Source organism: Leopardus geoffroyi, chromosome C2 (assembly GCF_018350155.1).
Source record: "Leopardus geoffroyi isolate Oge1 chromosome C2, O.geoffroyi_Oge1_pat1.0, whole genome shotgun sequence".
In the NCBI taxonomy this organism is placed as follows: domain Eukaryota; kingdom Metazoa; phylum Chordata; class Mammalia; order Carnivora; family Felidae; genus Leopardus; species Leopardus geoffroyi.
The window spans coordinates 17,485,628-17,557,716 of NC_059333.1; the positions used below are offsets into that span (position 1 = coordinate 17,485,628).

The window sequence follows — 72,089 nt, forward strand, 5'->3', positions numbered from 1 at the left end:
TCCGATGGGTGGTTGATTTTTAGCACCTTGATTTTAGCAAAAAAAAAAAAAATTTGATTTTTCGCATTCTCTCAAGTTTTAGAACAAATCAGGAACTTGGTCTCTCACGGGGGGGGGGGGGGGGGCGGGGAAGAAAAATCAAAGAGAATCAAGACTACAGAAAAGACTAAAAGCTGATGGGGCTCTTCCCCTTTATAGTTTACAAAGTATTTTTACAAGCGGTATCTCCATTTGGGAGTAGGATTAATAATTCATATTGTTTACTAATCCAGATACTAAATAGGATAGTTGTTACATCTCCCAAGGGAGACACTGAGTGTGCTCCCAGATCGTGTTCTTCACCAACATTTGGTGAATTCATCTGTTAGTAATTCCTATGGCAGAATGGAGAAAAGGATCTCCAAATGATACCAGTATTGTGATTTTTGCTATACTGTGCTCCAACTCTGGGAGGAAAGTGGGCTATGAGTTAGGTTCGCCAAGTCTTTATGTCCTAAAGTAAGTTTATGTAGATTCTTTGTCCCCACATGTAGTCAGGAAACAAAGAGGAAGAGGCAGAGAGAGAGGTGGTAATGGCCTTTGACACTGCTTAGCCACTGAAGTCTCTGACATGCAATGACATCACACATATTATGAAGAGTCCTGTGACCCCTCTTAGGACCCCTGCCCAGGGCAGTGGTGAGTTTTAACAGACTCCTAGGGCTTGTGAAAGTTGCTTGTTAATCATTGAAGAATTTTTCAAGTCAGGTGGTAGCTTTACACAGGCCATGGTAGGAGTATTTACACTACAGAAATTGTCAAAGTCTACAAATCAGGGTATTTCCTTTTTCAGAAATCCAGATCCCTTATGGGGTTGGCAGTCACTGGTTAAGAACTCTACATAATCAATCAGCAATTGGTTAAAAGGGACATATTTCATATAGATCACAGAATATTCATTTAAAATCAATTTGTTTCATGAAAATATGTTCAACATCATCATCATCAGGGAAATATAACTCAAAACTGTAATGAAATATCACTTCATACCTGTCGGAGTCGCTAAAACTAACAACTCAAGAAACAACAAATATTGGCGAGGATGTGGAGAAAGGGGAACCTTCTTATGCTGTTGGTGGGAATGCAAATTGGTTCAGGCACTCTAGAAAACAGTATGGAGTTTCCTCAAAAGGTTAAAAATAGAACTACTCCATGATTCAACAGTTGCATCGCTAAGTATTTACAAAAGGATACAAAAATACTGATTCAAAGAGGCACATGCACCCTGATGTTTATAGCAGCATTATCAACAATAGCCAAATTATAGAAAGAGCCCAATTGCCCATCAACTGATGAATGGATAAAGAAGATGTGGGGGCGCTTGGGTGGCTCGGTCAGTTAAGCATCCAACTTTGGCTCAGGTCATGATGTCGTGATTCATGAGTTAGAACTCCGCGTCAGGCTCTGCGCTGACAGCTCAGAGCCTGGAGCCTACTTCAGATTCTGTGTCTCCCTTTCTCTTTCCTGCTCCTGCTCTCCTCTCTCTCAAAGAATAAATAGATATTTTTTTTAAATAAAAAAAAAAGATGTGGTATATATAGGAGCATCTGGGTGACTCAGTCAGTTAAGCATCCGCTCTTGATTTCAGCTCAGATCATGATCTCACAGTTTTCGAGATTGAGCCCCACATTGGGGTCTGCACCTGCTTGGGATTCACACTCTTCCCTTCCTCTGCTCATGCAAGCGTGCTTGCTTTCTTTCTCTCTCTCTCTGTCAAAAATAAATAAATTAAGAAAAAAAGATGCAATAGATAGATAGAAAATATTACTCAGCCATCATAAAGAATGAAATCTTGACATTTGCAATAATGTGGATGGAGATGGAGAATATTATGCTATATGAAACAAGTCAGAGACGAATACCATATGATTTCACTCCTATGTGTTATTTAAGAAACAAAACAGGTGAACACAGGGAAGGGAAAGAAAAGTTAAATAAGAAGAGAGGGGGAGGAGCACCTGGGTGGTTCAGTCAGTTGAGCGTCTGACTCTTGATTTTCACTCAGGTCATGATTCCAGGGTCGTGGGATTGAGTCCCACATCAGGCTCTGCACTGAGTATGGAGTCTGCTTAAGAGTCTCTCTCTCTCTCTCTCTCTCTCTCTCTCTCTCTCTCTCTCTCTCCCCCCCCTCACCCATGTGCATGTTCGCTCTCTCTCTCTCTCTCTCACAAAAGGAAGGAAGGAAAGAAAGAAAGAAAGAAAGAAAGAAAGAAAGAAAGAAAGAAAAAGAAAAAGAAAGAAAGGAAGAAGGAAAGAACACCTAGAGAGGGATGCAAGCCTAAGAGACACTTAACTGTAGAGAACAAACTGGGGGTTGCTGAGGGGGAGGTGGATGGGGGATGGGCTAAATGATGGGCATTAAAGAGGGCACTTGTGATGAGCACTGGATGCTATATGTAAGTGATAAATCACTAAATTATATCCCCAATTTTACACTATATTGGTATAGTGGTATGTTGGTAATATAACCAATATTACACTAGATGTTAACTAACTAGAATTAAAATTTTTTTCAATGTTTATTTTTGAGAGACAGAGAATGAGTGGGGGAGAGGCAGAGAGAGAGGGAGACACAGAATCCGAAGCAGGCTCCAGGCTCTGAGCTGTCAGCACAGAGCCTGACGCGGGGCTCGAACCCCCGAACCGTGAGATCATGACCTGAGCCGAAGTTGGACGCTTAACTGACTGAGCCACCCAGATGCCCCAACTAACTAGAATTTAAATAAAAATCTGAATAAAAACAAAACTTAGCAATTGGATAACAAAAATAAAATTTGTCAAAAGTGGAAGGAAACAAAAATCACAAAGGCATGAGGTATCCAGATAGGTAGTCATCCTACGGATAAAGGATGGTTTGTAAGCCTTTTCTTGGCAAAATTCATTTCCTAGAGCTTTGGTTAGTTGCTGCCCAATTAAAAACTGATCTTGTCAAAATATGCATTTCCTTTAACTCTTGTAATTCCAATGCAAAAAACTCACCCTAAGGAAATGACCAAATCCTTTTACAACAACAAACATGTACAAATAATCATTACAGAGAAAAAGACATAGGAGTGTGGTTAAGCAAATTATGATACTTTAAAATATGGAATATTATACAAACAATGAAATAGTGATATAGATTTTCCATTGACATGGAAATTTGTTCAGAATCTAGTGTTAGATCAATCAAGAAAGTAAAAAAAAAAAAATGTATTTGTAATATGATCCCTTGAAAAATGATTAGGGAAAGTTCTAGGAAAATATACACCAAAATGTTAATAGTGGTTATTTTAGATTGATGGGAATTTGAATAATTTTGTTTGCGTTTATATTTTTCATTTGTTTTCACAACTTTTACTACAGTGAAAAATATATATGTATAATACACTTTTATTACTTATATAGATAGGACAATATTTTGAAAATGTTACAACATCAGACATATACACTGGTCTGAAGTCTAACTAATTCAACCCTATATGAAGTTATCTTTATTTCTGTGCTTATTTTATGATGAGTGTTCTTGGCTTTGTTTCAAATTTATATCATCAAGTTAAAAGCATAATCATTGTAAGGCAAAGACTTCTTTTTCACACAATGTTGAAGCAGAAATAATCATCTAAGTTACATAGCTTGGATTATTTTCTTAATTAAGGAGAAACATCTATGTGTCACTCTAGATACTAATCTTCAAACTTAGAGACAAGTTACTGCCAACAAAAGATAACGTATAAATTTTTGCACACCAAGATAGAGGATGTGACACACTTTAATTAATCAATTCATTAATTATGTGACAGTTTAATATGGAGTTTGGGAGTCTTTATAAAAACAAAATTAACTACTTCTGCCTGACTTTCATCTTTATAGCGTGCAATTGTTTCTACTGGGAATAAAAGCAATATACATCATGCCTTATGCACCTAGTTAGAGCTTCTCAGGGCTGAGAAAAATATGGTTTAGTCATTAAAACAATATACACGAGCAATAGATTTTTCAAATCAATCTGTTTTCCAGAGATTTTAAATTATTTGGTGATTACTATGGAAGACCTATAGAGGAAAATTTCTTTACAAATTAATGTGTCCAGGAAAAGATAGGGAAAAAAAAGGAGAAAAGAAAAGAAAGAACTGTTGTCCATTTTTACCACTGCTGAGTCAGACAAAAAATTGCAATGTTTGGGGACCACAAGTGAAATTATCCCAATTTGAAATAAACTTTTTCCTGTAAGTGTCTATATCATGCTTGATGTATCAATGAGGATGACTCGGGCCCCTTTGTCGTTTAAAATATTGACTTTTGGGGCACATGCGTGGCTCAGTCAGTTAAGCTCCAACTTCAACTCAGGTCATGATCTCATGATTCGTGGGTTCGAGCCCCACATCGGGCTCTGTGCTGACAGCTCAGAGCCTGGAGCCTGATTCAGATTCTGTATCTCCCTCTTTCTCTGCCCCTTCCCTGCTTGCACTGTTTCTCATTCAAAAATAAGCATTAAAAAAAGTTTTAAATATTGAATTTTGATAAATGTCCCCAGTGGACATCAACAGTAATTCAGGTTTATGCTGTCTTTGCTCCCATGCTAACCTGAATGACAGCTATTCAGTTAAATGAGATTGATGCGATAGGAGTAATTTAAAACAAAAGGAACATTTCAAAATTCAACGTGTAAGATATGCTATTGCTAAACTTCACCACTTTACTTTGACCCCCGCATCCTCAACCCAGTGATAGGAATTTACATTGAATTCACTTTCATGAGCTTCAAGTTCAAACTCTAATTTAAAAAGTTACATGGGAAAATAGTTATTGGTGTATGACTCATTTGAGGAGTCTTGGTTTTCTCATTTTAAAAATCTACTGAGGAAAAAAAAATATATTGCCTCCTACAACTTCTGGATGAAGAATGTATTGAGTTTCTCACGCTGCTGAAACTCTCCTGGCATGGCCCGTTTTTTGTTCTCTACGCTATTTGATGGATGGAAACCAGTGCTTAAAGTGAATCTGTTTCTAAGACAAAGCTTGGTGTTTTGTAAAATGGATTGTGAGGTCGTATCTTGCATTGCTATTATAGACTGATCAATTCAGCATTTACCAGAGCTTGATTTTGATATATTCCTCTCTCTTGATACATTTCTTTTCTTGGAGTTATAGTAGTTACAGCTTTAAAGAGGAAAAACAAAAGGGGGGAGGGATGTGGTACTTAAAAAGCATCATTAATGATTTACAAAGGAGGAAGGGATCTTTGAGGCTATCTAGTTTTTAAGTCACATGTGCTAAGGCCCTTACTTGGGTGTAAATTAAACTTGGGTGTAATCTGTTCCCTGGGTTTTTATTTTTATTTATCAATGTTGCAGTCTTTCTTTCAGATTATATCAATTACAAAGGAGATAGGGATCTAGAAATATTTACTGGTATAAATAATTTTGGCTTAATTGTTCTGCTAATATTATAGTAATAGTCTCACTTTGCTTTGGAAATACGGTAGGAACTGTGCATCTCTGTATATATAAATCAAGAAAATGCCAAACCTTGGCCAATAAAACCGCACGTGCCCGAGGTCGCGCGCACACACACACACACACACACACACACACAGGTTGGAAAGTTCCGTGAGTAAAGGACACAGGAGGCAGGGGATACATCAAAGATTACAGGGGAAAAAAATAAGGATCAGAAAGTATATCATGATAAAGACTGCTAAACATCTAGAAATTTGGAAGAGGCTTCTTGTCCATTTCTTAGCTGGGGAATACAAGGAATGGGGTTAATTTAAGCGTCTGATTGCAAACGATACTGGGTGGCTCTTTCCTTTTCTCACTGCCTTTTGCCCTTTTGCTTTTGTTCTGTGTGCAGATGGGAGCCATACGCAAAACCCACCCTTAATGAGCTTAATAGGTAGAAGCTATGGAACTTGGCATTTCTGTTATGGTCATAATTCTAAGTAAATCTTCAGTTTCCAAAAGACTTATAGGTTTGATTTCTCCTTGCAGATACAGCGATGGTTCAAATTAGCATGTTTCAAGCTAATTTACTGGAAAGTTACCGGTAGTCCTTCCAGCCTCGGAGTATACTAGCATATGGAAATACTGTGGGTGGAGTCGGCGATGCCACCCAGGAAAGGAAAACAAACCCAGTGCCAAATTTTGGATAAAGAAATCGAGTGTATAAGTTGCAGAGACACAAGGAAAAAAGAAAAGCAAATGCAGTAGAGAGTGGCCAACACAGAATTCAAACACTGAAAAGTGAAGAAAGGGGGAAATAGGTCAAAGCCACCATTTCCTTCCAAAACTTTTCAAATCCAGAATCCTGCTGAGGGAATCGGCAAAGGGAGATCTCATCTCTTCGCCCCGCCAGTCATAGGGAATTGAACCGGGGATGAACGGACTGTCTAATCTAGAACTAACACACTCTGGGCTGACAAGAATTCTATGTGACAGCTTATTCCAACGAGCTTTTCATTAGCTCAACATGACAACATTGTAACAATTCAGTTTTTCACAAGGATTTTAAATGTCAGACTCTGACATTCCTGGGAGTGTGTGGGAGAAGCTAAACAACAATAGAAAGTAATAGAAATAAGCAGAAACAATAACTAAAAATCGGCAAGTAAATATGGAGAGAGTAGAGTGACAGTCCCATTAGAAATACTGGGACTTATTGCCTTGGGAGGGCACCTGTTGGGATGAGCACTGGGTGTTGTATGGAAACCAATTTGACAATAAATCATATATAAAAACAAATTAAAAAAAGAAATACTGGATTCTATGACTGAAAGGAAATGGGCACCATATTTGGAAAGTGGAGGTTACAGGACTCACTTCTGCTTCGCTGTAGCAAGTCAAGGTCTTATATCAGGTTCTGTGGAAAACAGACTTTTAGATACAGACTTAAGAGCAGTTAGTTTGCTGTGGAGTGCTTTTAGGAACAGCTCCTTTGAAGAGGACACGAGGAAGGACCAAAATTTGATGTACTCAATATTTTCAACAAGATTTCTGGAGCGAGGTGGGGCTTTCAGATTTCTTCCTCCTTGAGGCAAGAGGTCAATTACCTGGTTCCAATCAAGATGGTATAACCCCATGCAGTCAAGGTTCTCCCTGTTAGGGTTTTAAAATCTTGGAAATAACAACCCTAAGAAGGGTCTGAAAGATTCAAGAAGTAGGTGGACTGCCTAGGGACATTGGGACTTGAGGAACCCACAATAATCAGTCCCCTGGGTTGTATTATTACCTCCCATACATCCCAGACAGTGTGCTGCGGGAGTTTCTAACCTGGCATTGCCAGCAGACCGGCTGAAAGCAAACAAAAGCGCTCAAAGAAAAGTCTATTTTCCCCAGCCAAAGGACAAGCGTGGCCTAATGGCAGAAAAACGGTCTAGGTAACTGCTGCCCTCCTCCAGCCAAACACCAACAGAAACACTGCAATCTGCCCTCTTCTTACCCACATTTTCAATGAGCTGAGCTGGAGGCTGACCGGAGTTCCCATTGCGCAGAAGCAAGCAGCAAGACTCGACTTTCCCCACCCAGCGAGGTCAGCAGAGCTCAGAAGACAACTAACTAATTTTCTATTCCCAGCCTTTCAGAAACAGGTGTGGCTTCCCAGCTGGGAGTTGTCAATAAGGCAGAACAGGGAGCTGGTCTCCCAACCCTCTCCTGGTGGAAGCAGGTGGTATCGATCTGACTCATCCCCGGGGGGAGTGTAAGAGGGAGCACCCAAATAGGGTGCTGATCTCAATCCGCTGTTTGCAGAGCAGGCAGTATTGCCCCCACTCTCCCAACAAGGGTGGGTTCCCTGGGGCCAGCAAGGAAACAGCCTCCATTCTCCACTCAGAAGAAAAGTTAACGCCAGAGTTTACCACTGAGTTGTCAGCCCCCTACACGCCCCATCTCTAGCCGCTTCTGCCTTCCCCTCTATCAACAGGCCTGAATCTCCAGCCCCACATGGCAGCAAACGGCCTGAACGAAGCTGTGGGAAACAGCGCTACACACACAGGGTTTTACCCCCCCCCATCTTGTGTCTCTAGGGCCCTGGGGGGAAATGAGCTCCCACCTCTGCCCAGCATCAATGAAACAGAACCAGGTAGGCAGAGATGAAGCTCCTTTCTCCTTCTCCTCCCCCGGTGTGAGTGGGGCTGAGCAGGAAAATGAGCTTACACCCCACCGGTCACCAGCAAGGTGATGTGAGTCCATTTTCTACTTTTGCGTGTGTCGTGCCGATGGGCCAAGCAGGAAACTGACCATAAAAACCCACCTGGCCCCTATACTACACTTTAACAGATCAAGTGGCATCTAAAGTCTCATTATGTAAAATGTTTAGGGTGCAATAGAAAACCCCTCATACCAAAAATGAGGAAAGCCCAACTTGAAGGAGGAAAGTAATATTAAACAGAGGCCAACACGGATGAATCGAATGTTGAGATTATCTGGCATAAGCTTTAACACAGCCATCATGAAAATGCTTCCGCAAGCAATTGCACATTTTATCCAGCGAATGAAAAAATCTCAAGCAAAGAGATGCAAGTTATAAACAGGGACTCAAAGGAAACTGGAACTGCGAAACACAATAATCAGAAAATAAAACCTCACAGAATGGGCTCAATATTAAAGTAGAGACGACAAAGGATGGAATCAGATGACTTGAGAATGTGTCCATAGAATTTCCTTCCATCTGAACAACAGAAAAAAAGGTAACTAACATTTGTATCATCAAAGTTCTAGAAGACGAGAGCGGGACTCAAAAGGTATTCAAATTTTTAAAAAGGCTGGAAACTCCCCCAAGTTTGTGAAAGACAAACTTAAGATTCAACAAACTGAGCAGACCCCCAACAGGGATAAAGCTAAAGAAATCCATGCTGGGGGCGCCTGGGTGGCTCAGTCAGTTAAGCGCCTGACTTTTGCTCATGTCGTGATCTCATGGTTCATGAGTTCAAGCCCCGCATCCGGCTTTGTGCTGATGGCTCAGAGCCTGGAGCCTGCTTCAGATTCTGTCTCCCTCTCTCTCTGCCCCTTCCCCACTTGTGCTCTATCTCTCTCAAAAATAAAGAAAAACATTAGAAAAGATTTAAAAAAATAAATCCATGCCAAGACACCTAAAAGTTAAACTTCTCTAAAGACAAAGAAATAATCTTGAAAGCAGTTTGAGAGAGATGAGAAGGGGAGCACCAATTTGAAGGATAGTGATTTTCTCAAACCATGGAGATCAGAGGGAATGAACACGATTTTTCAAGAAGTGAAAGAAAAGAACTGTCGACCATAAACTCTATATCCAGCAAAATCATCTTTCAGGAGTGAAGGATGAAGGAAAACTAAATACTTTTCTAGTAAACCCGTCACTAAACACTGGCTAAGAGAAATTCTTTAAACAGAGAAGAAATAATAGCAAAAGAAGGCTTAGAAATTGGAGTAAAAAAAGATTTTCTCGCAGGCATTAACATGCAAAGATGGTTTCATGATTCTTCCCCCTCCAGCAGGTTTATTTATAGGACACTCTCTTAAATCTTCTTTTCCCTAACCTTCTAATCTTTCTCTTTCCAGGCTACTGACCAACCGGCCAACTGATTCTCTATTTTTTCTTTCTCCACCTTTATTCGCTCTTGGTAGAGAGAGACAGAGTGTGAAAGGGGGAGGGGCAGAGAGAGAGAGAGAGAGAGAGAGAGCGCGAGGGACAGAATCTGAAGCAGGCTCCAGGCTCTGAGCTTTCAGCACAGAGAGCAGGGTTCCAACCTACAAACCATGAGATCATGACCCGAGCCCAAGTTGGAAGCTTAACCGACCCAACCACCCAGGCGCCCCAACTGATTCTCTGTTTTATAACCTACCCACAAGGCGTCAGGCTTTCACAATTAGTCTTTAACTGGGGGCTAAGCACTCTCAGCTTTCCATGGTTTTCTTCTTCTGCATCCGTTTCCTCCAACAACTCTCAAGTTCTATAGTTCTTATATTTATCATTTTGCCTTCATGTCTCAAAATCTTGGCATGTTACCCATCAGTGCATTCTCTTCCACCAATATCTCATCCCTGCTCATAGTCCTGGTATTTCAACAATCGTACATTACAGCTTGAGGATCTAACCATGTGCTACATACCAGCCTTGATGAGATTTTGCAGAACCAGCTAGCAGGAGAGTGACCCAGCTTTAAAATCCCCTTTGACGAACTTGTTTTTCAAACCGCTCCTGGTACTGTCTTAGATTACAATCGCAGGAAACAGACTCTTAAACAAAGTTCACATGCAGGGATTATACAGGGGATTGGTTTCGGGAACAACACCTGTGGGGTTGGGGGGGGGGGTGGTGGTGAAGGCAATAGGACCCATGGGGCAGAGAGTGAAAGTGAACACTGATGTCTTTGCAATGATCTCCAGAGGGGCTCTGGGGAATGGCTGACCCTTCAGTGTTGTCACTTACTAAGCCAATGGGCCAGGCCCTTATGCACCATTTCAGTGAGTCACTGGGAAAGGTCTGCACCCTGGGAGGAGGTATGAGGTTTTTCTGCTAAGCAGATCCCTTCCCCTGAGCCTAGCTCCCAAGAGCAAATCAGCTTATGGCTATCCGCAGCCAATACTCCCAGTAACTGGGGCAGTGGGAATTCCCATTCCCATCCTGAATGGGAAGTCTGCGAAGTTACCACAGAATCCATGTCAATCCACCTGTGGTTATGAACTATTTTTCTGTTTCCAAACTACATCTCAGCCTCCTAAGTTCATGACTGTGTAGCTATTTTAAAGAGTTGGCTGCATCCGTATTTCTGTGTTATGTGTCCTTGGGATCAATTCCCATAACTCAGCTAAACAAACAAGTGTCTAATAATTATTACCCTCTAGATCTTTTTCATATCACGTAGGTAGTTATATTCTTGTTAACAGATGAGTAAAAATGCAGTAATTATATGTTAGGAGATGATGAGCTATTGAAAAAACGAACAAAAAGCTCTCTGGTATCTGTATAATTCTTGCCAAAAAAAGTGTATGCAAAATTTCCTAAGGAACTGATGTCAGATTATCCTATTTATAATTCATTGACATCAAGGAAGCAAAGAGCCACATTGTTAATAAATGTGTCCTTATAGATATTTGGAAAAGGTGTACAAAATAGAAATGGGGTTAATGGATTCGCTTGCTATGTTATGGAGAAACAGTTCCACCCCTAAATCATCAACAATTGTCAAATGTCAGGCGTGTCCACTGATGATATATTTTTACTTTTGCTTTAAGGACTTAGCAACACCCAAGATTTCAGTGTATTTTGTAACTGTGCAGAAAAGACAGTTTCCTTGTATAAGTTTAATGTAGGTTTCTTCATTGATATTACAGTTATAGAAAATATCGCATCTTCATTGAAATATTTTTCGGCATTTACTAAATTAGGAGGCATACCCACATCGCAACGCTTCAGCTGTTTGAATTTGCACAGACTAAGGAGATCTTGTAATCAGCAGGCAGATCAGCCATCAGAGCATTGCTAGCCCTTCAGAGGCCACCTCCACCTCCTTATTTTTTTTTAATGTTTATTTACTTTTGAGAGAGACAGAGCTTGGGCGGGGGAGGGGAAGAGAGAGAGGGAGACACAGAATCGGAAGCATGCTGACAGCACAGAGCCCGAGGCGGGGCTCGAACCCGCAGACCGTGAGATCATGACCTTAGCCGAAGTCGGATGCCCAACCAACTGAGCCACCCAGGCGCCTCTCACCTCCACCTCCTTCTGATGATCGCCTGCTTCTCTCCAGTAGTTGACTGATGCCCTGAATTCTAACAACATAGATTAGTTTTGCTTGTTTTCGTGATTCATGGAAATCATATAATATCACTGTCCTGTGCCTAACTTCTTTTAACTCAGCATGTTTGTGGGATTCCTCCACATCGTCTGGTGTGTTTCATTCAACACAGTTTAATTGATCACTTACTATGTGCCTAGCACTGCTCTGGATGTTCATTGTTCATCTGTGACCTATATGTCCATTACTAATGGTCTTTATTGAATATTCATAACTCCTACTGAATGAATAATTAAAAACCAGTTCAAAAAGTTGATGAAATCCCTGGAAAGATCCAATTTGGTTAACGGAGTTAACATTTTAGCTGACCAAGTTGACCAGAGCTCATTTTTCACTTGGCTACATTTGAGTTTGCAGTCACCCCACAAAGCGGAGAACAATGTATATAGGGCCTGCCAAGCTGAAAACAGCAGATATATACTTTATTTTTATGGTTAAAAAAATACATATAGTCTTTCCAGAAAACAGCTACTAGCAAGATTTATTGTTAAAGTCAACAGAATTTGGAAACTCATCTGGAAACTCTAACACAATGTCTGCTGAGTCTAGAAAACAGTCCTGAGATTCAACAAAACAGGAGATTGTACTATGGAGCATAGAATCATGTATAAATCCATTCCATGTATCAATAGCCATTTGAAATAAGTAACCAAAGTGCTGTTTATAGACTGGAAATTTTTTCACCAGATAGCATAGCTTATAGTGTTTCTTAAAAACAGAGTGTCAAGTATTTCAGTGCTTTTTAAAGTACTTAACATGCAAGTTATTAAGGAGGGTATATCAACTTAGTGAAAAAGAAAAAAGAAACGAGATCAAATGTTCTTCTACAGAAGCGTTTCACTCTACCCTGCAAAGGGTGCGTGACTGAAGAATCCCCTGTAGCCTGCATTCAACTACATTTCATTAAGACAGAGACTGGTAGGAGGCAGGGGACATTAGAGGGTAGACCCAAACTCAAAGTGAACCAATTTGAATGTGCAATTAGATTATGTCGTTTCAAAATTCACTCTCGAGAAACAATAAGCCTAGCTGCGGTTTACATGGGTGCGGGAGGCCACCTACTCTGTATATGAAGACTCTAGGGATATGAAGGACATTTCGGAGACTCGGGGAAGTGCTATTAACCAGAGAGCTGAAGGAAGTCAGAAAGACAGTATCGGGAATGTGAGAATGGATAGAGATCGCAATGTAGAAAATGGCACCACCATGTTGGAAATCTCTGTGGCCGAAAGTCCAAATTTGGAATAAAAGCCAATGTGACTGAAGTATAGAGGACACCGGGAAAAGTAAAATGAGGTTGGTCTGCTAGGCAAAGGCTGCAATAACCTCATGGACAATGTAAATTACCTTGACCTTGATCTTAAGAGTAATGGGAACCCAAAGGCAGGCTTTAAACAGCACAGTTCCACAATCAGATTTGCATTCATAAAGGGTGAATATAGAGGTTAGCTTGGAGAAACGAAAACACAAGAGAAGACAGAGCAAAGTCCATGTACTTGCTGCACCTCTATGAGGCGGTCACGCTGTGACAGAACACAGAAGAACCTTCTCGGAGAGGAATTGAGAGAAATAGGTTTCAGGCTTTCCTTCTAGTGAATGTTTACGTAACCATGGCAAATTGATTTATCTGAAATTTAGATTCTTCGGGTGTAAAATGAACATTATCCTAATAATAGGTTCATCATGCGATTGTGAAAAGTAAATGGAACAATATAATGAAAACTGAAGAACATGAATCGTTGTTATTTTAGTTAGCTTCTTGTTAGTTTAATTGATTTCTATTCAACTAAGGAATTTAAACAATGAGAATGGGCACCTAGGTGGCTCAGCGGGCTGAGCGTCCAACTTTTGATTTCAGCTCAGGTCGTGGTCTCATGGTAGTGGGATCTAGCCGGAGTCAGGCTCTGAATTGGTCATAGCACCTGCTTGGAGTTCTCTCCTCTCTCTACTCCCTATCCCCACCCCTGCTCATTCTCTCTCTTTCTCTTTCTCTAAAAAATATATAAACTTTAACAGAAAAAGAAAACAAATTTAATCAATGAGTAAAATGGTAAACTTGCCAAGAGTATGCAAATTTATCACGAAGGGCACAGCAATAGGTCAGAAGATGAAAGGATCTCAGTTTTCTAAAGAAATATTTCAGCAACTCACTATCAAAGAAAGTTAGCTTAAAACTAAAAACTTCTATAGCTCACTAATTGGTGATATATGAAAAGAAGTGCACACACACACACACACACACTCACACATACTTTCCAAAGTGATACATTAATTTACGAGGTTCACGAATACTTTACATTTTCCTGGAACACGGCATAGATAATAGATGGCATGCAGTCTGTCACATTGACTGAATTCGTAAAGCCTCATGTCAAAGAAAAAAAATATATATGCAAACTCCATTAAGTTCAAGTGATGCCAGCACCTCATTTTCACTATTTTCTTTGGATACAGAAATCTCTCAAGTTTAAGTGTTGGCATTCTATGGAGTAAAATATGTTATTTGAGCAGGATCTTAAGAAAATGAGTTTCTTTATGTGATGGAATGGTGATTAACCTCGAGAACAGAAGAGAAAGTCAAGATAGAAAAAACTGTTGCTCAACAGTTTTATATAGAATGACTAGGGCATCACTGACCAAGTAGTTTAGTTTAGATCCTTCCATAAAAAGGAATACTTGCCTACTGTTCTTTGGATAAAGATTTTACAACAAGTAAGTATTTCTAGTTGTCAGAGATGTGTATTTGTTCACTTAAAGTGCAAACCAGAAATGGTTGGCTTCTTTCCCCCTCTTGTTTCTTCACATTTTTATTTAAATTCTAGTTAGTTAACATACAGTACAATGTTGGTTTCAGGAGTAGAATTCAGTGGTCCATCACTTACATACAACAGCCCCAAAATGGCTTTCAATTGCAGAGAAAGATATGTTTATTGATAACACATTTTGCTGACATTTGATACTTTAAAATGACTGAATGAAAGAGAGAGGGAGGGGAAGGAGAGGAAGGCGGAGGAAGAAAAGAGAAGGGAGAAAGGAAAGGAGGAAGGAAAGAAAGTAGGAAGGAAGGAAGGCACGAAGGAAGGAAGGAAGGGAAAGTAAAAGAAAAAGTATAAGCAAAGATCATATTTGACAACTTTAGGTTCATAAGTTCAAACAATACCCTGGGTTTTCAGCTTTGATTCAAATTCATAAATGAACAAAAGGGATATAGTTTAAAAAATAATAATTGTCTATAGTATTGCCCACTGCTATTTGGTTACCCTAGAAGTAACTTAAGTAAAATTGGAAAATCTAAATATAGCAGCAAACCTTTTAAAGCAGATCTGCATTTTTTTTTATGTTTGTTTATTTATTTTGAGAGAGAGAGAGAGAGAGAGAGAGAGAGCAAACAGGGGAGGGGCAGAGAAAGAGAGAATCTTAAGCAAGGTCAACACTGTTAGCACAGAGCCCGACTCAGGGCTCAAACACATGAACCGTGAGATCACGACCTGAGCTGAAATCAATGCCCAACCCGCTGAGCCACCCGGGTGCCCTGTTTTTCTTGTTTTGTTGTTGTTGTTGTTGTTGTTATTGTTTTTTTTTAAGGAATATGCAAAGGCTCATTAAATGTTTCAATTTTATTTACAATAGATTTTGTGCAATAGATTCTGTACAATAGATTTTGGAGCTATGCATGTTGATAAAACATTGAAATGCTATATACGTCAGAGGTTACCCACTTCTGAAATCTAGATATTAAAACCAACTCAGCCTCATCCTTTTTTTTTTAATTGAGGTATAATTATATAGCATATTATTTTCAGGTGTACAGCATAATTATTTGATATTTGAATCAAATATATATACGTGTGTATATATATATATACACACGTATATATATTCATATACATATACATATATATATATATATATATACACACGTATATATATATATTACAAAGTGTTGACCACAATAAGTCTAGTTAACATCTGTCTCCACACATAGTTACAATATATTTTTGGCTTCAGTTCTTTATAGATGGCATTAAACTTACAGTTGTCATATGTGGGGGGGGGGGGGAACCTACGCTTTAGACAGGCATATAAGGCAATTTCTCATATAATTAAGGTTTACAATTTAAAATATTTCCTTTTACCATTGTTAGTAGCTATGACAGCAACAGTACATGTTTTTCAATAATGCATTGTAGCACCTTAGCGGCGGACAAGGAAATTCCTACAATAGTTTTTGCCATAGTGCGACTTGAGGTATATTTAACACCTTATATATGAACGGTCTGGGCCCAGGCCAGACAAATAAAATAAGAATAGAAGCACTGGCAGTTTTGTTTCAAACTTGGCTTAACTTGTACTTTTAGGACATTGTAGCAGTTTATGAAGGCTGCTGGATGCACTGTCTTTTACAGAATTCTGCGAGCTTGGTATTATTTCTTCTAAAGATTGATTGCGGAGACCAAGGAGGTGTCAGGATCTGAAATATCCTCCAGAGAGATGTAATTATGTCATGCGATATTACCTTAATTCCAAATAAACGGAAAATAAAGTAAGAAAGAAAACTGAGCCTTTTCCATCACCTTACAAATGTTATGAAATGCAATTATGTTTCCAAAGGTATCAAAGTATGTAAAGTTGAGTTGAGCAATACTATTAAACTGGTAGGAATAAATCTTTTTTATTTTATAGGAGGTAGGAAAAATATAAAACTAAGCATGAGGAACACATATTCGTAGCCAGAAATGGCCCTATAAAGCATATTATGATTAGTTACATCAGCAAGGAAACAGTAAACTGCCATGCATTTCTCTAAAATTATTTGCAGCCTGTTCATTCTGATCTCTTACACAACTGGGCTTTTTCCCCTCTTGAATTATTCACATAATCCCCCTAACTTTCCTGGGTCTGAGAATTACATCATTAGTCAAAATAATTCTAAAACTAAAATGGAACCACAGAATTAAGTTATTGCTATGTTTTAGGTATATTTGACTTTTTATACGTGGTCTGATACTATGGATAATATCCTTCTGAAATAGAGTGAACATTCACCCTACTTTTTATGCGAGTGCCAATGGGGCAATATCACAGCATAAATATGTTTCGGTAAATTTTCATAAAAATTCTACTTCCAATATTACACATATTTTAGGGATAGGCACATTTATGATATGATAACAATTCTAACAAAACTGCTAAAATGTGTTTATAAAACTTGTCGCAGAGTTAAGTCTTGTAGTTCAAGTTGATCTTTCTTCATCACTTAGCTCAATCATTAACAATCTACAAGTTAAATAAATTAAAAGCAAATTATTGCAGACCCTCAATCATAAAACAATCAGTCCGCTCGCCTACAAATCTGTAGGCACATTGGGACGATCGAAGCTAGAAGCTACGTCTTTTTCCTGGATATGGAAAACGCTGCAGCCATCAGTATCGAATAGCCATAAAAATTAGATAGCAAGAAGGTGCAAGAAAAACTTAAAATATAAGATATAAAATAGAACCAAGTGGGAGTCCCTTGGTCTACTTTAAATGGAAAAGAAAGACAGGGAAGGGATCAGAGCTCAGCTAAAAGTTGAAAGAAATGAACACAGTCCATTCACACTCCCCTGAAGACGTCTGTGCACACACTGAGGGGAGAGAAGAGAATAAGGAAGAGAATACACATTTGTGCATGTCTAATGTGCCGATGGGTGTACGTATGCTATCTAATTTATTTTTTCATGAATGTCATAAAATAGGTTCTGACTCCATTTTACAGAGAAGGAAACGAAAATCAAAAAGGATAACTAATTCGTTCAACATCACGTAAGTAGTAAGCAAACTCAGGAATACCTGACTCGAAATGATATGATGTTTCTACCACATGAGCTTCTGATAGAAACACCTCATTTCTTAAAGTCTCTGGACAATCTTTAATTTCACTTACCCTGATAGAGAAGGCGAATGTGCTTAATTTCAGATGCATAATCTTTTACCAGAAAATGGCTATAGTCTTTGACAACTGGCTAAACCATTGTTTCAGGAAGACTCAGAACAATACCGATAATTCTGGGGACCACCTATTTCTTTCTTTCCTTTCTTCCTTTCTCTTTCTTTTTTGTTTTTCTGGATTTTTTTTCCCTTTTTTTCCCCCGACTTTAAAGGAGATAGCCCAACATTGATTTCTGATGGATTTTTATAAAGGAATACTGATTTTCTTTCTCAACTTACAAAAAAAAGTACCCTCTAATTGTGCAGTTATTCCCACTTGATGTGCACATCCGTGAATCCCTGTGAAGCCTGAAACACACTAAAGCAAGCAAGCCGATCTGAGTGCGTCCTCTCTCCAAGCCTGGCGGTCTGGCCTGGGGCAAGAGGGAGGTGTCTTTATTTGGGGGGCTGGGGAGGGAGGACGGATGTGAGAAAGTGGAGTGGAGAGTCTGGTACCATTTTGCTAGCCCTTCGTCCCATCTTCCAGGATACATATTGGAGGACTATGGAAAGAAACTCAGTTCAAATTTTGCTCTGTTTCGCCAAAAGCAACTGCCGGTTGGTACAAACGTAGCCCTGATTCTGGCTTGCTGAAGGGAGACTCCTGGTTGGCTCAACACACGACTATGGTTTGCACCCTGGCCGAGGCTGCGTCCAAGATGGACGTTTTGTCTAGCCTGGCACTTTGATAGAATGTTCCCTCATGGGCACAGCTTTGCTCCACTAGCCACACGTTGGAGGAAAAATACCTTTTCACAGCTAGGACGATCAAAGAACAAGGCAGAAGTGTGCGGGAAAAGAGGATATCACAAGCAAGAGAAACCCAGTGTGAACCCCACCCTCTCAGAGCAAATATGGCCGAGATCAACCTTATTAAAGGAAGACGGGCAGCCGGTGAGAGGGAGGCACAGGCTCCAGCAGTTGTAAACATGTGACTGTGCCAGAAGTGAATTATTAGCTCAGGCTGCAAGAGAAGAGAAGACGCAAACTGAGTGACGGTAGGAACGCAGACGTAGGGATTGTGCCGTGAACTAGAATTGTTCACTTAAAGACACAGTGTGTCGATTTCTCGCTCATTTGTGTATTTGACAGCGCAGGTGCTTAAATGGGAACCTAGTACACGTGCAACTCAGTCTACCTGTCACCGTCTCCCCTTACTTTTTTTTTTTTGTTAGTCCTTACAAGTTGTTCCAGGTAGAATTCATTTCCAGAGCGTCAAGCTTGTTCTTTTTGACTCGCAGACACGTTCGGTTTTGCTTTATTGATCTTTAACGTCTTTATTTAAATTCCAGTAAGTTGACATACAGTGTAATATTAGTTCCAGGCATGCAATCTAGTGATTCAACGCTTCCATGCAATACCCAGTGCTCATCACGAGTGCTCTCCTCAATCCCCATCCCCTACTTCACCCATCCCCCACCCCCACCTCCCCTCTGGTCACCATCAGTTTGTTCTCTGTAGTTAAGAGTTCAGTTTTAAAGAGAAGCGTAGGACTCCTTTAAAAGTGTGCTACACATTCCCTATTATTCATGACTTGGGATATTGGACATTACATTACAATGGACATTAATGATTATTTTTTCCAGGCTGTAATTATGACATCGGCGGCATGGGCTTATTCAGAACATTTGCTCCTTTCCCAAGTAACTATGGTCTACAGAGATTTCTCGACTTTTTAAACCTCATTTTTTTGTTTTCCTTTGTCCCCTCCTTCCTTCTAACTTATATTTTATGTGTTCAATATGCCTACATTTTTTTTTAGTCCTCTTAATATCTGTTTCTTATTATAAGAAATACTATCATCAAGATAGTGAGTAGGAGGAGAGCTGAAAGGCACTGAGTGCTTAGTAGTTCTCAAATAATAACATGGTTTTGATAGTTCAAATTGCTAATTAAAGAAGGCCCTAGATAAGCACAATGTTTAGAAGCATACACTTTGGATTAAGACAGCTCCAAGTTGAAGTCCCCAGCGCTATCATTTCTAGCCATGTGGCTTTAGGCAGGTTATTAAACCTCCTAAGATTTGCCTTACTCGCATATAAAACAGGGATAATAACAGTGTTTAACTCATGGGATCGGTGGGAGGATTAAATAAAATAATGCACAGGGAACCCTGAGCACAATGTCTGCCAGAGTAAGACCTCTAAAATAACTCTAGCCATGGAAATAGTGGTATGCAGTGAGGGCATGTGATTTTTAAAATCTTTTTTAATATGATGTCTGGAGTCTGATTATTTTACTAACCATGAGCATCCATGCTGGGGAAACGGCTTTATGATGATTTTCTTTTTCAGTATTTAAGCAATTACATCCATGACAGAGTTTTCTAACATTGACTTTCAGTATATCTACATGGTTACAAAGTAATCGCTGTCACACTATATTCTGAAATTGTTTTACTTACTGTCTGTAAAGACAAATATCTCTTTACATATTTCAATGTAGCGGATTTATTTATTTTTATTTTTTTAACGTTTTATTTCATCTTTTTAAGAGACAGAGAGGGGCAGAGAACAAGCAGGGAAGGGGCAGAGAGAGAGGGAGACACAGAATCCAAAGAAGGTTTCAGGCTCTGAGCTGTCAGCACAGGGCAGAGAGAGGGAGGGAGAAAATCCCAAGCAGGTGCCATGCCGTCGGTGCAGAGCCTGACGTGGGGCTCGATCCCCCAAACAGTGAGATCATGACCTGAGCTGAAATCAGGAGTTGGACACTTAACTGACTAAGCCACCCAGGCGCCCCTTAAATGTAAACAATTTAAACCAGTGTATCTGTTAACAGTGATGTAACTATGAGAACCTACATACGTTGTATTTGTTTATTCAAATACTGTAGGTAGATTGTGCACCTCTGTTATACCGGGGTCTGGTATTACAAAGGAGAACAAAGTGGTGAATAAAGGACCTTAACGGAGCTTACAGTTTAGTAGAGAAAAAAATGAAAATGAACAGATAATAAATAGCCAAATGTTCGGATTTTGTGAAGAAAGAAGTAAAAGCGAGCGATTAAAAGCGAGCGATTCTTTGGAAGGGCAACCTAATGTAAATAGTGTGGTGAGAGATAACTTTTCAGAAGAGGTAAAATGCAAGCTGGATATATGAAAGAAAGGACGAGCAAAATGAAAGTAAGGAGAGGTGTTTTCCAGGCAGAGGGAACCGTCTGTGCAAAGGCCCTGTGATGAGCAAGAGCTTGGCAAGTGTGTGGAATTAAAAGAAGGATTTCACAAGCAGGCGACAGGATTTGAAAGGAAAGTGACAGAAGTGGGGCACGTGGGTGGCTCAGTTGGCGAAGTCGGACTCTTGATTTTGGCTCAGGTCATGATCTCACTGCTCCGAGTTCAAGCTCCACATCAGGCTCTGTGCTGACAGGACGGAACCTGCTTGGGATTGTCTCTTTCTCGCCCTCTCTCTCTGCCCCTCCCCTGCTTGTGCTCTCTCTCTCAAAATAAATAAATAAATAAACTTAAAAAAGATGTTTTTAAAAAAAAAAAGAAAGGAAGGCAGCGACTCAGTCATATTGGATGACAGAAAGAATGGCCTTAGATTTTAACCCAAGTGCATTGAAAGAGCATGGGAGGATTTTAGGAAGGAAACTGACTTGATTTGATATTCAAATTCTGCTTGATTAGAGTTTCAGATGAATGGACAATTGACCGCACAGGTAGAGTAGAAAATGTTGACACTAGCTGACCATCTGTCCTATTGTCATCCAATTAAGAGATGAGAGTTGCTCGGGTTAGATTTGAAATATATTTTGAAGATAGAATTTAGAAGACATAATCACTGTTAGCCATGAAAAAAAAAAGAGCAATACTGAAATTGACAAGGATGTGGGTTAATGGGAATTCACACACATTGCTGATGAGAATGTAATTTGTCACCCTCACAATGGAAAATAATTTGATATTATCTTACAAAATTGTACAAGTTCATGCTGTTTGATTCAGAAAATTTTTTTCCTTTGTGTTGTGCCCTAAAGAAACTCCTGGAAAGATATATACATTCTCAGCAGTGTTGTTACAATCAAAAAAAAAAAATTAAAAAGAAATTAACATTTCTTCATTTTTATGAGACAGAGCATGAGTGGGTGGGGGAGGTGGGCAGAGAAAGAGGGAGACCCAGAACCTGAAGGAGGCTCCAGGCTCCGAGCTGTCAGCACAGAGCCCGACACGAGGCTCGAACTCACAAACTGTGAGATCATGACCTGAGCCGAAGTTGGATGCTTAACTGACAAGTTAACAGATTTACCTGTATTTAATTTTTCATGTAATTCAGTCCTTTAGAGACTATTGATCAACTTCCTGAGTGTGACTATGGTTCTAAAGATTCTCAGTGATTTATACTGAGACAAATTCAAGCGTGAGATTTGATGAGTCTGTTAGTCCTTTACTTAAAATTGGTGATGTGGGAGATTGTTTGCTCCGAAGAATGGTAGCCCACAAACCACAATTTCCAAGTCTTTTCTGATAGTCAACACCAGTGCTGAGTTTTCTCAGCCTCCAGGATTGAGATCCATTCATTTTTGTGAAAGGGGAGGAAAATACTGCTATGAGAACCGTTACCAAAATAAAACTATATTAGAACTCCCAGATGTTAGCCTGAGGGTTGCTAACACAGTGAGAAGCCCAGCCATACCCCAGGTGTTTATCCAAGGATTCTCTGAGGATGTTGTAAAATGAAACAATTACACAAGTCTTCTTTTGCTGAAATTCTTATAATCTTTAAAAATATATATATACATAAAATAAATTCCTCCACTTTGAAATGCCGCTCTTTACTTTGGAGGATAAATATAGGAGTGCCACATCAAACATATCGGGGCACATTTTACTCATGAAAAATTGCAAAAAGAGGTCAGAAATGCAGGATGTTTTGTGGATTTTGGGGGAGAGGGGAGGGGTCCTGGCTTCAATAATGCCACTCATCACCAAGGTTTCAATGACTCGCCATCACTTCTGAGTAGTAGATGCAAAAACTATCCAATTAATGAAACTAGTAGATGCAAAAACTATCCAATTAATGAAATTTAGAGCATTATATATCAGGGGTGGGAGGTTTGTTCTGAAGAAAGGTGGAACTATGGATCTATTTTAGATTGAGTGAGAAAACATGTTAAAATTAGAGTATTTAGAAACAAGGAAATACATGTTTTGTTTGTAAAACAGAAGGAAAAGAGGAACATTAAAGCAAGTCTAAAGAAAGAAATAGAAATCACAAAATAGGCAGGTAGAAATAGTTATATCATTGATTGCAATAAATTAAGTACAATAAGCTCACCTTGTTGTGATACAACATATCAGTTACATGACGGAGGAAGGCCAGTCAGTGGAAAAGGGTACACTATTCAACCCATGACGCTGGGACACTTACTCATGCAATAAATTAAAGTAGATTCATACGTACAAGATATGCACGAAATTCTCTTTCAAGGCACCATGATAAGAGGGGCACCTGGGTGGCTCAGTCGGTTGAGCCTCCGACTTCAGCTCGGATCATGATCTCACTGCTCATGAGTTCAAGCCCCACGTGGGGCTCTGTGCTGACAGCTCAGAGCCCGGAGCCTGCTTTGGATTCTGCATCTCCCTCTCTCTCTGCCCCTAACCCACTCGCATTCTGTCTCTGTCTCTCTCAAAAATAAATAAACATTTTAAAAAAAACAAAACATAAAAGTATAGGGACAAGAATGCTGTCACAGCATTGCCATAAGACCAAAATCTTCAGTCAAAGATGAATGAATAAATAAATTCTGGAAGAACACGTTGGGTCCATCAATGTTTTGATCATGTCTTCCTTGTTGAGCTGGGTTTTGAACGCATGGGTATTCGTTGTATGTTCTTCATCACTTGGAGAATATTGAAACATTGACAATTATTTAATGAATGAAAATAAAGTGCTAGCATAAGGTAAGAGGAACAGAAGTTTTGCATTTGAATCTTTGTCCCCTAGTTATAATTTATATGAGCTCGAGAAAAATCGCCTAGCTTCTGAGCTCTTGTCTTTTCCCACTGGTACAGTTTTATCATAGTCACATCTGTTCTATCTAGTCACGGAAGCTTGAAGGAGATCAATGAAATAATGCATGTAAAGGGGCTCTGTAGGTTCAAAAATCAGCTACCAGTTTTCTTATAATCGTAGCATTGCTATTATAATTACAGCAAGAATAATTATGATGATAACTTAAGCCAGTAATTTTGACTGAAAATGAGGATGTGAGCCAAATGAGTTTTAGGGAGCCTCCCCATGTAGCATTCTAAAATTGATTTATGACTAGAATTAACTACTGAGAAATAAAAGCATGATGTTTATGGCTTGGGGAATGTGATAATAAGTGATGGTCACAATAGTTAGGGGGTATGATGAAAATTTAAACAAGTAAAAGGAACGCATTTGATACTATGCAGGATTAAAAATATTCATTTCAGGAGCTGTTGTTATGAATTTAAACCACTTCATGCTGTAAACTGAATCAACAAGCTTGGAATAAATTGACCAAAAGCTCCTTAGTGAAAATGAGAGAATATATTTAAGGATAATACTACATAACATATAAGAAGATCAATATTTTTTCTAAATTTTTTAACGTTTATTTATTTTTGAGAGAGAGAGACGGCAAGGTGGTGTGGGGGGTGGGTGCGTAGAGAGAGAGGGAGACACAGAATGAGAAGCAGGCTCCAGGCTCTGAGCTGTCAGCACAGGGCTGGACGCGGGGCTCGAACTCTCAAACCGGGAGATCATGACCTGAGCTGAAGTCAGATGCTGAACCGACTGAGCCACCCAGGCGCCCCCGAAGATCAATACATTTTAAGTGCTCATTTAGTAATGTTAGAATTTCTATAATAGTAAGACATTAGGTGAGACAATCATCTGTATCCAAGTGTTAACGACTGAAAAATCAACTAGATTTTCCATCGCTATCAAAAATAGAAAATATCAGCACAGAGAACAAACCTTTTGACCCACTCACAAAAAAAAAAAAAAAAGTGTTTGTTGCCTTCAGTGGCCTTTGAAGCCTGTATATAAAATCTAATGGAAATGTGATGCCCCTGAGCAGTGTATCAAAGTTCAGCTCTAATAAAGCCCTGCTTTGCTAAATGTGCTCAAAGTTGACCAACTCTGTTTCTCTTCACTAGTATGTGACAGTTGCAAAATACAAACACCACAAGGAGTCGTGGACAAAGTGCTTAAAAGTAAGGGCGCAGGAGTAAGCTTCTCTGGGTTTAAATCCTCTTTCTGCTATTATCTGGTTGTATGATTTCAATTATTCATCTGTAAAATGGCAAAAATAATGGCAAAAATCCTTATATAGATTTTTGCAAAACTGGATAAGTGAAGGCACGTAAGGTGCTTGGCACATTCTTCAACGTCACGTTAATGGTTAGCTGCTATGACCACGTGTTGGTGGAAAAATGTATATATCTGGTCACTTTTCTATTAATAACTCTAAAGTCAAAATTCCCTATTATCTGTTTGCATGTCTTAAATTTACCCTCAGACTCTGAATCACAGAGGTTATCAGTCATAAAACTTGGCAGGTTTATTAGGTATCTGTCTCTGCGTCCCAGAATTATAGTAACTTTGTCTTAGAAGATTTTATTATAATTCATGCGTGATCTGTTATTTCTTTTTACTTTTATGTTCCTATATCCAATATTGTTTTCCAAAATGTTTTCTCCTATCTGCTTTGGATATCTTTAGATTCACAAGATTAAATTTCTCTCTCTTGAATAGCCAACTTTGTTTCTCTTCATTTAAAGTCTTTAGCCAATTTCTCAGTGCTTCTGCCTTTATTTTGAAAGTATCATTTATTAGTCATGTTTATGTTCACAAATAAATGACATCTTCCCTATTAAAGATGTTAATGAAAATAAAACACTCCCTGATGCACTGCAGGGAAATGCCAAATGTAATGTTATCCAACCACACCCAAGCAAATTCCCTGAATTTTTGTTTATCATCCTCATACGATTTCAGAATCCGAGGCTTTAACACTCAGAGGGACCATAGAAATCATCTAATACAACCTCCTCATTTTTTGAATTTTGGACTGGCAAACAGGGAGGCAAGATAAAGCAGCTTTACTTGTTCATTAAACGCAAAGTTGAGAAGTGTTTCGGAGCATGTTTTCTAGAGGAAGAAAATAAGAAGGTAAAAATTCCAAAAGAAAACAATGTTCTGAAATACTAATGACAAAGTATCTGACTCCGGGCATAAATTTTCCTTTAGATGATAAAGGCATCAGTATCAGAATCCAAGATTTTAATCACTCCTTTTCAATGTTAATAATTCACGGAGAAAGCATTTGAAATATCATATGCATTTCTCAGAAAATTCCTCTAATACAGATTGTTTGTAGTCTATGAGTAGTGACAAGTAATATAATAAATGAAAGTTCCCAGCTATGTTTCCTTTCAACACTCTTCATATGCCTCAAATTGCAGATAATTTTATTAAAAACTCCAATATGTCCCTAAGTGTTTCTTTGTTCTATCTCTTCACTAATTTTTCTATGTATTGTATGTATTCTATACTTAATATTTTAAAAACGATACCCGAAAATTTACTTTCAATTAACTTTAGACCAATTCAGACCCAATTCTTTTCATATAGAACCAAACTAAAATTCTGATCTGAAAGCCATATACAATTCATCCATTAAAGTTGATGACACATGAGTAACAGACAAGATCACAGTTGATTATCTCTAATATAAATCTTTCTTATTTGCTCTAAAATAGAAAAAAAAAAAAGTAGCTACTTTGTACATCCGTCCTAGGCACACTGTGGGCAGTCAATTTTCTTTGGTATAGACTAAAGATCATTTTTTCATTAATGTTGTGATTGGTGTTGGTGGTAGTGGTGCATGGTGATGATGTTCGCAATGGTGTGAAAGAGGAAAGAAATTATATATATTTTTTCCACTTACCATTACAAGTGGCAGAAATGTTCTCTTAAAGCTCTGAAAGTTACAATCTGTCACCAACATGTGTGAACAAGGGTTTTATCTTGGTGCTGGCAGGGGGCTCTTCCCTTGTATTGTGATAGGATTTGTCCATCATCATCTTTTAGGTCTTAGGTGAATGGCTTCTTCGGAGAAGATTTCTCTAGGAGAAAACAAGTTAAAATAGCAAATCTCTTCTCCCCACTGACTATCATATCGCTCCTATTTATTTCACGATAGCCCTCTTACCAATCTAAAATCATCGTGTTTACATGATGATATACTCATCCATTGTCAGTTTTATTCTATTAGAAGAAGAAGGCCAGGCACTTTTCTGCCTTATTCACCATTATAGTAAGTCAACTGACTGGTTGTTATGTAGTATTTCATTTACATTTCACCGCAGGAAAAGGAAACTCTGGCCACGGTAATACATTTTGCATATATTACAAATATTCCCGTAAGAATTTGGCATGCTGGTTTGTGTATGTCTAAGTCACTCTGAGTGTAAACAAAGGCCCATGTTTGGGGTCTGTGAAGTTGGAATGTGGTTTCTGTATTTCTATGACCTTTCAGGAATAGGCAGTCCCTATGCCTATTTATTCTCATCTTTGTTCTCACAATGAGACTACTCGTCTCCACAGCAAATGTAGACATCTCCATGGGGACTTTGGCTTTATCTCTGATTCAGGTCCTACTTGTGGACCACTCTGGCTAACTTCATCTATTTCTGCCACGGATTTCTTGGGTTACTATGGGTTTCATAACTGTTACCTCATCTGCTTGGCTTGACTACCTACGTTGTTGAATTTCACTGTGTTCGTTGTTATAATCCTCCGACTTTCCTGGTTGGAATAACTCCAAGGTGACTCCCACTGCACTGTTGTGTGCCTTCCAATAATGAGAACAGCAATCAATTTCTTTTTAGAAAATTTGATCCCTTTTTAATTTTGAGTACAGAGGTCAAAATTTGGCAGGTGTACAACCGAGAAGAACCCTTCACTTAGAAATAAAATCAATGAACTGGACGTATACCCTGTAAACTAATACCAAGAACATCTGCTCAGGTTATTTTAAGTCAGTATTATGGCCATAACATCAGTTCCACCTTCTGTCAGTGGGGATCCAATTACCCAACAGGCAAAAATTAACAAATTTTTTTTTAACGTTTATTTATTTTTGACACAGAGAGAGACAGAGCATGAACGGGGCAGGGTCAGAGAGAGGGAGACACAGAATCTGAAACAGGCTCCAGGCTCTGAGCCATCAGCCCAGAGCCCGACGCGGGGCTCGAACTCACGGACCATGAGATCATGACCTGAGCCGAAGTCGGAAGCTTAACCGACTGAGCCACCCAGGCGCCCCAACAAATTTGTTTTAACTTGTAATAAGGAACATGGCTATCCTGGAACTGAAGAAAAACGAGATCATGCTAGATCCTAGCCACGTCCTGTGTTATAGACCTGTAGGACAGGCTCATAGGAATGCCTTGTTTTCCAGACAAGCCTTCGGAGGAGCTCTTGATTAGGAAAAATAAAATACCATTTAATTTGTTGAGTAAGAAATTCTGGAAAACCTTACCAAAGAAGTATTTTTCAAACCCTTACAAAGCATCCGTTAGTGCCAATCTCACACTATACTTCTAAACTGGACTTAACTTGAGGTTCCAGACACAGAGAAGCGATGCCCCTACGGGGTTAGCTCGTGGGCCTCACGGACATTAAGCCTTATGTTTTCCTATGACAGTCAGTGTTGTGTACAGGGAAGGGCCACGTTTGTGATTGGAATTAGACATTCCAGAGTCCCTAATTCATTTCTGTTACTTTCTAACAATGTAGCCTTGAGCACACTTCGTAACCTTTCTAAGTCTTGACTTTCTTAGCTACAAGAAGGTGACAAGAATGTCTACTTTGCAAAGTAGGTGTGAAACTGAGACAGGAATGATAGGTTGGAGATGCACAGTAGAATTAAATAAATGGTAATATTTTTATGATTATACCCCCCCATAGTTGAAAAACACAAGAGTATTAAAATATGATGGCAGCTTTTGATGAGGTAAAAAGACATTGACAACACAATATGCATTGTAGAGTTTTAACTTCTATTTCAAGGCAATAACTGATAAGGCCTAGCATGCTGGGGGGACATGTCAATATTATACCTTGCTTTTGTCAATTCTGCCACGAACTGAGGCATTCCCATCTATCAATTCTTGGGGGAGGAGAGCCTTGATAAGTATACCAAACAGAAACCTTTTTTTTCCCCACTTTGATCATAGTCACATTCTCATTCTTGGTGTTTCTAGAACTCTGAGGGAATTAGATACAAGTAGACCAGTGCAGATGAAGAATACGCAGCATTTATTTTAGCGTACTTTTCCCATTTTGTATTGTGATGTGGTTTCTGTTCTCTTATTTCCTCCTTTTACAAAGGGAAAGCGCCACTATTAATAACAGAAAAATACTAATAGCCCAGCCGCACATATTTTTTGTTTGCATGACTTCAAACAGTAACATGACCCATCCCATCAGTGGTAGACAAATCCATTTATATGGCATTTGTTTCATCTGCCAGAGCCACTGGGCAGGATTATGCATGTGTCACTACCATAACTTCCATTGCCATTTTTAGAGAAAAAGCCTTTCTTTTCTTCCAGAAAGCGACTTCCACAAACTTCTCACATGTATACAATATATTAATAGATACAGTAATACATACAGAATAAAGCCACGGATTCACGAGGGAATGAACAGATACACAGCCATGGAATGTTGGAGAGAATCATCCAATGCTTCAAGTTTTGAGAGCTTTCTAGGGAAGGAGAGTATCCTAAGCCCTGAGAATGGAGAAACAGAATCCCCAGCTGAAATACCATTGAAATGGTTAAGAAAATAGCATACATTGGACACAGGTCTTCAAAGAGGACTACGCTTTAGGAGAGTGACATTTATGGGAAAGACACCTCACAGAGAAGGATCCTGTCAAGAAGGACATCAAGTTGAAGTAAGCAAGGCAGGAAGAGGGTCAGCAGCCCCCATGAAACTGGAGCTTAAGGATCTGAAGAAAACAGGGAGAGGGATGCCTGGGTGGCTCAGTCGGTTAAGCGCATGACTTTGGCTCAGGTCATGATCTCACAGTTAGCGGGTTTGAGTCCCACGTTGGGCTCTGTGCTGACATCTCAGAGCCTGGAGCCTGCTTTGGATTCTGTATCTCCCCCCTCTCTCTGCCCCTCCCATGCTCGCTGTCTCTCTCTCTCTCTCAAAAATAAAAAGTAAACATTAAAGAAATTAAAAAAAAAAAAAAAAACGGGAGAAAAAGGGGATACATTTGGAAAAGCAGATTAGTGGAAGAAGAGGGTCCTGTTGCAAAGCCTAAGAGTTGCATAAGAAAAGATCGCAAAAAGATGTTTCACTCCAGAGAAAATAGAAGTTATAAACAAATGAGGAAATGGCTTAAATCGTCAAGAGTGCAAAGGAGAGCCAGTTAAAGCAGCAAGTTTTTAAAACTAGTGATTTTTTTTTTCAAAAATTAGGAAGTATTTTTCCATGCTTTTGAGGGATTTATGTTGACATTTGTTCGTGGTTTCACGTAGAGGACTAGACTTATATTAAAAAAGAATAAATATAAATGTAGAGATGTGTCGGTGGGAATAGTAAGAAAAAGATAAACAAGGAAGTGAACAGTAAATAAAAGAAAACAATGAGCAGGGCTCGAGAGTAATAAACACACAAAAGTAAACTGTTTGGCATTGCTATCATATTTGGGCCTCACATATAAAAATATTATTGAAGTACTTGCAAAGCAAGAAGAGACACCAATAATTAAAAAAAAAAAAAAATGTCCATAATGCAATTGACATGAGACAAAAGACGATTGGACATAACAAGGCTTCAGCTAGATTGCCAAACATATTATTTATGACAAACAGCAAATGTTTCCCCAATTTAAAAGGAGGGAGCCTTTACAATAAACTCTGCCATCACTTTTTCCTCTGTAAACACCATGATTTCTCACTTGTTGCCACTTGCTATAAATCGGCTACTTTTCTAAGTAGTGATAAAACTCCCTTCAGAAGGGAGACATTGTAAATTACGCTGTACCATTGCTGACAGTGGAGGTTTCTCGTAAAGTCCTGTTATTGTCCACACACAAAACAATGATCAGGGCATGGGAGAGATTTGTAAGCTCAAAGCCCTATTCATTTTTATGGGAGCTGTGTCATATTTATGTTAATTAAACATTCTTTCTACTCGGAGAGAAAAACTCAAGGAATGTGCTCTCTGGACAAAGAATAAAAATAGCAATGATCACTACCACAGTGTATCGATTTCTTCGCCCTGTTGATACATGATTCACTGTCTGTTACTTCTCCTGCGCATTTAAAAGTGAAACCAGGCTTGAGCTGTCTGAGAAGGAAAATTCCACGACCTTAGTTAGATAAAGCACAGTAATAAACATGAGACACACTGAACTCGTGTCCCCAACGGAGGGACTAAACCAAGAGCACATGCAAGCAAGATGGCAACAGTTCTCCCTCTACATCACTCATTGGCAGCACTATTTCACCAGCAGTTTACGATGAAGCCTTAGTAATGAAGAAATCCACAGGATACCCCTGGACTCGTCACTGAATCATCAGAAAGGAAGCAGAATGCCACAGGGGTGTTCCGATGTTTGTGCCGTTTGCAAAGCATTGTCAAACCATCATTGCAGTTGTAGTGTTCGTGGGGCACCAAGAAGTTTTCTTTTCAAAATGTAGCATTTCAACGCTCTTCCCATGTAAATGAACTTTGGTGCGCTGCCTGATAAAAATAATCTTACAAAATTCAACTCAATAAGAAGAATCAAAGCTCAGGAGGCTTGTTTTGTTTGTTTGTTTGTTTGTTTGGGGCTTGAGATTGTTAAAGATAGAGATAAACCTGAGAGTTTATCTGCATTTCCAACAAGCTCCGGGGCCATATCAGTTAGGCTCTTCTGTGGACCTTGGGATGTATAAGAATCGTCTCGTCTGTTGAGAACACTTTCCATAGCATGGACTCCCAATGTCAAGAAGAAGCAGGGTCTTCTGCTGCTGACTCAGGGTCAGTCATTAACTTAATGAAAGTCATGTTGTCTTTCAATAACTTCCATCCATTTATCCTAGTATCAGCCTCCAGAATCACAATTGCTAAACCTGATTCCACTTATACATAAAAGACTAGGGGCGCCTGGGTGGCTCAGTGGGTTGAGCATCCCGACTTCGGCTCAGGTCATGATGTCGCGGTTTGTGAGTTCGAGCCCCGTGTTGGGCTCTGTGCTGACAGCTCAGGGCCTGGAGCCTGCTTCAGATTCTGTCTGCCCCTCCCCCGCTCATGCTCTGTCTCTCTGTCTCTCAATAATAAATAAACGTTAAAAAAATTAAAAAAACAAAAAGACTAAACTCAAGAAATACGTTCCCCTTGATTCTTTCCTTGAAAATTACATCTCGGATACACAATAACGATTTTGAGCTCTCTCTGCCACCTCGTCTGCCCTATACTGGATTTGTCTGAAGGTACAGCACTCATCTAGGCCCCAAGATAGGCATGCAAGGCTCTAGTTCGGACTGGATTAGCAGTCATTATGCTTCTGTGCATGATTCTGTTTCCATAAAACACATTAAGTATGTCTGAGTTTGTATGAAACCCATGGACTCAGCCCAAAACTGACACAGCACATGGTAAAAAATTCCCCAGAAAACAGCCCCCACCTAAATGGAAATAAATAGCTAACCTGATAATTAAATAGCCAACCTCCTCCGTTTTTTGTCTGGCAGGGTGAGCGCTGATGAAGTTTTTCTCACTGAGGTTTCGTCACCTGGTTCGCAACCCCGTTCCCTCCCTTTGGCTGTCATCACCTACACTGTGGCCTCACACGTCTTAAAACTGTTGAACTCCAGTGACCTCCATCTCCACTCCAGCGCACCCGTTCATTGGCTGGTCCACACCCCAGTTGGGTCCTCCCTGAAATCGCTTCTCTTTGAGTTCTCGGGCTCTGATCAGGGCCGCAACCTGAGGACCACGTGCTGCTGCTCCACGATGCACCCCGGACCCCATTTGTGCCTTTCTTGGGATCCTCACGCCTTTGATGTCTCCACGCTGTGGTGATCTGTCATGCCCATCTGAATCCACTTTTCCTTCAACCCCGTTTGCGATTTCACATTGACACTTCTCAGGAGTTTGAGAAGGTTCTTGCACTGTAGTGCTTGCTACAGGCTCCACACTTACTTCCCCCAATTCTAGCCCTGAGAAATCCTCATTATCTGTTCCCTTCACTCCTGTCTATACGGAGGTGCACGGCTGGGGATGGGGGGAAAGTCTCTCAACTTGCTGATCTCATGAGAAACGCAACTGATTCAAACTTGACTTGCGACTCTATATTATTCACTCACTATAACAACCGATCCAAACCTTCTTCAGCATCTTGAAGTCCCCAGCCCTCCCTGGAACCATAAATTGTAACAGATGAACGATGACCTCATTGACAATTCCCTGAAATGAGCAAGAACACCTGGCACATGGGCTCTCCACTTCCCTGCTCTCCTCCGAGTGTCTTTGTATTTTTTCCACGCCTTTCTTCCTTCGCTCTAACCTCCTCAGAGGAAGACTCGTCCTTTCACAAATGCCAACGTTAGGAGTGTCAGAATATCTCCGTTGGGTACCTTCCTGCCTAGAACAATGTGTTGTTCTATCAGCTATCCATTCTGCTCATGTCCCTACTGGATCGATTTATGCTCTTTCCCTATAAACAGGCTCAGATTTGCATATCCCTCTTCTAACTAGCTTTCTTTTAAGCCTTCTATCTTTTTCACTTCGCCTGCAAACTTAGTAAAATAAAGCCAAACCTTCTGCCTCCACCTGAACTAAAGAGTCTTTGCGAGCGAGCCCCTGTGATTTGATTCTCCCTCCTCACCTACCCCACTGCTGTCTCGCCTGCTGAGACACGTGCCGAAAGTCACAGCTTTCCAGTTATGGAATGACTAACTCAAGGGAATAAAGGCACAGCAGAGGGACTACAGCCCATGGGATTGTGATCGTGCTGCATGGTGACAGACGACAGCTACATTTGTGGTGAGCACAGGATAATATACAGACCGGTTGAATCACGATGCTGTACCCCTGAAACTGATGTCACATTGCGTGTCAACTACACTAAAAAAAAAAAAAAAATTAACGGGTCACTCCCGATCAAACGTAATAGTATTGTCTCAGTTACACTTCTCCTCGTACCCTCCGTAGCGTTTTGTAATACTGGCGCCCTGCTCTTTCTTAAAGCTTTATTTCTTTTTTTCTGAATTCCAGTATGCGCTACTATTCTGGCTCTTTGGCCCCTCTCCTCTTGTGTCTCTAATTAATTTAAAACACTTGTCACACAGCGGAGGATTATTTTCCGTCTCTCCCAATTCTTATTGAAGGCTATATTTTCAGCCATCTCTCTCAGACTGTCTGTTAGCGACTTACTCCCCAGGTGGTCTGTTAGTGACCTAACACCCAGGTGGCAGGGTGGTGACAGCCACATCTGTAGGAGCCCATCCTTCTGCATCCATAATTTCAGAGACATAAGGGAAGCAGTCCACTGCAATAATCCCACATGAAAAGTAGATGGGTACTTCGTTTTTTTTTCCAATAAGTTTTCTCCTTAACTCTCTATGTCCTCCTATATTTTCTGTACTGATTGTGAATATCACCGTCAACCTATCATCCTGAGTCACCCTAGATATGACTTAGATATGACGCTTCATCATTCAGTCAGTCCTGTTTTCCTGTTTCCTCGCCGTCTCTCAGACCCATTATTCTGTTCACACTCCACTTCTCTTTTCAAAGCATTTCATTAGTATTTTTTTAATCAATTCAGGGGAGGTATATCACAAAAGTCTTTTTTAAAGTTGTTTTTTTTTTTTTTTTTGTTTCTTTACTTATTGAGAGAGAGAGAGAGAGAGAGAGAGAGAGAGAGCATGAGCAGGGAAAGGCCAGACAGAAGAAGAGAGAAGATCCCAAGCAGGCTCCATGCTGTCAGTGCAGAGCCTGACGCAGGGCTCGAACTCACGAGCCGTGAGATCATGACCTGAGCTGAAACCAAGAGTCGGACGCTTGACTGACTGAGCCACAGAGGCCTCTTAACAAACTTCTGACTTCCCATCCTTTAATTCATCATTCACGTTGCTACCACTCTTGTCTTCCTGCCATCTGCCTCAGTCCCAGGCACACGCGATCTTCTGTGGCCAGGACCTGCCTTAAAGACTGACACTTCTCTACCACTGACTAACTTTCCAAATACTCTATGCCCTCCACCACACTCCTCTCTGCCTAAAATGTCCCCTCTCTCAGACTTGCTGTAATAGTAAATGCTCTGCATTTCATACCCATCTCACATTGTAGCACATAACAGGTTAATACTTTTCTGGTTTCCACTACTGAGAACAATCACCGCTTTCTGCGAATACTGACAAGTCCTGTTTTGGTGCTCCGTTACAGGGCGTGTTATTGTACATGCTCCTTCCTTAGTCTCCGGTTAGACTTCAGTTCCCCCAGATGGATGGCACATTTTTCCATCTTGAACAATGCCTAACACACGACCTTCTGTGCTTGCTGGGTAAATTAAACTGTACTTTCATGACACCCTATGCCCCGTGTGTAAAAGCCTTCATGCAAAAAATATCCAGAAATGAAAAAGTACCATTGTCACTCTACTAAAAGAAAGACGGAAGGACATTTAAAAAAGGAAGCAAAGTAGGAAGGAAGGTCCAGATTAAGAGTTTTTTGCTTGTGAAATTTTCTTCTTTGAATTATTCATTGACAACCCCCCAATCCAGATGTCGTCCTGATACATTTTACATATCTTGAATTAGGAAGTTGTACATAGAAGGATACAGAATGACTTTAGAGAAGATACAAACAGAGACCAACACTGATTTATTTTGCTTCTCCTACATGGTTTCAGATCAAGCTGCTGTGAATCACAGACGAGCTAAGAGAAGCAGCTCTTTTAAAGTATGATTGCTTTTCTCCAAAAGCAACAATAGGAGAGTTGAGTAAGCTTTCCAGATGCCAGAGGGTGGTAACGCTACTGCTTTCTACTTTTCATTTTGAAACGTAATCCTCTTGTCCTTAAGACCAATTTCCATGCTCGCCCTTCAAGTGCTATTAAAAGAAAAAGAACAGCCATCAGTTGTTATTTTCTCACTTGCATTACTTTCGATTCGTCTTCTCCATTGGGAGCCCCACAAATCTAATGCTGCACGTATAACGGAGATGGTAGTTGTCTGTTTCTACCCACTTCCTCCTAGACTATGTAGTGGTGGGCAGAAGATTGCTTATATGTTCCAAGAAATTTCTTTTTTATCACTGTAAGTAGTGTGTGTGTGTGTGTGTGTGTGTGTGTGTGTTATATGTGTGCGTGAGTGTGCATGTGTACATGGTTGAATGTATGTCAGTAGGGAAGACCATGGATATGGTCCAGCCATCTCTGTGCTCACTGATGCAGAAAAACAAAACTTTCCTGCCCAATAAAGAATGGTTACCCTTCTGCTGAACTTATGTACTCAGATGTGAGCTAGAAAGAAATCTGACAAACTAAGATATGAATGCAAGATTTGCCCTAACTTAACCTCAGAAGTAACATCTCATGGCTCTTGTTATATCCTAGTCATTATAAACAAATCTCTGGGTATAGCTCCCTCTCTACAGACTCCATGGACTCCTTTGCAACTTTCCTTTGTAATCTCACTCTCTTAGAAGCCCACCCAATTCCAAGACAAAGCTCCCCAAAGAGGGGAATAGTACTAACTAAACTGCCAGAGTGAATGCGTCTTGAATCCCTTTCCCGTGGGCCCTTTAAAGCTGTGTGTGTGGACTCTTAAGCATTTATTAAGGGAGATTTGGTGGCAACTTCTCAGCGTGCCCAGAGAGAGGCCCAGGGATGTACACACGTGCATTATCCTGCTCAATATTGCAGTGAGATGCTGTAAATGCTTTAGTAACCTCCTGAATATAATTTTGGTGGTGTCATCAATAACTGATTATTCTAGAGATGTCATGAAATAATTGTTTAAGCCCCAACCTCCTCTCTTAGAATATTATTCTTAAATTTATAGGCTTTTAAGAGAATATCTAGATGGACTGAATGTTTGTGTCCCTCTAAAACTGACATTTGAAACCCTACACGGAAATATGAGAGTATTTGATATAGGTATTTGAGAAGTAGTCTTAGATGCACGTGAAGGTGGGGACCTCATGATGGGATTAGTACTCTTACAAAAGGAGACACTAGAGAGCTTGCGCTCTCTCCTTCTCCCTGCATGCATACAAAGAAGAGGTCATGTGAGCTCAACAGTACATAGCGGCCACCTATAAAACCTGCCTTGATCTTGGATTTTCAGCCCCAGAACTGTCAGAAATAGAATTCTGTTGTTGAAGCTCCCAGTCTGTGGTGTTTTGTTATGGTGGCCCAAGATGACTAATGCATAGTGTATAAATGAAAACAAGACAGGCGCCCCGGTGGCTCAGTTGGTTAAGTATCTGACTTCAGCTCAGGTCATGATCGCTCAGTTCATGGGTTCAAGCCCCGCATCAGGCTCTGTGCTAACAGCTCAGAGCCTGGAGCCTGCTTTGGACTATGTGTCTCCCTCCCTCTCTCTGCCCTTCCCCCGCTCGCACTCTGTCTTTTTCTCTCTCTCTCTCTCAAATAAATAAATAAATAAATAAATAAATAAATAGATGAAAATAAGAAATGCTGGCAGACTTAGCAGTGAGATCCATACCAGACTTATTATCTTGATCCAAACAATTAAGGCAGTTGTCAAAGGATTAATGTTAATTATTTACAGAAATACCACTGTGTACGTATTCGATTTCACTCATTCAACTATCTTCACATGGTCATTGATATTATTAAGTATTTCAAATGTATGCTTTTTTAATTGAAATGGCTTTCGTTAGTTCAAATTATAAGCTATATTGAAAACATTTTTATTGAAGATGTGTTTGATAGCTTTTCTATATATCTTAATGTAATAAATTCCCCAAAATTCAAAGACAGAAACAAAAGAAAATTGATTCAAATGAGTCATTATGAATATTTACATTTTTCTCCTAGGGGCGTGTGTGTGTGTGTGTGTGTGTGTGTGTGCATAATCTTAATTATGAAAGCCTGCGATTTAAAGCTGTGGCAGGTAAATATGACAGTCATTGGTTATTCTACAATATTAGAAGTGTTATTATTCTGCCCACACCAACCTAGCACTCACTGCCCATGCTGCCTTCCTGAATACATGCACAAAGGTAGCTGCACAGAGTGGCTTGAGTTTTAGCAAAATTACCTTAAATTACAGGGCAAAGGATAAAAACAGGAAAAGCCTAATAGCCCAACAGAAGACTTTATTGGGAGGGGGCGGAGAGGAGAAAATGGGTGATGGGCACCGAGGAGGGCACTTGTTCGGATGAGCACTGGGTGTTGTATGTAAACGATGAATCACGGGAATCTATCCCCGAAACCAAGAGCACACTGTATGTTAGCCAATTTGACAATAAATTGCATTTTAAAAATGCAATGGATTTAAGAAATGAAAATTAAAAATCAATATATTTTTTGAACAATTAAAAAATTATGTTAAAATTAAATTAATTAAATTAAATTAAATTAAATTAAATTAAAATACGCTCGAGAGGTCAACAATGTCACTCTGGTTTGTTCACCACTATATGCCCAGTGCCTAGTATAGTGCCTGGTATAAACTTGGTTCATAGTCCCCTGTATGCAATCGTCAGGGTAGGCACCAAATCTGAAAGGGAAGAGTAACAGCAAACTAATATTTAAGTATATAGTTTTTTTTAATTTTTTAAAATTATTTATTTTTGAGACAGAGAGAGGCCGAGCATGAACGGGGGAGGGTTAGAGAAAGAGAGGGAGACACAGAATCCTAAAAAGGCTCCAGGCTCTGAGCTGTCAGCACAGAGCCCGACACGGGGCTCAAACTCATGAACTGCGAGATCATGACCTGAGCCGAAGTTGGATGCTTAACCGACTGAGCCACCCAGGCGCCCCAAGTATATATTATGTGTTAAATACTAATATGCAAAACCAAATTAGTTGGAATTCTAGTCTTAAAAATATGGTTTAATCATGCTACCTCCCAAATATCAGTTTATATTATTATTTGTATTTTAAACACCTCTTGGTGAAACCATTGTTTTTATTGTGCCTCATCCCAGCATTCATATTCCAAAAGTGTCGGGATACTCTTCCAAAAAGGAAGAAGAAAAAAGAAATGTGGATGACTAGACTTCCATGGAAAGTCTTTAAAGACTCTGAGATCTACAGATGGCGCATACATCTAATCTGTTTATGACTTCTATTTACACTTACCTTGATTAAAAATGATGTGTTCTATACCTTCCTCATTCCCCCACACCAGGTTAGTCTCCGCCACTTTTTCCTGGGAACGAAAAATGAAAATAGAAACTGATTTTCTGACAAACTGAGGTGTAGATGCTTTCTAAAATATCATCTCAAATTCTCATGGAAGGAGCCAGAAACATCCTTAACAAACCAAAAAGAGTCAACACACAGCTTCAAAGGGTCCCTTCAGATGGGATTTAGAATTCATTCTCTCCGACTGGCCGGTTGGCAGTTTCTGTAGCGTGTGGCTATTTAACTCCAGAAAGCCAACGACAGGGCTGCGAAAGGAAAAGCTCAGCTTTCACCAAACATAACCGAAAGACGAAATTGACTAATGTTTCCTCTACAGAGACAATAAATGTAGGTTCTTCAACTCTCTCCCTTTTCACGTCTAGCCCCCATTAATTCCTGGAATCAAGATCACGGGTTTTCTGGGCTGCTGACACTAGATGCTATGGGGTGATTTAAGGAAAATAATATTGCAAACCATGGTGGCTTATGTTTAGACTTGGTGGTTTATGTTTAGACTTCAGGACCTTGCCATTGGTTTCTCCATACATTTGCTATAATTCTCAACTTGTTACCCACCCCCGCTCTTGCCCCAGTACTTTCCCCACGCCACCCACTTCTATGCTTCCTTGGCTTTTTGCCATCCAGCCACGCTCGTATCACTTTATCTGTCATTGCCTTCATGATTATTTGCTGATCTCTGCGAGTGTGACCAACACCTGCTGCACTGGGACCTCTCTGACACATGTCATTGGTTTTTGTCACATTCTTCCACTCTAGGACAATGTCTAGTTGTCTAGTATGTGCAAAAGTTCTTACGTGACACATGTCTAAACAAATAAGTTGATTCAGGTATCTGTCAGCTAATTCATGACCAGAAACATCAAATAATCAAAATCATCCTCTGGAAACATGCCGATCATCCATCATTTGCGGAGTCCAAAAACAATTGATGTTGCTTACGTGATGAGCATAGCTATTGGCACATTTTCCTAAGCTAAGTTTGGCGTTCTAAAGGCAGACTTTGAGGACAGGCAGTGTTAAAATTAATTTTATTCTGAAGTATCCAGTATGTTAAATTTTATCTTAGAGGTTTCACATCTTTTCTAGATAGAAACAGAACCTAATGGATGGGACCTACATTCAGAATTCTCTATTCCCCTTTCCATGTGAGTCATTTAAATACCTTTCAACGGCCTTTTGGACCGTTTTCAAAACACAAAAACAGGGGCGCCTGGGTGGCGCAGTCGGTTGAGCGTCCGACTTCAACCAGGTCACGATCTCGTGGTCTGTGAGTTCGAGCCCCGCGTCGGGCTCTGGGCTGATGGCTCAGAGCCTGGAGCCTGTTTCCGATTCTGTGTCTCCCTCTCTCTCTGCACCTCCCCCGTTCATGCTCTGTCTCTCTCTGTCCCAAAAATAAATAAACGTTGAAAAAAAAAAAAACACAAAAACACATTGGCTCAGAATCCAATACCTAAGCTATTGAATTAGTCCTTAATCGCTTACATTTTCAGGACGCTAGAATTTTAACGTGTACTCACAGAGAAAGCAAGTTTTGCTCAATTTGTTTTCATTCAATGTGGAAAAAAAATATTATCCCTAAATATATATGTACCAGTGAGTTTGCATCAATCTTACCTACTTTCAATCAGGCAAAAATGTCTTTAACAACTCCATAAAATGCCACTGATAAATTAGTCCGCTTTCTAAAAACTGTCTAGTTCACAGAAAGACTTATCCCAAAGTGGAAACATGACGTGTGTAATTGTGATACCAAGATATGTAGGAAAGTAGCAACATTCTATTTTAAAGCTTAACATTTATCACTTGAAACAGCCCTCTGAATTTTCTTATTTTCAAACATACACTTTAAATAGAGGGGGTTCTGCCTAGAAAAATAACATACGGCAAAAAAGATTCCTTGAATCTAACCCTGAATTGCTGAGGTAAAATGTAGAAAATGGATTATCTACAGCCTACGGAGCCTTTTTCTCCCCGCTGAAGACTAGCTAACGATCACGAATGGTCTATTTTCTACAAAGGCTCTTTCTTTCCTTGGACACTTACAGCTTCAGTGCCTCGCTCATTTTTAGCCACCCTCTTTAACACCTCAAGTCCCTACCTTCTAAAATGGGTACATTTCCAAAATGCACTGGTAAAAGGTTCACATTTTACTAAGCATCACCCTTGGAAAGGAATTTAAGAGTCATGCATTCCGATTTGTCATTTTATGAGTAAATTAGAAACTTCAATTAAATTAAATCAGTTAAAGAAGTTGAAATTATACCATTTTAAGAGTTTATTAGTTTCACGAGGCTGCAATTGCAAATTACTCCAAAGTAACTGGCTTGAAAATAACAGATATCCATTCTTTCACACTTCTAGAGATGAGAAGTCCCGTCCCAAATCAACCTGTTGACAATGACACCATCCCTCTGGGGGCTCCATTTGGGCAAGCCTGCTTCAGCTCCTGACTGACGACTTCCCCGGACTGGTGGCCACATGGCTCCCTGTCCTCCTCCTGTCTTCACATCATCTCCTCCGTGTGTATGCCTTCTCTAGATGTCTCCTACAAGGACACTTATCACTGGACTTAGGGTCCATCCAGATAATCCAGGATGATCTCTTTATAGCCTCAACCTGATTACATCTGCACAACTCTTTTTCCAAATGAGGTAACATTCACAAGTTGCAGACATTAGGACACGGACATATCTTTTCTCAGGGCCACCATTCAGCACCCCCACAGGTCCAGATGGAAAGTCTGGAATAGTGACAGTCACAATCCCATGCGTGTACCTCCCCATAGCAACTTTATCTCCTCCAGGTGCTTTCACATATATCCTCGTATCCCAAATCTAGCTACCTCATTTTACACGGGCAATGTTACCTGGAAGAATTGCCTCAGGGGGGTCACAAAGCTCACTAACGACACAGCAAGGTGACCACAGTGTCACTTTAAGTTGTGTTTGTTTGTTTGTTTGCTTGCTTAATAAGCAAATACACTTACTGGTGCGATTTTTTTTTTTTTTCCTATATATCTGCAAGTCTATAGTGATCTCTTAGAAGAGTTTTACTTTCACATTTTGGGTAGAGCTGCTGTTTAAAAAAAATGAATGTTGGCTAAAAACAAGAAATTGGGGGCACCTGGATGGCTCAGTCAGTTAATCATCCAACTTTGGCTCAGGTCATGATCTCATGGTTCATGCGTTCAAGCCCCACGTTGGGCTCTGTGTTGACAGCTCAGAGCCTGGAGCCTGCTTTGGATTCTGTGTCTCCCCCTCTCTCTGCCCCTCCCCTGCTCACACTCTGTCTCTCTCTGTCTCAAAAATAAATAAACATTAAAAACAAACAAGCAAAAACACAAGAAATTGGGGCACCTGGCTGGCTTAGTCAGTGGAGCATGCAACTCTTGATCTCGGGGTTGTGGGTTCAAGCCCCACATCAGGTATAGAGATCACTTAAAAAAACAAAATCTTAAAAAATAAAAATAAAAACAAGCCACACCATCAATTCATATTAGTAGTAATAGTCAATGTATAATACTCTCCAGCTATGGGCCAGGCATGATATTTTACTTATATTATCACATATAAGAACGTATATACAGTGGTTGAAGTCTTGCTCAGCTATCTGATAACCCTGAGTTTGAATTCAGCTACAGTATTTACTCAGATGGGCCTGTTGGCAAGTCGGTAAAACTCTCTAATTCTCATTTTCCTATTCCTGAAAATTGGAAGTGACACTTGACCTTCTCTCACTGGGTTGTGCTAAGACATAAGAGAAAGTGATACCTGCAGTCTTTAAAACAGTGTGTGGGTATCAGTGCACCTCTGCTTAGGGTGTAGGTTCTCTTGGACAGAAGGCACTTTATTAAATACAATTGCCTCATTCAGAATGAGAGATTTTCCTCGTTTTTTAACATTTCCAGAGGGTGTCTGGGCTATATAGCAAGTATTTAACTATTATAAATGTCATTAACATTTATAATATATAAAACTACATGTAATATATACATGTAGCTATATAAAATACATGCACACACATATATATTGATATTTCACATGTATATTGACATTTATATACATGATGACTATATACATAATGACATTTATAATAGTTAAATACTTGCTCATACTCATCTTTTTTCTCCCCCACCATCTCTATCCTCTCCCATGACACTCCTTTTCAAACAAGACCGCACAAAGAATGTCACTTTGGGCGATGATCTTTGGAACCAAAGAACAGCTAATAATACTGCCCAAGGACACAGAAATGGGTTTTTCATCTTAGAATAAATGCCTCTTCCAAATCAAGAGTTGCCAGACATAGATAAAAACATTTCCCCCAAAATCTCCTGTCTCAGTCCTTAACCCAATACCCCATACCCTGGGGAAAGTCTCGTCTCTAAGCATTTCTCTCCCATTAACAAGAACGGCCAAGACCCAGTCTCGAAGGTTCTGTTGAGTGTGCCAGTTGTCATGCAGTCGCTGTTTTAAAAGATCCTTAAGAATAAGTCTCTATAACATCTGAATAGAGAACTCATTTTAATCGGCTTTCTTTTGTTGACTACTTCACAAACACGTCTTTGAACATTTTTAGTTGGTTTGCATGTTTTGCTGTTAACAGATTTTGAAGACTGGAAGAAAGGGAAAAAGTAACTCATGATAATGGCAGAGAACATAGCTATGAGGAAGTCTCCCCGAGGACCCAGCAAGATTGTGAGAGCTTTATTTCACATATCTTTATGGATGGCTGTCGAAGGGGAACAAAATGCTCACTAATTACTCTCTTCAGGGGCATGATGCAAACACCTTTGGGGGAGATGATAATAAAAGGGGAATCTAAGTGCTTAAAGCCCAGATGAAAAAAAAAAAAAAAAAAAAAGGCCCAGAATTAAATGGGCCTAAAATGTAGGAACTAACACATCTAGAGGGGGGGGGGGGGGGGGGGGGAAACATTCAAAGTTCAAATATGTGTGAAAACCTGGGGTCTGGAAAGTAAAAAAGTAAAAACAATAACAAAAAACTGATCTTAACATTAAGTGATTATGTGGCTCTTTAAAAGGAAAACAGAGCATTCAGATGGTTTTAAATCCAAACTGAAAGTAATAAGATAAAATTGTGGAAGGAAAATTTGGTCAGATTATCAGAAAAACATTTCCTAGCAGCAAAATCCATTAAGGCCAGGGGAATAATTTCCCCAGAGAGCTGAAGCCCCTTCATTTGCTTATTTTTAAATTAGACTGGACAAACCACTAGGAAACTAGTCAAGAGTTGAATCCATCCTGAGTTGGCAGAGAAAGGCACGTAAGATGCCTAATAAGTTAATCCACAATGTATTGCTAAACTTGTATTAAACATGACTAACCACTTGTTTTGTTCATATTTCCACTCGCCTCCCAGAAACTGAAACTGGCAAATATACATTCGTAACACCAGCTAACACATGGCTTGCATTACGTGCGTGCTCCAGGAAGAACACTTTATCGGGCACTGAGGCACACATGCTCACCCTCTCGTGGCAGAGACGACCAACAAAGCAAAGGTGTAGGCAAGGAGAGCTAGAATCCCCCCACAACCACAGCTCTTTGTGAGGCCAGGCCAAACACCTTAAGGTAATCGACATGGTTCTGTGTTGGCTAAAGCTCACCTACTTGAGCTGCTTCGACCTCCACTTGCCCACCGACCCTCACCGTAGCCATTTTCACCTTCTAGTCCCTCAAGTATTCAGTGCTGTCTGTCCACGCATACTGGTAATGCTGCTTGGAGTCCATGTCAGATCTCCATACACTTTTTGCAAGACAAATAGAGTCAGCACTTCCTATGGAAGGTCTACACCAAATCCTCCAGTATAAATAAGGCTCCAGTCTCATATGCTCCCATTGACTCAGATCAAAATATTTGTCCACATTATATTGCAATGATCCATTTATATGTCGCTGTCACTCTCTAGACTGTAGTTTATGAGGTCATGCATCGCCATTCCCTTGGCTACTATTTTATCACCTTACAGCTGAGTGTATGTCACATAAGTATTCTAAAAGCATTTCCTGAATGTAGATAAGCCATCTATAGTCATAATAATGCTGTGTAACAAACTACCCTACATTAATGGCTTACAACAATCATTCATCCATGACATTTTTTTAAGAGCAAAAAAAAAAACCCCTATTAATAATTATAATGAGGGGCACCTGGGTGGCTCAGTCGGTTAAGCGTCCGACTTCGGCTCAGGTCAGGACTCGCAGTCAGTGAGTTCGGGTCCCACATCGAGCTCTGCGCTGACAGCTCAGAGCCTGGAGCCTGCTTCAGATTCTGTGTCTCCCTCTCTCTCTGCTCCTCCCCCACTCACACTCTCTCTCTCTCTCTCTCTGTGTCTCTCAAAGATGAATAAATGTTAAAAAATAGTAGTAATAAGTAATTATAAGGAGTGAGACAACAGTCATAAAGCAGACCATTCCAGGCAATCAAGGCATGGAAACCCTAGTTCTACAAACTATACAGTACTGTCTAGTAGTTATTTTATGCCCATGCGTCATCTCAAATTCAGTGGGTCTCAAGTTTCATCACTGCTTCCCTCTCAAAATGCTTTCAAATCAATTTATCTTTATAAAACTCACCTGTCACTATATATATGTATAATGTATTACACATCTTCCTTATTCATTCCTTAGTCAATGGACATTTGTGCTCTTTCCATAATTTGGCTATTGCTGATAGTGCTGCTACAAACGTTGGGGTGCTTGTGTCCCTTTGAATCAGCATTTTTGTCTCCTTTGGATAAGTACCTAGTAGGGCAATTGCTGGGTTATGGGGTAGCTCTATATTTAATTTTTTGAGGAACCTCCATACTCTTTTTTCCAGAGGATGATTTTTATGACTTGAATTGGGTCCTCTCAAAATTCATACATTAAAGCCTTAACCTCTAGTACCTTGGAATGTGATTGAATTTAGAACTGGGTACTTTAAAGAAGTAATTGCAGTAAAATGAGATCATATGTGTGGGCTTTCATTCAATATGACTGGTTTTCCTATAAGAGGTTAAGATACAGACACACAAGGTGAGAAGACCATGTGAAGGAAGAGGGAGAAGACAGCCATCTTCTTGGTCCAAGGCCATAATCTTGGACTTACAGCCTCCAGGACTATGACAAAATAAATTTCTATTTTTGAAGGCATCTAGTCTACAGGGCAGCCCTAGGAAACTAATACTATGGTACGTATTCATTTTGTGTCCACATTTCTTTGCAGACACAAAACCCGGGGCCTCCACAGATCCTTCTTCGATCCCCATAAAACTTTTCCAATAGCCTTGCTTTATCCTGTTTCTCTTCTCCCTGATGCATGTTTTGTAATACCGCTATTTTATTCTCTCTAAAACACTATTTCCCCTCCACCTAAAAATAATGTCCTCAAGACCAGCTTTGAACTCTTCAGACAAAACATTAACGATTCTGGCAGCCAATCCGGTTTTACATAGTCAGTGGCATTCTTTCTTATACTCCATGATGCATTATGTCTTGTAGCACAGACTCTGGCCCATGCCCCCTATACATCATGCCTGTACTGTCTCTATTTTCTGACTCTGTCACTTACTTCTGGTTCACCTACTTAGCATTTGGTTTTTATCAATTTTCTTAGAATATTTTGATATTCTCTACTATATATTTGGTGTGTGGGGGAGAGTCTTGACGGGGAGAAACACTCGTCGTATTTTCAGTCCCTTAAGAAGATAAAATATGCCCATGTACATTTTATTACCAATAGTAACCTATAGGAGCTATCAGCGTGTTTAGTAAAAGGAACTTCATATCTGAATCAGGACTGAAGGGCTGATAGTTCTTCTAAAAATGTTTGCTGAATGGAGTTCAGAGAATTATCAGATGTCAGTTTGAAAATTTCCTCTAGAAGCCCAAAGTAAGTTGGATTGTATGCAAAAAGATATGCAATTCCTCATTCAATCAGAGCAATGTGGAGACAGATATATTCAGCTCGCAGTTTCTTTAGCCTGGCACAACGCTTAATGGCCAGCGGTAAAGATGTAAGATATTAGTTGTGTTTGATTGTGGGACTACAGAGGCAGCTAACTTGTCATCCGATAGAATTATTAATGTAGTAAACTGTATACATTTTCAAAAATATGTAAGCTAGGAAATATATATATATATATATATATATATATATATATATACATAATTACCAATAATGTTATATATTGCTTGACAAGAATACTAAATTTGATTTTTATTTCGGTACGTTTTTAAAACATTTTCATTCTTTGCCATCATTAAATGATGCATTTTCCCATTCAATTTGTAGAATAACGGTAATGGCAGACACAAGATTAAATAAAATATGATAAAGAATGATTCAAATCCATCTTTAAATATTTGAGGAAACACGGAATTTCACACTATGAATAAATGTTCTTTCTGTTGTTTCCTTTTTTGTTTTTTGTTTTGCTTTCTGTTTTGCTTTGGATTTATATGAGACCAGTCAAAAAGATGGCTCTATTTTTCTGACCTCAGGTTTCCATATACATAAATATTAAGGGCTTTCACACTTGATTGCTTCAAGAAATTACTCTTTTATTGCAAAACCTAAAGATTTAAAACCACCTAATCTCAGTTAAATTCATTTAAAAAATTTTTAATACCCGGCAATACTATAAATCCAAAAGTGCAGTTAAAAGTTATTTTGCAATTCCCAACTGACAACCTTAACGAGGGAATTAAACTAATTTCTATGATCATGGTCAAATGACAGATTGAAATTAGAACTTTGAAAAATATGTAACAGGAAAATATTAACAAAAAGAAAGCTAGTATAGTTGTATTACTATCAGAAGATATGACTTTAAAGCAGAAAAGAATTTAAAAAAAAAAAAGGTTACTATAAAACACTACAGTATTTAACTAAGAGTAAGTAGCAATTCTCAATTTTTATGCACCTAATAACATAGCAGCAAAACACGTTCACATACAAACTAAAGACCTAGGTAAATAGATAAACAAATCAGGGCACCTAGGTGGTTCACTTGATCAAGCCTCTGATTCCGGCTCAGGTCATGATCTCATGGTTCATGGGTTCAAGCCCTGAATCTGGCTGTGTACTGACAGCTCGGAGCCTGCTTCAGATTCTGTGTCTCCCTCTCTCTCTGCCTCTCCCCCACTTGTGCTCTGTCTCTCTCAAAAATAAACACTTAAAAATTTTTTTAAAAAGGTAAACAATCTACCATCTTAGTAGAATAATGTAACCTAACTCTGGTAATCGAAAACTAGAGTAAACTTTATTAAATATAGAGGAAAAAAATGTAAATGAAATGCTTGACTGATGCATTTTTATTTACAACTCCAGACCAATAACTTCAGAGTACACATTCTGCTGAGGTACATATGGAACATTTTAAGACTTTGCTGTTTATTCTGTAGGAAAGAAAATACATATTCAAGCTATATAATGGGAAAGGAAGAAATAATCTTACTCTTCTTAGATAATGCTACTGTATACGTATAAAACCCATAGAAACAATCATCAATTGTTAGAATTCATGAGTTTATCAAATTTTGTAGGTACGAAGTCAGTATATCAAAGTCAAACGCATCCCTACCTGTGAGTAATAATGCATTATCAGTGGAACTTTCAAGTTTCATCAATAATAAGGTGGCGTATAAAGTGCTTAGAAATGAAACAGATAAAAGATGTACAGTACATTTACAAGGAAAATTAAATAATTAACTCTATTTTGCTAAAGGGAACCTAAAACAATGGAAATCTAGACTGTTGTTGAAAGGAAATGCCACCGTTACTGTCGATAGACTTGGTGGCCTCCGAACAAAACACAAGAGTTGGCAGGGGTTGCTTTTGGAAAATGATTAAAAAATTATACTAAAGAATAAAATACAAGTACAGCCCAGACTTTTGAAGAAGCATAAACTGATGGAATTTAATATACCAGATAGATGGGCAGGGATAGAAATATGAAAAATAGAGAAGAGATTCCAGTAATAAACTCTTGCATGTGAGAATATTTTAGTTTACGACAGAGAAATCAGTTTCTATCCTGGCAAAAGGGTAAATTTTCACCAAATGATGTTTGGACAATTTTTTGTCCATGTGGAAAAATATTTCTATCTATCTATCTATCTATCTATCTATCTATCATCTATCTATTTATCTATCTATAATCTATCATCTATGTGTCTATTTATATCTGTCCATAGATATTCACATCTATGCACCTATTCTATATTCATATTATAATTGGATACCTTCCTCCTGTCATACATTGAAGCCAATTCCAAGTCTATGAAAGGCTGATATGTAAAAGACAAGAAAGAAAAACTTTTAGTGGGAATTACAGAAAAGCCACTTTATGACCTGGGAATAGTGACATTTTTAGACGAGGCACAGATAGAATATCATAAAGGAAAAGACTGAGTGATACATCTGCAAAAGTTACCATAAAAAATGAAAGACAAGTTAAAAGGGAAAGGAGTTATGTGCATAGCTTACAACTGAGAGCACATAAAGAATACATAAAGAATCATAAATATATAACGACCCTAACAGAGTAATATGAAAATGTTTAAATGGCTGGAAGGAAAGATAGCTAAAGGCTTAAGCAAGTATTTAGCAGCAAGAGAAATGGATTTGGCCCAGAAACACTAATAAAGACAAACCCATTTGTGATAAGATAAATACAAATTAATCTCACAATGAGTTAGGATTTCACACCTACCAGATACTAAATATTCTTCCAAAGTATGTGTCACAACACAGAGCAACTGGTATAATTATAAACTTCTGATGAAAGTGTCCATCAATACAATCGTTTGGAAAACAATTTAGAACTGTGAAGTTGAGGAAGCATCTACTCTCCGTGACAAAGGCAGTCGTGTTCACCAAATATTCATTTGCTCCACCTCATTTCCTGCTACTTGTTTTCTATGGGCAAAAGAAACCGAAGGCACAGAAGATGCACAATCCGTTAGCTCTCTCCGCTCTTGGGAGCAGCCTTCGTGAGTCTGGGTCTCTGCCTGACTATGTGAACATGAACACCATTGCTCTCCTACAGCAGAGTTTATGTGAGTGGGAAGTGAAACTTACTAGTGTTAAGACTCTGATATTTTGGGGTGATGGTTGTCCCGCAGCAGAAGTCTATCCTGTCTTGCCTAAAGTACCCTAAACTAACTAATTTCTCCCCTCAGTATACCTCAGAACAGTGCTTGAAACTGAAGGTTTCAACTTGGTATTGAGTCAAAAGATCTAGTGAGTCAAAACCAGCACCCCCTTTTTTTAAAACTAAAGAGAATCAAATTCAGGGCTGATGGAGGAAGGTGGGTGGAAGATGGGTTAGAAGGTTGATGGGTATTGAGAAGGGTACTTGTGATGATGGGTGTTGTGTGTAACTGATGAATCACTGAATTCTTCTTCTGAAACCAATATTACACTGTATATTAATTAAAATAGAAATAATAGTAAAAGAATTAAATGCTAGAAAAAAAATAAAGAGAATAGAAGGGTAGAATGGAGTTTTTTTTAAGGTGCATTTTACGATTTTCTTTTTGTTTGAGTTTTACAAACATACGTACATACATAAACTGATGGCATTCAGGTTTTAGGCCCAGAGATGGAACAGCTCACGAGTGTAAGACATCTTCTGATGAGATTAATATACGGACGGTCATTTCTATTGGTAATGCCACTCGATTGTCGATGTCTAATAGTCGGAGTTCTCCAGGTTTTAATTCTTGAGTGGGGATTATGTAAGAGGCAAAGTTTAAGTCTTCATAGTCGGTGTATTCATAGCTTTGATATCACTGATGTCCTATGTTTTTCACAGTTAAGGAAGGATTATTGATTTCATCCATTATGTATATAAAGGCACACTCATGTATACTACAAAATATGCCTACATAAGATTGTGGAATAAAATACATTTTCTAGAGGCAGAAGTATGAAAGGCAAAGTCCTAGAGAATCTCTTTATCTGTGAATCAGAAAACACATATAAAAATATTCATAATACTGTAAAAGTAAAATCCTGAGAAAAAACACAAATCCATCCACAATACAATGGATAAATATCCTGATGGATATGCATGGGATGGAATATAATTCAGGCCTAAAATATTAACAAAGTATAACACAAAATAACATCAGTAAATCACGGGGTCATAATGCTCAAAAAAAAAAAAAAACAATCAAACTATAGATCAAACATAAAATCCTACCTATATAAAATAAAATTAAAACATCTTTATAACCCTGAATAATACATAGTTTGGGGAATCTAACAAATGTGATAAAAGCAAAAACAAAGGGAAAGAAATGATAAACACAGTATTTAGGATTTGTTTATGTCTGAATTTTTCTGCATGTGGGGGAAAGATGATAGGATAAGGCAGGAGCCCACAGAGGGTTTCACAATTAATGCCAATTTTATGATGCTCAGTTTTTTCTTATAAGCACTTAATATTTAACAACTATAATTTTTAAAAGAATACAAATGCTTTGAATCCCAGCTTTGAACCTTATTAGCTACATAACCGTAAGAAATTTAATTCTCTTTGCCTTAAGTTTTTTCAAATGTATGATGGGATTAGGATTATCAGCATTATAGTGAGTTTTATAAAATAATTAGAATATAATACTTTATCAATAAGTAAGAGAACAGATGTCATATTCATTATTTGACAGTAAAAATCTACCCACATTTTACTCAATAATTTTAAAGAAGTTTGTCTCTTTTCATCAGTAAGGCATATGGGGGTCCTGTAGAATTATATCAGCTGTCTAATGCGTGCGGGAGAAGTGGCCAGAAAAAAAATACATAAGAAGGAAATAAGATCTTAAACACTGCTTGAAGGGCAAAAAATATATTATGATAGATTATACAGAGTTATAAATGAAGTCCTTCGGTTTATAAAAGTTTGTAAGTTAAATAGCAAATATCAAGAGTATTCAGATATTGTCAAATCACTGTGGTTCATCTGAAACTCACATAACACTGCATGTCAACGATTTTTCAATGGGAAAAAAAAAGCACTCAGATAAACTCACCATATAATAAAACTCTAGATTTTAAAAATATACCGCATTGTAATAAATATTGGTTCTTTTAAATAAATGATAATGAACGTGAAGAAAACTATCTCCTGATTTGCAACTTACATACACTCCTACATCCCACAAGGAATTTTTAGCAATTTTCAGAACAAACTTCAGTTTCAGCCAGGTAGAATTTTTTTCCTTTGGCAAGCAAAGTTTACATTCTGCCGCTGGCTTATCAGCCTGGCTTGTGCAGTAGAGAATATTGTAACCATAAAACATAACTATTTTTACCCATTCTAAAATGCAGGACTACTTTTTTATGGTGGAGGGAGGGGCTGGGAGCATTATATCTCTGCACCCTTGTTTTGACCACATCCTTTTCTTGGCCACATGAAATTCAAAACATAAGTGAGCACTAGATTTTGACATATTATAAAATGTTGTCAGCTACCCATTGCTATGTTTTAATATTTTATTGCCAACCTTATAAACAATGCTTCCACACCCAGTATTCATTTATAGATTGATCGTATGAATAACTTGTCCAGATGTCACAAGGCAATTGGTCATTTGTATTCAAAAGGCAACTGTTTCCAATTAAAAATCGCCTTTTCCAGCATTTTTTGTTGTACTTGGGATAAGCAAAGAATCCCCCAAAGCACAATGTTTCCAAATGTTATATGTTGAGTGCCATTCTAGATAATAGATATATTTAGATATGATATCCTACCTCCTGTCCATGTTGAGGGAACAGAGGGTGCTATTTATTTTCTTACTTTTTTTTTTTTTAGTTTTTAGAGAAGTTTAGAGCAGTTTTAGAGCAGTTTGAGGTTCATAGCAAAACTGAGCAGATTCCTCATATACCTTCTGCCTCCACACATGCGCACCTCCCCATTGTCACATCGTCCACAGAATGGCACATTGGTTACAATTGATAAATCTACACTGACACATCATCACCCCAAGTTTGTAGTTCACATTAAAGTTCACGCTTGGCATTGAACGTTCTATGAGTTTGGGCAAATACATAGTAGTATGTATCTTTCATCATTTTGATATCATACACATTATTTTTACTGATCTAAAAATTCTGTGTGCTCGCTTTTTCATCTCCAGCCACTGACGACGCTTTAAGTGTTTAAAAAGGTTAATATCATGAGTACCTCTTACACTATGTACATTTATGTGAAGAGAGGATCCAGTGGAAATATATCAGTGGAACTAATGAATAGTTGGTGACCTATTTGACATTACACTCCTAGAAAACTGAATGTGTTCACTGGAAAATTCTGAATGATAGCAAAACTGTCCATAGAGAGAGAGAGAGAGTTCTAACAGAAAAAAAATTTTTCTCCTTCTAGAGGTTGATTATTCTGTACAACTTTTGTGTGAGATTTTGAATGATATTCTTGGAAACAAAGAAAATATTAGTGAAACGATTTTTCTGAGATGATTGAAAACTGATTTGGGGAAACTTTTGAAAAGCCACCTTTGGCAGTGGAAAAGGTGAGGAATAAATTAATACAATTAATGAGATAAAGTTTCAGTATTACATATTCAATGTGCATTTCCCATTTTCCTAAAAACCTTTCAGTTTCTGGTCGCACAATGATCTTTTATATCCTACAAAAAGGCTGTGAATCATTCTCCAGTAAGATTCTCAGACTCCCAGACATTTCTTGCCTTACTATCCCTTACATATCTTCTCCTATCAGCAGGAGTGACATTATGATTTTTGTTTCAGAAAGACAGGAATTCCAATTTATTTTGCCTTTCAAGGTAGCAATGTAAAATAGACAACGTAAGGAGGGTATTACCTCTTTTAAAGTAAAACTAGAAAATATGACAATAAAAATAACTGATATTGTTGTTTTGAGCTGAAATAATCCTTTCCTAATTTTAGACATACCCTAAGTATACATATCCTACTTAGCTACGAGCAATCTCAGAAGGTTACTTTCCACACAGTTTATTTACTACAAACAATAAATAAACCGACTTCATGAAAAGATTAACTCAGTGATGTTAGTTCATTATTTTTATTCTAGAGGCTCACTCATCCGCATCCCCCAATGCCAATCAAGCCACAAATTTGTTTCTTCCATCTTTCCATTGGATTTTGCAACTTTGTTATTCTATTGCTAAGTGAATCTCAACAAATTCTCTCCTGCTTTGTCCTTCTCATCTGAAAGTTTTGATTTAGACAATCTAGGGTGAGGCCGAGACAGTTGTTTATTTTTAAAAGCTATCCACTTACGAGCTCTCTTTCATGTAATCTGTAATGCACATTACCACACATGGCACTTCATCCACCATGTTTGTCCTGTGACATTTCTAGTGTTGACACATATTTAATAGTCTTGATTTCTGCCGGATAGGATAAAATCAAGGTTTACCCACAGAAATCTAGCCTTTACCTCCCTCCTCATCTTCTGTTTTATTACTCAGTAGGACATTTTTTACTTCAGTCATCCTGATCACACACCCCCCTTACGCAGTCTGGCATCCACACCTTTATTCCCATTTATCATCAGCCCTAAAATGTCCTCCTCCTCTCTCTCCAATTACCTACAGTTTATCTAGCCTTCAGATTCCAAGTAAAATCCACCCCTCTGGCAAATCATTCTCAGCCATGGACCAAAGTAATTCCTCCCTCCCTTTTCTGAACTCTCAATGCCCTTATGTATTCCAATTCTAATTTGTCACTTTCCATACATTGAGATGAATCATCTGGTTTTTTTCCTCCAAAAGTATGTCTCTGATCTACCAAAATGGCCTGTAAGAAAATGCTTTTGTCTTTCCACAATGCCTTATAGAGTACTTGGCCCATGATACGTTTCTAGTAAGAGGATGTACATCTTCACCTACATAGTCTCTGCCTTTACAGAATGGCAATATTCTCCCAAATTCCTAACCTGCTCATGCTTCTTAGTTTGAGGCTCTCGTCCGATTTTCATGGCCATAAACTCCAGGTCCCTGATTTTTTTTTTTTTTTTTACTGAGCTTCTAACTTATTTCGCTGACTTTTGCTTTCCTGATCCCCATACGCCAATGTGGTTTTGACTAATGGCTTAGAACTACCATCTTAGGAGGGTGAGAGATCGTATTTGGGGTGGAGAGAGATTGTATGTTCAAAAAAAATGGCAATTGCTGGTGTAAACTAAATGAAAGAGTGTCCTTTAGCTCGGTGTCTTTAATACATGCATTTCACATCTTATAGAAGAGAATAAGGATGGTAACATTTCTCAGAATTCTGCCCAGCACCTTGCAAACCCTTCTTGATTGTCAGCTTACAAAACTCCCAAGGCTGGCCATGCTCTCCCTTCCCACTTGCGACTGATGATTAAGTGAAAATTCATGATGTCCGGCCTAAGCTACATCAAATGTGATTCTATAAATAATCTGCAGCTTCCCTACCTACATATAATTGACCCCTTAAATCACATGGAAGTTCTTTTCCATCTAAACAACTCACGGAGTGTTATAATTGATTTAATGACTCACCATGGAAAATTAGGTCAACATCATATTTTGAGGATCTACTGTGTGAAAAACACTATGATACGTGCCAGGAGTATGAAAATAAATAGAACTCGATCCTTGGTCTTGAGGAGTTCACAGATTTCTTGGAGTGACAGTCTGATAAACAAAGGAGGCTTACTATGTTGTGGTGCGTGCTGTCATCGAAGTAGGAACGAAACCTCTTCATTATGAGAACCCAACAGTCAGTACCTAACCCACTGGATATCTCAGTGATGGTCTGCAGGTAGAAGAGGTAATATATGATAGATTTCTTTTGGGGCCCCTACTCAACCTAGGCCTCACCTGTACAAGTTGTCCCCAACCCTGAAGGTTTCATGCCTACCACCACATGTACCATGAGATCAACCCTTATAATGGTTAATGGGACTGGGGTAGGTAGTTGGTGGTCTAACTGAGCAAACAAACTTTGAATAGAGAGCCTCTAGTGCTTTATTTGGAAGCAGGAAATCTGGAAGCTTATATAGATTCAGGGAATGATAGCATCTTTTTAATTCAGTCATGCTGAACTAATCCGTAGATGGATTCAAAATCTGGCTCCAAGACAGCATTAGAAAATGATACCAGGCCATAGAGGGAAGCAGCAACAAGGGACTAGATGGTTTCAAAGTTCAAGACAGAGAGGCTGCTGCTATGGACTGAATGTTGATGTCCCCCCAAACTTCATATGTTCAAACCCTGATCCCATTGTGGCGTTACCTGGAGGTGGGTCCTTTGGAGGCGATTAGGTCATGAGGTAGAGTGAATGACATTAGTGTCGTTATAAAAGCGACCCCAGAGAGCTCTCTTGCTCCTTCCACCATGTGAGGACACAGCAAAAAGGCAGCTATGAACCAGGAAGCAAGCTCTCACCAGACGCTGAATCTCCTGGTGACTTAATCTTACAGCCCTTAGCCTCCAGAGCCAAAGGTGCCATGAGAACCAAAGGTGATTAGTATAGCTACAATTGATGGTGATGGCTCTTAAATTCTCAGTACTGTCTCTCACGACACCTGGCAATACTTTCTCCACTTAGATTCTATGAAACAGCCTAGAATGAGCCTCTCTTTCCCTGAGCGTTTCTGTTCTTTGTAATTTTTTTAAAGTTTGTTTATTTATTTTTGAGAGAGGGTTAGGGGAAAGAGGCAAAGACGAAGGGAGAGAAGGAATCCCAAGCAGGCTCAGCACTACCAGTGCAGAGCCCAATGCAGGGCTCCAACTCACAACCAGTAAGATCATGACCTAAGCCGAAATCAAGAGTAGGATGCTTAACTGACTGGGCCACCCAGAAGCCTCTGCTCTTTGTGAGTTAACAATCACTAAGAAAGGCTATTTCGAATGAAATGGTATAGGAAAAGAGTTGAGTTCGGCTTACAGTAGGGAGAGGGAGCCAGAAGGATGGTTCAGATCAAGAAAAACCCTACAATGACGCAAATTAGCTAGCTACTAGGTAGACAAGAATAACCATCTGTTATCCTTCCTGTTTGCCCAAGTATTTCCTCTGAAAGAGCCTGTAATATACAATACACGGTGTGGTATTGAGATAGAAAATACTTAAGAACTCTCATCCCCCACCTGCAGCCCCATCCTGAATTAGTAGATCTCCGCATAACAGCATTTGATTCAAAACAATGTATAGGGGGGGCGCCTGGGTGGCGCAGTCGGTTAAGCGTCCGACTTCAGCCAGGTCACGATCTCGTGGTCCGTGAGTTCGAGCCCCGCGTCGGGCTCTGGGCTGATGGCTCAGAGCCTGGAGCCTGTTTCCGATTCTGTGTCTCCCTCTCTCTCTGCCCCTCCCCTGTTCATGCTCTGTCTCTCTCTGTCCCAAAAATAAATAAACGTTGGAAAAAAAAAAAATTTTTAAAAAAAAAACAATGTATAGGATTAGATGATGATACTGTTCTCTTCTGAAACCCTGTTATAGTACTTTCCCTTTGTGAACTGACCATAGCTGTGCTTACAGAAATGAACACCCACCTTGGTTTCTCTGCCTGGGCCTCGTCATCTGTCTGGCTCCTATTTACAGTATTTGGATTGAATTGAAGTCTTGCATTAATTTACTTCCCCCCCTCCCCAGGACTTGGAACCCATTTGACCAGAATTTTGTGCACTCAACCCTCCCTCCTGTGGGAGAGCATTAAAATTTTGCCTCAGACTTCAAAGTAGACTTCCGCCCTACTCCACCCCAATTTCCCTACCATCCTTGTTTTCACAACTGTTTTCATTCCTCAATATATCTTAAAATCCAAGCATTTACTATGTTAGTCTCCTTTGATAAAAAGCAAAAAGCAAGGATTTTGTCTTAGCTTTGGAATTAAATAGATATTTGATCATTGAAAATTAGGTAAGTTTTCCCAAATTTATAAAGCATGTGGATAACACATATCATTCGAAGATCGCCATGACAGTAGAGTTTTCTATCCTGATTGGTACCCGCTCTAACGACATACTCTCTTTCCTTCCTCTCTCAATATTTGTTCCATTCTACTGTGTGTCTAACACAATACTGAAAAGCTGACATTTGTTTATTACTTACTGGGGGCTGAATACTGTTCTGAGCCCCAAACATTTATTAAATCATTTACCTTGTAGTGACACCATTATCGTCGCTATCCACATTTTATACATGAGGAAAATGAGGGATAGGGAAATTAAGTGACTTTCATGGTGGTCACATACTCAGACAATGGATGAGTCAGAGTCAAATCTTGACTATTGGGTACCAGGCTATATGTTTCTAATTATTACACCACACTATCTCTCACTTCACCTATTCGTACCTACTGGGTCTTGCCCCAAAGACATCACAAAGAACCTGAGATAGAGGGAAGTTATGGAAGCTTATAGAAGCAGAAAATGAATGTTCAGCTGCATTCCTATTAAGGGTGTGTGTCTGTGTGTGTGTTAGTTTTCCTCTAGCTATTACCAAAACAATAATGGGTACCTGAAGGTGTTCCTCACCTTCCTCATAAGTTTATTATCTTGATTTATTCACATCTTTAAAGGTGCACGTTAGTGCAACTGCTTACATATATAGAAAATCTGCTGTTATAATACCCTTCCTAGAGTTCTAATCTCATGCTTCATCCACCAAGACTCAATAAAAGTGGGATGATCATTTCCATCCCCAATCCTGTAAGCAAAAAATATTTTTGTAAGCAACATGTAAAGAAACCCAAGGTCTGCGAGCTGTATGCATTATAGGCTCGGAAATGGCATCATCTCTTGATTGGTATAAGTGTAGATGTCTGCCTGTATTTGCAAATGTCTCCATGTTTGCTCAAATAAAAATCAGCTGTTGGAAATTTAAGAAAACTCCAGCTCTGAAAGGTTATGCTCTTTAATTTGTTTTGAACCGTATCATATATATACGATATATGTGATACGTATATTTACTAATTAAACATTATGGATTATAATGTTGGTTTAAACATTTATGTGAAATTGTCAGAAATGAAATTCAGATGTGGAGGAGACTTTAAAAATGAACTGTGAGAAATAGACTGTCGCTTCTCAATGTGTATAAAGTTTCACTTACGGAAGATGAAAAAGTTTTAGGGTTCCGCTGGGCGTAGGGTTGTGTTTGTAGTTAGTGACACCGTACATTGTGCTTCTAGCTAACAATACTGTATATTTAAAATTTCTTAAGAGGGTAGATTCATGCTATTTTTTAGGCACAATTTAAAGGCTCATGAATTGTGTTACCCTTACATTTTGTAAATTTGGGAATGAAGACCCAGAAAAATTAGCCGAGTTTTCCAGTATTAAAGAGCTAATGGCTCACAAAGCCAGGATAACAGGTTCACACACTACGCAACCAACATCACACCGTGTAGAGCCTGGGCATCATAAGAAAGCAATGCATTATAAGTATGTTATTTCCTTGTTCAGTCAGTTTCTTCTTGTACCTCTTTCTTAACTACAGACTAACTCATGATTTCAAAATAGGCTCAGAAACTGGCTTCTGCCTACATAGAAGCTGGCTGAAAGTCATGTCAGAAACAGATGTGCAGACAGTGATAAGAATGCAGACTTGATGTGCTTGACAGATGATATCTTTACTACACCAAACAGCTGGATCAAAGCTGAATCAAGAAAAAAAAACAAAAAAACAATTGACTCAAATGTCCAGATGTTTTATACAGATGTCCAAAAGATTAAATGAAAATGTAATTTCCATTCTGATGTTTACATAGCCAAAACCACTGAAAAACAATTTTTCAAGTGGTGATAAACTTAGGCACTTGAAAAACATGCTGAGAAACAAATGGTAGTTTGTTGACATTTTATCAATGTATTCTTATGAAATAATTTATAGAAACTTATATGGATATATAACAATACATGAGCCCATAAATTGACCCCTTTACTTACTGGATAAAAAATGTGACTTAGAAGAACCAAATGTCCCAGAGTCCCAATTTTGAAATATGTTGTTTCGTTCAGTGGGAGAAAAAGTCATCAAGAACCACCATTTCACGTAATTGTGATTACTAATCACCAGGAGAAAATTAGTCATTTCTCAAGAGATGTGACTTTTGAAAACAAAATTATTTGAGAGTAGAGTCATTTTAAGAAGACTTAAACTTACACTTTGTACCAAATACTTACACATAGGACTTACCATAAAATATCTTGATGATTTCTCTAATAAATGAATGGGCATTTTCTTCAATTCTTGTGGAGATCAGTATATTTTTAAAAAATCAAAATATTATTGACCAATGTTATGAAGTTCCAGGAATGTAAAACCTTCGTTTCTTAAACAACTAGAATTGACTATATTATTCCTTTCCTTAGAATGGTCTAGGCCATTAGGTACTACAGTGGCTTGCACTCTTGATGGTAAATATTGAGGAAAACTTTATGCCGCCAATTAAAGCCCGACTTTCGGTGACTGTGGTTGAAACAACCTAGAATGCGGTAGCAGACATTTGAGGACTCCACCAATCACCTCACTAGACTCTGTAAACTACAGCCTACCCCTACGGACCCTACGGTCCAGAACCATCTTTATAGCCTCTGTAAAGAACCAGATGTTTATGTTAGACAAATCGCTTGAAATGCTAAGAGGAATTTTACTTAGCTGAGTCAAGAAGAGGCACTTATGCTAAAACAACTCATTTAGACTAGGTTTTGTTTAGTTGCTTTCTTTTGTTTAGTCAAATAAACTAAATGTGATAACTGTGGGAATCTTTTTTTTTTTTTTTTTTTTTTTCAACGTTTATTTATTTTTGGGACAGAGAGAAACAGAGCATGAACGGGGGAGGGGCAGAGAGAGAGGGAGACACAGAATCGGAAACAGGCTCCAGGCTCTGAGCCATCAGCCCAGAGCCCGACGCGGGGCTCGAACTCACGGACCGCGAGATCGTGACCTGGCTGAAGTCGGACGCTTAACCGACTGCGCCACCCAGGCGCCCCTGTGGGAATCTTTGAAGTATAAATAATTTATTCTTCTCGGTCTTTGTTACTACTACTAATAACAAAATCAGGAAAAAAAATCAATTATTCATTCTTTCTCAGAGAACAACATAAAGGCTTAAATACCCTTAAATAAAATAGTATCAGGTAATATGATTAAAGAAGACCTAATGGAAATATCCAAGATAATAGTAAATGTCTTTCTTAAAGACATAGGAACACGTGCAAACATTCAAAAAATCTTAAAGCTAACCATAAACAGCAACACCAAGAAAAACAGATTAGAAACAAGAAAAAGCAGTCACTTATGAGACAGTTACTTTAAGGAGCTGGATGAATGAAGGAAACAGCCAAATAGATATGATGGTGGATCTTCAACTATACTGACTGATAAATCATCTCATCTTGGAAGTAAAAGTAGGAGAATGCCTGACGGCAGCTGTAGACTTGGGAACTTATTTGGTTATTTGTCTCCCATCCAATCTTTTTTGAGATTAGCATATTTTAGCATCAACTATTATCTTAATAAAATGTAATCAAAAGAGCAAAATTCACCTATGAGTCTATAAATATATTGACTTCAATTCTTTTGAACTAAGCACTTTACTGACATAAAAATATTTTGTTTTAAAAATCTGTTTTCATCAGATTTACTTATTTCTTCAGAAATTTCCCAAATGCTTAAATTCCTTGGTTTCATCAACACAATTCTGAAGAATTGTGACAGTGAATACTGATTGGGAGAGTCAGGGTTCTGGCACCATATAGATTGAAAAAGCAAATGACCACATCAACTGGATGTGTTTTACCCAGTTTTTTATCCTCATGTTCAAAAGTTCTTGAGTGCACTGAAACAAATTGTCTCCCTTAATATTGATGAGATATTCTGGGAATAATATTGTTTCCTGGAGTGCAAACGTACCTTGAGTTTTCCAAGGATGAAGATTTGTCCGCCTTTCCCATCTTTGTATTGAGATTTACCAGCCGTATCTGAATAACAATAGCAAGAGAAAGCTGGATTGTAGCCCCGTTTCTAGAACTTTCAAACGTGTTAAAAGTTTGCCTTATCTCTGTGAACATTTATGTAGTCATGCCTTCAGGAAGCCTTTCTTAGTCTACAGGAGAAAAAAGAAAACACTAAGTAAAAGTAGGAGTGATTTGATTCTAATGGTTCTAAATGACTTGTTCCACATGCCAAAAACAATGCCTGAAAAAAATATGTCATATGATCGCATTCTCTTTTTCTTTAAGTGTTTGGTGTTTTCTGGTACCCACTCTGTTAAAGATACCACCAGACATAGCACCTCAGATCGGCATCCAGAATGTACTACTTAACATTATTTTATCAAACTGTTTTATAAAGAATAGTAGAACTTGAGAGAAAAGCCTTCAGAATAGGTCATTTTTATCAGTACTCATTGGCTCAGTTGTGATCATGTGACATTGGGCATCATGTACTACTCGTATTGCAAGCCATTGCTTGTTTATCAAGTTAAAACCTATTAGAAATGTTTGCTCATCTTGTGAACGCTCGCAGAACAATTTACTCGCAATCCAAGGTTTTACTGTTCTTCATTTTATCACAGGCACCAAAAGAAGACAGATCCCTGTGAGGCAGTCAGACAACACGAATTAATAGTTGCGGTGCCCCGTGTGATGTGTATGTATAATGAGGAGCATGTAGCAACATAAGCAAATAGAAGAGAGGAGTGTCCAGGGCCGAGTGAAAGGTCATTACTATCTAGAGAAAAAAAATGTATTTATCCTTGAACTGAGCCTTCAATGACATTTAGGAATAATTTGAGAAGCAGAAAGCGGACAGAAGACTATCTTCCAAGATCGAGAAGGATAAGGAGTTGCAATCAGTGAGAGGAAGAACGAGGGGTTTTCTATGAGTAGACTAAAGAGAATCAGGGAAAGAGGGAGTGGACAGAAATGAGCCTGGAGTCCAGAGAATAGATTTTATTCTGAATGTAATGGCTTTGTGAGTGTTGCAGGGAGAGAGTAGGAGACATGAATCAGAATGTGTGTTTATCTCATCTCCCATATTCAATCCCATGCAGTCCTCACAATGTGCGGTCAACATGAAGTGCCCATTGGGCAGAGGAGACACCATGGCTCAGAATGGTCGGTGGATTGTCCGTTGCTATGCAGATCATAAGTACCAGCAGCAGAACGTGAACTTAGATGTGTTCGCTCCAAGGAGGAAAAGGCAGGGAAAACGCAAAGAACAAAACAAAATGGAATCGTTGTTGAAATCGTCAGTGGATAGGTTGGGAAATGAGAGACGCAAAGGACAGACGAAAGCCCCTGCTTGCACCCTTCAACCACCCTCCATATTCCTTCACTGGAGTCAAATGATTTTTCTGAGATACTGTGTATTCTGAGGTCTTTTCTTGGTATTAAGTATGTCTAATCAGGATGTTTGAAAGCAAGTCAGGAGACATTTCTCTTCATCATATATTGTCAAAGCTTGTCAAAGCTGCTATTATTACTTATGTTACTATTACTGTTGATATTGCAATAGGGATTATTAGTGTTAGCCCTACTACCGTTACTAATGCTAACGCTGCAATTATAATTACGAGTATATTACAATGACAATTGTGATTGCTAGTAGAACGTGTCTAATCCCACCGGAGATACTTTCAGAATACACCTGACTCCACAGTAATTTGCTCTCATTGAGGAGATTACCTTGTAACAAGGAACTTTGTAGAAAATTCATCTTTAATGCTGGCGAGGATGTGGAGAAACGGGAACCCTCTTGCACTGTTGGTGGGAATGCAAACTGGTGCAGCCGCTCTGGAAAACAGTGTGGAGTTTCCTCAAAACATTAAAACTAGAACTACCCTACGACCCAGGAATAGCACTGCTAGGAACTTACCCAAGAGATACAGGAGTGCTGATGCATAGGGGCAATTGTACCCCAATGTTCATAGCAGCACTTTCAACAACAGTCAAATTATGGAAAGAGCCTAAATGTCCATCAACTGATGAATGGGTAAAAAAGATGTGGTTTATATATACAATGGAAAACTACTTGGCAAGGAGAAAGAATGAAATCTGGCCATTTGCAGCAACGTGGGCGGAACTGGAGGGTATTATGCTAAGTAAAATAAGTCAGTCAGAGAAAGACAGATACCATATGTTTTCACTCATATGTGGATCCTGAGAAACTTAAGACTATGGAGGAGGGGAAGGGGAAAAAAAAGTTACAAACAGAGAGGGATGGAGGCAAACCATAAGAGACTCTTAAACACAGAGAACAAAGAGGGTTGATGGAGGTGGGGGAGAGGGGCAAGTGGGCGATGGGCGTTGAGGAGGGCACCTGTTGGGATGAGCACTGGGTGTGGTATGGAAACCAATTTGACAATAAATTATACTAAATAAATAAATAAATACATACATCACTCTAAAACAACAACAACAACAAAGAAAATTCATCTTTAAAACACAAATGCAATCATGATGGACTAATTGTATAATCTTTCCCAGCAGCCACTCTAAAAAGGTCAACATCACCTGCATGTACACATCCTGGTGAGTTATTTCTTAAACATTGACTTATCAAGTCAATGTCAAAGTCAAATAACATTGACTTATCACCCATGTATTTAAAGTTACCACAGAGAAAGTAATTTGCTGATGACACCATTATAACATCAGTCCTTGGATTCTGCCTTTCTGGATGTTATTTGCTTTATTATTTTAAATACTTCTTTCTGTGTTTGTTTTAAAAGAGGTAGGCAAGGGGATGGGTTAAATGGCTGATGGGTATTAAGGACTGTACTTGTTGTGATGGGCACTGGGTGTTATATGTAAGCGATGAATCACTAAATTCTACTTCTGAAACCAATATTACACTATACGTTAACTGACTTGAATTTAAATAAAATCTTGGAAGGAAAAAAAAAGGAAGATGCTAGTTGAAAAGAATTAGATTTTCTAAAGATTAGGTCAATAACATGTTTTAAACTAAACTGTTCGGTAATGTCTATAATTTTAAAGTAAGAATAATATAAAAGTACAAAGTGAAGTCTGTAAAAAAAATATCCTAAAGATTATTGATATTCAAATAGCACATACACATTTTTAATTAAGTTGGGTTTATATTTCACATACAATTTTTTTCATTTAAAATTAATATTTACTTAAGTTTGTTAAGCTTCTTAAAGCTTTTCTTCGAAAGCTTACCTTTTAATGATGACATAATTTGCTCTCCTAAAGCATATCTAATCATTTTTCTATTTCTGAACATTTGGGTTGTTCACCAAATATTTCCATCATTCTGTGAAGATCTTCATGGTACATAAATGCCTGTCCCCATCTCTGATGATTTTTGTGTTCTTGTTTACTAACAGTAACCAGTTGACAGAATATGAACTTTAAAAAAAAATTTTTTTTAAATGTTTATTCATTTTAAGAGACAAAGAGACAGAGCGTGAGCAGGGGAGGGTCACAGAGAGAGGGAGACACAGAATCCGAAGCAGGCTCCAGGCTCTGAGCTGTCAGCACAGAGCCCGACATGGGGCTCAAACCCACAAACCATGAGATCATGGCCTGAGCTGAAGTTGGACGCTCAACCAACTGAGCCACCCACGCGCCCCTAGAATATGAATATTTTAAAGATCTTACTATATACTACATATATGACATATATTATCATGTGCCACAGTCATGAAAAAAAAAGTCAATTTGATAAGTATGAAATAACATTGACTTATCACATTTATAAAGGTAAAACACTTTTTGGTAATTATCAAAATTACCTAGTGTCTTCTTTTGTAAATTGCCACAAGGCAAACTGCAGAGAGGAAGTGTAGCATGTTGGTAACAGACTTTGATTTGAGAGTCATATGTCCTAGATTCAAATCCCTGCTCTGCTAGTAACTTATTCTGTGACTTCCAGCAAATTACTTAGTCTCTTTGTGCCTGAGGTTTTTATTTTTGTTTTTGCTTTTCTGCCTATAATATGGGGAAGAAAATGTTGTATCTACATCATGGGCTTGAGATGATCGAAAGCTTTACTACACATAAAACACTTAGCCCAGGCATAGGCACTTACTAAATGATCAATAAATTCTAGTTATTATTATTGTTAGATGCACTGAACAGACTTAATCTACTTTTCATTAAGTCATTTTCCCATTTTGATTGAAATTCTTTATGTACACAAATAATAAAATGTGTCCCACATATCTACGCAAAGATTTTTTGTTTGCCTTTTATTTATTTTTTAAGTTTATTTTATTTATTTTAAGAGAGAGAGAGAGAGAGCAGGGAAGGGGCAGAGAGAGAGGGAGAGAGAGAGAGAGTCCCAAGCAGGCTCTGCACTCTCAGTGGGGCTCTATCCCATGAACTGCAAGCTCATGACCTGGGCAGAAATCAAGAGTCAGGACATTCAGCTGATTGAGTCACCCAGGCACCCCTGTTTGCCTTTTATATAATGTCATTTGAGTGGCACGTGGACAGCTCAGTCGGTTAAGTGTCCGACTTCGGCTCAGGTCATGATCTCACCGTTCATGAGTTTGAGCCCTGCATTGGGCTCTCTGCTGTCACCTAAGAGCCTGCTTAGGATCCTCTGTCCTCCTCTCTCTTTCCCTCCCCCACTCTTTCGAAAATAAATAAACTTTAAAAAAAAATAGTAATGTTATTTGAGAAGCCTAACCCTTTAAATTTCAGGCAGTCACATTTATTAATAAAACAAGACGTTCTGACCTCTCACTTCTTTTCTGGCTCATTAATCTTCTTTGGAGATATCTCTAAATTGCTTTTAAATCATATCCCACGTTTCCAAAAGACTCATCTACAAAACATGTAAAACATGGATGTAAAGTTTGCAATGTGTTTTTGGTGAAGCTATTGGGGGGGGGGGTTGCTAAATTATTTATTTTTGGCAGTATTTTTTTTTTTTTTTTGAAACAACAAAGATTCAGGGCCTTTTATAGCTTGGAAATAATCATTAGAGTTCTATGAAATGGACATTTTACTAAACTAACCATATGGGTCTGATTTGTTTTAGATACGAGACTGATATGTAACATGACGATTTACTGACCAATCAGAGGCTTGTGATTGCACATCTTGGACCCAGTTGGATTCTCTGCCTTTTACCTGCTTGTTTCTCCTAAGCCTCTGCAATGGAGCCCAACTCTGAAGGTGCTTGCCCAGCCCTGCCACAGCGATTGGCTAATAACTTGAGCAGGGCACAACCCTACAGCACCTTCCCCTATGGACACTGAACATTTCCCCCTTCCTCCTTCTGCCAGAATTGCTAGGGAAGGAACACCTGGAAGGCGAATCGGACCAATTGGAGGTGGAAACCCACAGGCCATATCCTCCTCCTCTCTCTTCTCCCATTTGGGCTGCTAAAACAGAAATACCTTAAGCGGGGTGGCTTGTCAACAACAGAAATTTATTTTTCACACCTCTGGAGGCTAGAAACCCAACATCAGGATACCAGCATCGTTAAGCTCTGGTGAGAACTCTCTTCCTGGTTGCAGATGGCTGACTTCTCCTTGTGTCCTCACACAGCAGAGCTAGAGGGGGAAGCGAGCTCTCTCCAGACTCTTCCAGGGGCACTAATCCCATCATGGGGACTCCATCCTCATGACCTCATCGAACCCTAATTACCTCCTGAAGTCCCCACCTCCTAATACCATCGCATGGGGAGTACAGTTTCAACATATGAATTTGGGGGGGAACACGTTCAGTCTGGAACATCCCCATTCCCCTACAGACTATCGTGAGAGACAGAACATCATGAGTTCTTGGCAGATAGTTCTGATAGATCAAGACATTTGTCCCTAATCCAAGCAGGGCCACCTGGTAGCATTTTCTCCTGTGCTCTCCTTCCTTCACTGCCTTTCTTTCCTTACCCCTCACTTTTACTCCCGTTAGATTGCACTAATAAAATAGTGGCACACAAATTCATGCCTCAGTCTCGGATTTCTGAGAACCCCAGCTATCAGTGAACTACAAAAGAAAATCTTGGCAGAACAGGAAAGAGCATTCTCAGTGTAATCCTCGTTCAGCTAAATTGTATATCAACGACTTGGGTACCCAAGTCACTGCCATACTTCTGTGATACATTTCGTGTCTTTTGTCATGGTACAACACCAAGTCACAGAATTAAAATAAACTGAGAGTGTGACAACCTGAAATCCTCATTACAAAAGACATAATGAGGTTAAATTATTCAAATAATGTATTATGGGCTGGGTTTTCAGGTGTGTACTCTTATGGACTGTTCTGTTTTGGACCTCGGCAATGCTTCCATTTTTTGTTTTCTTTTTTCTTTTTATCAAAAAGCTAAAATGTCATTTTTGATATTTTTTTAATAAATTTTTTAAATATTTATTTTTGAGACACACACACACACACACAGCGCAAGCGGGATAGGGGCAGAGAGAGGGAACCTGACTACAAGGGGCGCAAACTCACAAACCACCGAGATATCATGACCTGAGCCTGTCAGTCGGCCACTTAACTGACTGAGCCACCCAAGAACCCCTTGATATTTTTTAGCTAACCTAAACAGCCAAACAAATGATGAGTTCATGAAAACACGGGGACGTAGATAATTAAGTAATTAAAAAATATAATTGCCCTTTGTTTTTAACAAAAGCAAGGTACTGAATTATTTTTATTATGACATAAAGCATATATTATTCTCGATTTAAGGTTTAAATAAAATATTTAACTGGACAAACAGAGAATACATCTTTTAAAAAACATTGTCTAAAGAAACATAAGGGAGGAAACATTTGGCCGAAAAGTAATTCAATAAACTTATACTGTATTTCATTTTAAAGCTTTAATAGAATTATAAAAAGGCTTTCCTCTGAAATTTTGCTTCGTACGTTAGGTTTTCTGTGATGAATATTTGAAAAGCCTTCCTTTTCTTATAGCTTGTGATATTTAGCAAATAAAAATATTAAGTAAATAATCAGGAGACTAGACACTTAAGAGAATTACGGTAAGTAAAATTATAATGTTTAAATCTAAAAGAACTAGGTATTTCTCTGTAGATTGGAGCAGATGGGTGGAGCTGAAGCACAAGAGAATCGCCCAGGGCAAAAGGAATAAAATCCAGAGAGCCACTCATGAACATTACAATACTTTCATTATAATCTATGGTATTTTTCTTCTGTAGGAGGTATTGTAACATAACCTTTTTCTGAAACACTGCTGTGTAGGGGGTGATTTGGTACAACAACAACACCAACAACAAAAGGGGGGTGTATGCTTCCACTGCAGGGCAAAGTGACAAAGGAACTTAGAAGGAGTTATTTAAATTCATTGAATCTCCGTTTCCTACTTTTTAAGGCAGGGGTAAACAACAACCCCGAGGGATTTCTGTAAGACTGTAAAAAATAATAAAACATGCATTAAGTTATCATATAATGAAAGAGCCAATAAAAGTGAATCTTCCACCCTCTTGTAGAAGAACCTCTCTCTATTAAAATGGTGTACATGGCATGGCTTGGGTTTCACTCGTTGTAGGTGCCAGAGGAATTTGATCAGCAGGAGACTGAAAAGAAATGTTGAACAATTATGATATTTTTACTGCTAGCTCCCTGTAGAGAGGGCTGTCTTAGACATCTCTTGTGTCCTGCCCCTACCCACGGGGATCACCTTTTTCTCCAGTCATGGCTGCAGTCCCCAGTTTTGCACAAGTGTAATCTGGCAGCGTTTCCTCTCAGCTGTAATGCATACCTTGCACCTTTGCCCTTGAGCAACTTGGGCTTATGGGAGAACGAATTCCGGGTCAGGCAATCTTTGGTAAATGGAAAGAGGCATTCACGGGTTAATGCTGCCTCACTGCAGTGGGCAATATGGTGGCCTATTCCTTGAGAGGATAATTCTGAGACACATTCTGAAGGGCACCCCTCAGAAGTACCTGGCAGGATCTAAGCTCAGTTTCACACAGTGGTATCAGTTCAACTCAAGAATGTCTCCTGGCTTGACTTTGACTCCTTCCCTCCTTTCACTTTCCCCAGTTACAGGCCAACAAAAATTACCTGTGTTTAAGCTCTTATTTCAGGCTCTTCTTTGGGGCCTGTAGGATGGAGGAAATCCAGGGTAAAGAGAAGCCACTAAGGGATTAATTAAAACCTGTTAATAGGATGGTGACTCGTAGTATCCCAAAGGGAGAGAAAAATAGTTATTTTACCAACATTAGAGGAATAGCAGGACAAAATTTAATACATTTGAGATTTGCTAATTTCAGTCATTTCAATAAAAATTCAAAAGCTACCGCTAAACAATTAAGGCATCTAGTGTCGAAGTGGTCATCTTCTAAGAGTGAAGGCTATCTGTTGTTTTTCAATATATTCAAATGGAATGAAGCCAGAACACTGAGGAGTTACGGAATTTCCTTACTGCCTTGCTTGGCAAAAATTCCTAGTGCGATGTGAATTCACCTAACTGCAGTTTATACTTTATCTTTTACATAAATCATGTACAGAGCTTCAGAAAGACATGAGCTATTGGAAAACATTGATGCCTTTCCCACAAAACTTTCAACATTACAGCTGTTCGTTCCATCCCCCCCCCCCCCGCTGCCTTTCTCTTTAATTCTCAGGGGACAAGGGGATTTTAACAACTAACACTATTGATTATATTTATACAGACCCTCTTGTGTTTTTCCACAACAAGGGAAGTATTTTACCATTTTTGTTACAAGTCTCATTTAAATTTTTTCTCCCATTTTTGTCCTTCTGGGCATATATAATTAATGACTGAAAACACTCTGGAAAGCAGCTTCTGAGTATGCAGTCCATAGACGGTAGGACTGGAGTCCTTTATGGACAATGCCCAGTTTGCCATCATACTTGTCTGGGATCGGGGGCAGGGGGGGGGGCGAGTCTTCTGGACTATGTGCTATACACAGCCTTTATGGCCACCGCTCCCAGTATGATTTCCACCTGCTTCATTCCACACATCTTACCACCAAATAAAAATCACAAATCCTCAGCTAGCACTTATCATGGCCGTCAGTACTCTAGTCTTTACAAAAATCAGCTCCATGAATCTTCTTTAATCCCCGAGGAGGTTATAAAACTAAGGTAGGGAATAGTCAACTAGCTTCCTAAGATGACACACTTAGTAAGTTCCAGGAGCTTTTTGGGATTCACATCGGAGCTGTTCAGCCCTGCCTGTGCTCTTAACTACTACAATATGTTTTCTCTTGCTGAAACGAAACTCCTTGCCAGAGTAAGAGATACATGAGTGCAGTGGCAGAATCAAAAGGCCATGTAGTAGATACACAGAGAAGTTACTCCAAAGAGAGGCAATGGCCACTATTCTAGAGTAACAACCAACTGCTCTTTGAACCTTCCATGACATCATATGTGCAAAAAGAGCATGAAGAGTGGAAAGGACTCGCCTCCTATGAAAACAGCATGAGAGGGTGGGATGCGAAGACGACTGTTGACATTTTGATCACTATGCTGACCTATGCGACTGTGTCCACGTGATTCATGTACCAGCCATACCGTGAAATGCAGGCCACCCAAATTTGATGAGATTCTTATGAAATTTGGCAAGAATGTGAAGCGATTTTACAACCTACATTGTGGGGATTTGTAATATATCTCCTCCCCCATCTTGGAGCAAACCCTTGTTTAATACAGAGGTAACTCTTTTTTAATACACACTGGCGGTTGGATCCTATCATTGCATTCCGACGTTCTGCATGTGCAGAATTCATTTGTGACGTTGGCTGTGCTGCTACTATTGAACTTTGAAAGGACCACCCAATGAAAGTTGCAGCTATGAACACAAGTGCGAGTAGATTAAGTAGACTCACATTCCACCAGACCCCTGGGTAGGTAGGGGATATTCAGTTAAAATGATAGAATAAATAAACTCTTCCCTTAGAATGAGTCATGTCTCATTACCAAATAATAAAACATGGAAGAAAAGAAAAGCTTCAGATAAGGGATATAATCATTGCTGGAAAAAAAAAAA

General features: G+C 39.0%; 1 long non-coding RNA gene across 2 annotated transcripts; it reads left to right on the forward strand.

Annotated features, from left to right (window-relative positions):
- Window positions 1-31,376: 31,376 nt before the first annotated feature.
- On the forward strand, window positions 31,377-50,892 carry LOC123576052. 2 transcript variants are annotated; one of them, XR_006701136.1, is made up of 3 exons: window positions 31,377-31,471; window positions 37,238-37,242; window positions 50,759-50,892. It is a non-coding gene; the product is annotated as an uncharacterized LOC123576052 (long non-coding RNA). The 2 variants fall into 2 exon arrangements; XR_006701137.1 differs by lacking the exon at window positions 37,238-37,242 and having other exon boundaries at window positions 31,457-31,471.
- The last annotated feature ends 21,197 nt before the right edge of the window (window positions 50,893-72,089 follow it).